The sequence below is a fragment of the Sceloporus occidentalis genome, unplaced genomic scaffold (genome assembly GCF_023333645.1).
Source record: "Sceloporus occidentalis isolate IW3139 unplaced genomic scaffold, rSceOcc1.0.p SCAF_223, whole genome shotgun sequence".
NCBI lineage: Eukaryota > Metazoa > Chordata > Lepidosauria > Squamata > Phrynosomatidae > Sceloporus > Sceloporus occidentalis.
Genome location: NW_028317203.1, coordinates 1,219,563 through 1,291,651, shown reverse-complemented (window position 1 = coordinate 1,291,651; position 72,089 = coordinate 1,219,563). Strand labels below are relative to the sequence as shown.

Genomic DNA, 72,089 nt, shown 5'->3' with positions numbered 1-72,089 from the left:
ACATAGTGAATGGGGTTCAGACGGGGTAAGATGGTGCATTGTGAGTGTGTGGGCAACCAACAAGCAAGGGACAGCCATTATTACAACCATATCCTACAATGTTTGCAGTCTACTTGGGTCACTGACTTCAAGAAATATCTAAATACTCAAAGCAGTCATGGTTTTGTAGAGTCAGTCCACCTTCATGTTTCAAACACTTTTCCTACATCTAGAGGGTATCAATGAGTTAAAATGTGGTGCAGTCCCATTGATTCAGCTCATTGGTAAGCAATATAGCCATGAAAACTTAGACAGGACCTGTCGAACTTGGGATACTTTGACGTATCGGAGAGCTAAGCAGTATATGGCCATTTAGTGTGACGGAATCCCCAATGTTTATGCCTTTTGTGCAAATCTTGGATAGCTAGAAAAAATATTATACATATTAAATAGGGATTTTAAGAAAGGATACTGGGTAAATGCTGAATTTTGTGTTCTGGGATAAAATAGAACATTGAAGAGTTAATGTTGTGGAATGTTAAATAATCCAGAATAACAGAGGTGACGACAGCTTTACTATATAATATAATGATTTTAAGGGACGTGAGAGGCTAAGGATTCGGATTCTTATTTTAAGGTTAGAAAATATCTGGGGCAATCTTGGATGAGATTGGGAAAGAAATAAACGGAGTGATTTGTGTGATTGTGGTGGTTTGGAACAGTTTGCAGCAAAATAATAAGACTGAGTGGAAAATGTTAAATTCAAATTTTAAGGCTGACCGAGGATCGATCTGCGGAAATCATTAGCTGGTTCAAGCCAGTGGCCTCAGCAGTGATTTCTTCTTTAGTTTAATGATCAATGGGTTCCCTTGATCCGAACAAACGTATCTTAATCTCCTTGCCTTCTCACATACATATATCATTTTGATTAACTCGTACACCCTGTTTATTCTATAAATATACCTGAACGCCTCAAGTAATACAGCCATGTAAACAAATACAGAGTCAAGCAGGGATATGTTATAGGTAGGTAATCGCCTGTTACCCATCTATCACCCTAATGTGCCCCAAGCTGGTCCTCTGAAACCTAATGTTGCAGAGAACTTCAGAGGTCCATAGGGTAGAACACATGTTAGCTCAGAACTAGATTGCATCTCTGCTAAACTTCAAGCTGGAGAATCCTCTAATGTCCCAGTGACATGGACTGGTCTGTCCACTAGACCCTCCAGAAGATGACCAGAAACCTGGTGACACAATCCACCTCTGCCAAGCATAGATCAAAGATCAGGGAGCCATAATAAGTGGTTGCTTGGGTTGAGGATATCATAGTATCTCCATAGTTTGCCTTTGTTAGAGTACAAATTTCTTCATCCATAGACAGTCTCAAGCTGCCTGACTGTGGTCAGAGTTTGAAGGCCATGACTAGGACCAGACTTGGACTTTAAGCTCCAATGCCCATAAATCACAGGTGTGAGGCCACCTTTATTGGATATAGAAGTACCTAGCCAGACATTTGTGGCCACATGCTACAGTAATACATCAATCGTTGGAACAGTCTCAACAGCGGGTGGACAGGGTAATAGGGTATCAGGCTGCTTAAACATTGCATGCGTGATCACCGATATAAGACAACTTGTTTTTTTAGACTCAACTTACTTCATGTCAGTTTATTTCATTATTTCGAGAAATTTAACCTGATGTAAATGTGAGACCACCTGCAAGCAGCATATTAGTGGGGTTTATGTATAAAAAGCTGTTTTGGTATAAATGGAGCAAGAAATAGGAACATTCAGTGGGTTGCTATGACAATTACACCACAATTGTGCCACATTGCACCAGAATTAACCTTTATGCGCAACCATCTATAGCAAGGAAGGGGTTATCACGTAGAGCTAAACCCACGCATTGATTCCGCTAATCTGCTTTCTTCAAACATGTTTCACAGCTGATGAAGTTACAATCTGACAAAAGTCATCTCCAAATACAAACAGTGAGGGCAGCTGGCAGCTCGAGACGATTATTTCACAAACATGTTTTGACTAAGAGATACCAAAATAGCCAGCAGACGAATACATTTTCATTTTCTATCCTGAGCAGCTTGTATAAGTTTTTATTAGGTTATTAAACATACTATTAATGGATTCCACCCAATTTGTAGATTTCCACCCAATTCATAGATTTACTAACATTTTTAAACCCATTATATATATATATATATATATATATATACTGTGTATATTATTTATACCAAATATATATATATATGTATAATTTTACAAGAAATAAAATTTTCAAGAAATAAAAAAAATAAAATTATTCCAATGATTAAAAATGTCAAATGTCATTAGACAGTTTGACATATTTAATCATTGGAATAAAATCATTATTTTTATAAAAGTCCCGTGAGTTCTCTTTCTTTCTTGAAAATCATCTACTTGGTCATTGGGACACCAGGGGATTTTCTGGATTGTATTGAATATATATATATATATATACACTGGATGTTTGAAAGGTCAGTATATATAATGTCAAAAAGGTATATCAGGAAGGGATGGTCATATCATCCTTTAAAGAATATTTTGAATAAAATCAGACCTGCCATGTGTGTCCTTCTAGCAGAGTACCGAAGCTGTTCACTTGGATATGATGTGATATTCCAGTGTTCTGCTTCAATCTAACCCAAGGTGCTGTAACTATTATTGTTTTATATAGCGCCATCATATTCTGTAGCGCCGTCTAATAAGTAAACAGGACATAACAAGTAATATGTAACATAGCAAATTGACTTACAGAAACAACAGGTGAGGAATCCATGGTTCCTTCTCTGCTCTACGTCTAACCCTTCCAACACAAACCTCTAACATCACCTTCGCCTTCCGTCAAACACTCTCTTAACAACGGCGTCCAGATCTGAGCGCTTGAAATTCTGTATCTGTGCTGTGGAGCTCCTGCCTGCTGAGGGACAGTCCTTAATTCTTCCCCCCCCCAATGTCCCGCTAATTTAGGAGCTTGAAAAGGTTGGTGGGACACCCCCCATTCAGAGCTCTGGGCACCTGGTTTCCTGCCTGCTCAGAGGCAGGAATTGTCGGATCACGGAGGAGGAGGGCAGCAGCAGCTGCAGGGCTGTAGCTTCTACCTCCATTCAGTGTTTTATTATATATATTATTTTTTTTTCAATGAAATGCATATGAAATTACTCTACTAATTCACAACTTTCATTTGCATTCTTCTTTAGTGGGGGTGTAAGGGACATTAAACTATCCGTTTAAAGAAGCTATTAAAAGATCTCCTGTTCGCTCTGCATATTATTGATTTCTTAAATCAGCTAATCAACATTCAAATAAACAGCTGTCCATTATTGATTCAAGCGACGTTAAAAATGTATTTATCATGTCATTTATTGCAATCATAAATATCAAGTGAGATTCTGTTAAAAAAATTAAAGCATTTATTGAAGTAACATTTTTGAATCCTGCTTTTTGAGTGTGCTTTTTCTGAGTTTTCAGTTAGTATGTTAACAATTTCTATTCAGTCCTAACAAAAAAAAATATTACAACTAAATTTCTCTCTTTTGGGATTAATGTCTTTTGGAGTCCAATAAAAGGAAAAAGAAAAGGGAACTTTAAAGGAACGTAGTAGTAGATCATTGTGAGTTTGTTTTGGCCTGGGGAGTAAGGATGACTAGTTCTTGACCCCTACAGTGGATAGACCTTTAATCTACAAGGCAGCTCCCCCGCTCCGCAGACCCTGCTGCAAACTCTGGAAGTGTGACTCATATTGCAAGGATAACCTGTGCACTCTCACAGAGTAACACAGAGCCCAGGCAACAGCTGAATGGAGGGCTTCACATCTGGCAATTACACATGGGATATAAGTAATGATATGCAGATAACAGGGTTGCCATGGCCGGACTGGGAATTTAAATTGGGCCTGGCACTTTAAGGCCAGCGGCCGATAAATGAGTTGCGCGTGCCCATAATGCTCTTACACTTGCAATGCATCTCCACGAGCATCCGGCCGGCAGCAAACTGAAACCCCAAATCTGCTGCATGAGCTCCAAGGTCAGTGACCAGGTCCATCTGGCACGGGTCAACCCAACATTTGCCAGATGACCAGTTTTGGGCTGGTTGTGGGGTAAATATGTAGATTTATAGTCCCTGGACCCATATCCATTTGATACCCTTTTCGACACCTGTGTCTCGTGGGGGAGTAGAGAGATCTCTGTTCTCCAGCCCCCAGGTCCCTCTTTCCTGTTTTTTTTTATGAGACCAGCAAGATTCATACTAAACAGAAAAAGTTTATGAAATGACCTCATTCCAAGGTAAAATTTATTGGTATTTTTTTCGAATAATGTCATTCTTTGGAAATATGACTTACTATTTCCTTTTCAGCGTATGGTGCAGCCTGTACCAGCCTCCAGACAGCTCTTATCAGACAGATATAGGATTGTATCCAAGTTCACATAGAGTTGGAAAATTATTCCCCTCTTTTCAGCTGAAAATATTATGAAAGGGAATACGAGACTACGTTCTCATCTTAGCGCTAAATCTACTCTTTTCCTGGCTGTTGCTAAATACTGGAATTTCATAAAAGCACCTTCTGTATAATTGCGGCTTAATTTGTGTTACACAAAAACAATCTATATTTGTGCGAAAGGCTGTACACAATCAAGTAGAGTAATTAAGCCATGTAATAAAAGTTAATCTTATACTGTTATATCTATTAAAGAAGACATTTTTTTAAAGGTTGCCCCAACTTTACGAGCAGCTACCACCAGCCTTCTGTTTTGAGAGCCAAACTGAGATGTCGAGTGGCAGCCCACTAGGCATTTGCCAACTGTGCCAACTGTTTCCTAGCGGTGTAGTCTTGATCCCTGCCAGAATCCATCCATGCCAACAGTGTGCTAACCTGTTGAACAAGCTAATGCGTTGTCCATCAAGTAGGGCCAAGTTGCTCTGCAGAGAGTTTCACACAGTTGAAGAGCTTGGTGGGGCCCCAATATTTAGTATACAGAAACAGCCATATAAACAAAATTATTTAACTGCTTCTTAAACATGTTTAATAGCCCGAAGTCTTCAGATATTACGACTTTTCTTTTAGTGAAAGACAAACAGACTTACAAATACATTTTAGTTGAATAACAGCAATTCAAGCCAGGGGTAGCTACATCTAACCATCTAAATTGATGAAAACGGATAATTATAGATATTCAAAGGAACATACTGATGGTTACAAGTTTAATGAACATGTTGTAGTATATTGATATGAATTAAAAAGAAAGTAAGCAGCCATCTTAACTACTTGTCACAGGAGCCACGTGATTATTCCTCCTCATCTAAAGTACTCAGTCCTTTTGAAGGAAGCACTGACAATCTTGTGAAGTTATCAGAAAGATAGAAGGCTTGGGGAGGGGGGCATAGGAATCCACACAAGTTTCTAATGGGGGGCAAAATATTAACCCTGTCCACTGACTAGTCCAAATAGGTTGGCGTTGACTAAAATTTCCAGGGGGTGGTCCCTTCCTGCAGATGCCCTTTGGAGGGTCATTCATTATTTCATGTTTTAACAGACAAGTTGAACACATGACTGTTGAGATAAAAGGCAAAAATGTATAAAATATAGTGATTATTAGCCATTTTTATGATCAAAAACGATCATTGCCCAAACAGTCTACGGCAGCCTTTCAAATATTCCTTACCTGTTGTACGGACTCCTTAGCAGAAGGGCCTGGCTCCCTGTGCAGCTGTCTGTCGGGGTATGACAGCCATACACTGGTGGAGGTACTGAATACTGCTGATCTCCTGCAGAGAAATCGCATCCCGTTACCCAACCATATAACCACCATTACATTCATCACGCTACTCACTAGCGGTTGTCTAAACCCAGAATAAAATTGTATGTATCGTGTTACAAGGTAATTGTAAAGAACTGTACACAGTCAATTGATTATTTAAATTCAGTTTGTTCCAATAAAACACTATTAACAAATAGATTTTTAAATGTAGTAAAGAACAGTCCTTGAACTATGAACTGATGTACAATCTACAAGATGGTTTGTGGAATGGCCATTAAATATATAGAGCCAATTATATAGTCCGCTTTTATAAAACTTGGTATCAGGGCTCAGTAGGATAGAGTTTAGGGAGCAGGTTAGATAGGCTGGGCTGGTGAGCTTAGCACAGAGCAGTAATTAGCACTAAAAAATGGCTGCTAATAATTTCTGGGTCCATCTTATGTTTCAGGGTAGTTCGAGATTACTGGGTATTGTGTTCCATCATTTACAGGTTTGCTTGGAATTCATTAAGATACAAAGTCATTGGCTCAGGTTGGGGGAGTTTAGATCTTAGGCCATGGTTCAGCATTAATGAAGGGGCTTTTTGACTTTGAATTGAGTACCATTAACATACACAGTGTCCAGGCTTCAGGTCAGGGTGGTTTTTGGCAGAAAAAAGTGCAGGACTCACCTTGGACTGGGTCCCAGGTTCGTGGCAAGCAATGTACCCACTGCCTATGTCAGTATTCTCAGGGACCCCAGACAGTCTTCAAGATTGCATCAGTTAGAAAGTTTATGCTAACAAGTTTGATAAATAGCTTTATATATTTTATTGCATATTGTATGTTTAGCTTATTTCACATGACATGTCCACCCTTGGTGGTACCACAGTCCTACATGCCATCATATATGTTTTATGTTATAAAACAGGCTTTATGTTCGAAACATTTTATAAAGAGTTACCTAGAGATGTCTGCTGGCTGATAGAGTCCTCGTGCTTGAAGGAGTGGTTTGTAAACTGGGCTGTATGGTGAGAAGGAGTGTGACCATAACTTGGGGTCCCATCAAAAGCTACAGCACTGTAACCTTAAAAGTGAAGAAATATACAATATATCAAATGCTTCAATGTTTTTCAACAACAATTTCGAAACAACCTATTATTTATTAACCCCTGAATGATGACATCAATTAGTGATGTTCATTAATTGCATTAATTAACCATGTGAATTTTCATTCCTTACATTATAAAATGATCAATCACCATGACGATGATTATTATTACTTATAAGTTTCAAACTTGATGACATGTTCCACAATGCAGAGCAATGCTAGTGACATTCTCAAATGCTATTTTTTTTCACAATGTCATTTTTTTTCCAGATAAAGCTGATGTTCCACCTATTCTACAGAATTTAACTAAATGCACCATTAAAAATCACGTAAAAGTTTGCATCATTCATAATTTGTACCGGGAACACTTGTCATGTGACACAAAAGTAGGCACTGATAGGTTGTTGCCATAGAGACTGGGAAAAGCATCTGACAATTTACTGTGTTGTTTTTTATTAGATTGAACAGTGGGAGACAAGAAAGAGACGGCTACTATTTCCAAAGTTCTCACATTTGTTTTTTACTGTTATATTTAAAAGATCTTATGAATGACAAATTATTTACAGGAAGAGTGAATGTATAAAAATTAACTGATTTATATTAATAAAAATCCTATTTTATTAAAGCCAATCAGTTTATTAAAAAAAAAGAAACCTACTTGGATAAATTAAATGTGTCGTCTACTGTTATTGTATATAAAAAATATATGTGCATATATATATATGGGTTAAATAATAAATACTGACTGATGTGCATCTCCATGTTTTTTTAATGTCTTTACTGGCCACTGATCCAGGTCCTTATCAAAAAATCTACTTCCATGTATTACCATTACATCCTCTTATTCAGTTGTCCATTTTCTTTGAAAATATTTTTTTCTCTCATGCTCTATAAAGGTTATTACTATATCAGTAATTTTAACATACATGTCCCTATCTGTCATAAGTCATTTTGCCATCCTGGCGGGCAAAGCAATATATGGCCATATAGTGTGATAGAATACCCAATATTTCTGACATAGATTGTTTTGCATAGTACGAGCTGATTTCTAGCTATATATATATATGTATATATATATATATATATATATATATATATATATATATCAGGCAGTATGTATAAAATCCTGCATTATAGACAATCCCTGAAAATTACATGTAAATCAAGGAATGTATAAACATTTTAAAATAAAAACATTTCTTTTTTTAATTCCAAATATTTAAATACCACAGTAGTTCCCTTTTGCTAATAAAATATATTTAAAAACATTTAAGAGGTAATAAAAAATAAGGTAAAAAAAAATCATTTTTACACTAATTTTACACATTTTTACACTCATTTTTTACTTAGACTAATGCATTTTTCTATTTAATTAACACGTCCATATCTGATTCTCTTTTGATTCTATATTGTGTCTAAGATTCCTTGGACATTATACATAATGTCTAATTTACACACCTGCATGTCTATCACACACATACACACTCATGTCACGTTCATATAAAATGGTTTAGATAGTAACACCCAGTGAATGGAAAGTCACTTCTAAAAAATAAATAAACTCCCAATATTTTTGCCAAACAAATTGAGTCAGCCAGTTGTTCTGACCCAGGATTGACACCATCTCATCAATCAAACAATGGGACACCCACTTTCTCTAATTAATGGGAACCAGTTCAACAAACCCAGCTAAAAGTAAAAGTAATTATAAGGTGGTATTTTCTTTACCCTTATGCTCATGGCCTCAGCATTTCTCAGTTATGTGAATTTCTGAGTAAGACAAATGATACATCTGCAGGAGCAGAACTGCCCTGTGTGTTATCAGCTTGTACAAATGTACCCTTTGTCATGCTATTGTTATTTGATGTATAATACAATGTACTATTAGTGAATAATTAAAGGTTAATATTGAATGTAATAATAATAGGATTTTATTGTTTTTACAGAAATTAGTCTCCAAGTGCCTGAACTGTATGAGACATGTAAAAATAGCAGTATATAATTTTATCACAAATATTTCAAATATTAATATTTTTCTTAAGTAAATAATTGACAGTCCCTAAAATATTCCCATCAGCTAGCCTAGGGGTTAATTCTTTACACTACACTATGAAGCCAAAATTGCATTTAGTTTTAGTAAAATCTGTTTAAAAGGGAAAGTTCTAAAACATTTTTTATTTAACCTATTAGGGAACATGATACTTAAAATTTAGATCATCTGTTTAAAAACATTTAAAACAATATTAAAACATGTTTAAACATATGTTTGTTTTACAGACATTGTAGTAATATAACATGATAAATCACATTTTCATTGGTCTCCCATCTGCATTTACTGATGGGCCCCATAGATAAGTAGGGGTACTGAATAGGTATTTGGTATATATATAGGAGTGTGGGCAAGATTTTTGCCCCATTGGTCTAAAGGACCCCTCACACTATGCTGATTCTTCCTAAAGTTATGTAAAGAATACCTAAAATTATCATAAGTATTGTGTATATTACTGTATGAATAACAATGTCTTCCATCACTTGTATGGAGCTCCCTATATTTTGCATAGGGGCCATAAAAAAACTATCATTGACCCCAGGGTGTCTTATAATATCTTCACTGCAAAGTACTTAGACTAGGTAACAAACAGAATATGTTCAACAGCTCCAATAAGTGTTTGAATATTGCAGTAAAAGATCCTGTGTAAATATATATATTGCATGGATTTCTATGATCAACCACTTACTCTTGTTACATACAATGGTGTAATTGTAATATTGTACAATGTTGTAATTATTTTATATTGTTTACAGTATCCATCTACCCCAAATTATTATTATTATCTGATAAAAACTATTATGGAAATTATTGGCTTTTGCAAAATAAACTTCAAAAACACATTTTAAACATGTAATATTGGTCCTGGGCAAATAACTAAATATTTAAATGATATGCAATGCAAATTAAATAAAAATGTGTATTATTTTATATTTGAAATGAAAAAAAATGTTTATATTTTAAATATAATATTATAATCTTTTTAAATAATTCCCCTTATTTTCTTTATTTTAAGGATCTGCGGTTGGCATAACAGGGTACAATCTCTTTTTTTATTTTCCTTTTTGTATAATTTTTTATTATTGTATTTTTTGTAAGGTTTGTCTGGGTCTTTTGGGACCTTCACAAATTCTGCTCAATAGCTCAGTGAAGTTTTAGCCACATTTCCTGGTCTTGCCTGACCCAAAACGTCAGGAATTTGATAAGAGCCTTTTGCTGTGAACCAATCTTTTGATACCAAGTTCTCTTTAATTAGGACCTTATCACAAACAGGGCAGATTAAAATGTGCTGAAAATGTGAATGTTCTACATCTGTTGGGCACTAAAAGAATTCCCTGGATTGTCTAGATGACAGAACATAGGGTAGAGAGACCTGGAAAAAGTATAAACATTTTTAAAATAATGAATTCCAGCACTTGGCATAATAAAGAGAAATTGCTTGATCAAGGTGACATGTTTCCCACGATAAAAAAAATAATAAAAAGTAAAATTTAACCTTGACTTCCAGCAAAAAACAATGTATTATTATTAAAATGTAATTATGTTCTCAACCTAGCAAATGCCTTGTTTACTGGAGTGCAAAATATCTGGGAAAATTAAAGAAGATGGGGATTCCAGATATTTTCTTCGTCATAACAATATATAACAATAACAATTAATATTTATATAATACATTATTTTTAGTCATCTCACAGGAAAGGTCTTCGTTTTTGTTTGTAATTATTTTTTTTTATCATGTTTTATTTCTCCTAATTAAGGGAAAAAATAATGATTTAATTATGGTTTTTGACTCATTACATCTAATTTTTTAAATTATTAAAGCATATGTAATTTGAATTGTGGATTATTTAGGTATTTAGTTATTATATATTTATTTAAAAAACAACAGATATTATTTAATATTTGAAATGAGAGCATATATATAGCAGGTCCACCCGAAAACTGTTACAAATTTGACTTTTTTACACCCTCCACGAAGTAATCCTTTTTTTTCTTAAATAGAATCAATCCTCCCCACACATGAATACAGAGAGGATGAATATATCTACATTAATTCAACTAGAGCTTTAATTGCACGAAATTGTTTAGTAAACCCTGAAAATATTTTATTATAATATTTCATTATAATTAATTATAATAACCCTTTAATTTACTATCAAATATTTTTCGAGTTTATTCATCTATAACTCTATATCTATCTATCTAATTATTTATTTGTGTTGTACATACACAAGAAAATACATGAAGATATATAATATACATGTTCTTTTTAACGAAAAATATTAATGTTAATATATATATATAGTATAAAAAAAAATATATATATATATAGTACATACATACGGAAAAATACATTAACATGTATTAGCATAGACAGAGATATACTGTATTATTCTGTTTTACAACATATATAATAAATAAATAAGTTAACACTGTAAGTCTTGCTCAGGTATTAAATAAAATTCTGGGACCATAATCCTTTTGATTCCAAATATAAAAAATCGCTTTACTGACCATCACATTAATAAACTGGGCTCCCAGAATGTGGGAGTTTGTGTGTGTAATGGATATTTTAACATAAGGGGACAGATGTTACGCAGTGAGTTTTCAGAGGAGAGGTAATGTCTTTGAATATACCATAAGAATATACAGTTTATATCCCATGAATATCTGCCATTGTGTCCTGTGGCCTGTTCAGTGAGCTCTGCACAAATCTGTTAATTAGGGATCTGGCATTGATACTGAACTTGAACTGTGAATGCACTCAGTATCCCTAACATCTCCAGAAAAAGACTACCAGTAAGACAGGGAACATCTGATGGGTGCAAATGGGAACTGGCACAAGGTAGGACAAAATGTAAGTGACAAAGCTAAGATTACATATTGCACATTACATACAGATATTTTCTCTAGCAATGCCATAAGAACTAAACTGCGTCTGTTTTATTTAAAAAGTGCATTATTTGAGCAATGTGTGTTTTATATAATATTAAACAGAGTGATCTGGAATCAGTTGGAACTAGTCTAGATCTCTAGTCTAAGTGACAGTAATACATGTTAATGGCTGGTCACTCTGGTGGTCTCCTTAAACCATCCATGGTTGCAATCTTTAACATATTTATTATGAAGATGCAGATCACTAACTTGTCTTTGCAAACTTCATGAGATCAGGTACACTTCTGTAGCATGAATGTGGGTACAAAATGAGTGTTATTGAGAGTTTGCGTTCTAATTAGAAACTTTAGCACATTATTATTTACCATGTAAGGCTCAAATGTCTTACTCTATGCCCCAAAAGTAGTTGGAGCTAGTCAGGGTGTATTTGATACTGTGATATTTTGTAGCTATTGAAGGTAAGTGTTCCCTTGATGTGTATTTGGGGCAGAGTTTAGGTAGGTGGCCTAAACTAAGGTGCTCAGGGTGAGACAGTATCTGTGGCTTTTCGATAATAAGGTGGAGGTTCTGTTAAAAGTAAATGTTATCAGGTGGGTGGATGTGTATCTTGATGGGTTCTGCGGAGGGTTTGTGGCAAGTGGTGGGAAAGGCTGCTGGTTGATGACCTACCTTGGTTTCTGATACCTTGCTGGTTCTCCAGGCAGTTGGACAGGTAAGGTGCATTGGTGAACATCCTTGCCTGGCTGGTGGGTGCCTGGGTTGGCGGAGGTGCCCCAAAGGCGCCATACCTACAAGCCCCGGCGGTTCCTGTGAACTGACCAGAGAAGTGGACCGTAAAGGCGCTCAGACACTGCTCCTCGTGTGGATCCGGATTCCAACTGGGCTCCTGCTTGATAAAGGAGTGAGGGGCCAGTGAGCTATAGGTTGCCCCAGGAGGGAAGTCCAGTACCGGAGCCCACTGACCTGTACTGCTCACCGGCATGTTACAGCTACTGTTCCCGGACAAGGAGGAGACAGGAGGAAGCAAAGCATTCATATCCCGAACATCAGACCCCATCGGATCAAAGTACAGGCTGCTGGTGGGATCCAACCTACAGGATTCCTATAATGGGAGGAGATGAAGCTGCTCTGATCAGGTAGGATCCAAAAGGACCAAACTCTATCCAAACTCCTACAGGAACCTTAGCAGGAGTATCTGCTCTGATCCCTAAATCAGACTTCTCGATAAGGAATGTCAGCTCAGTAGGTCCAAGTTTGTCCTGGGGCAGAGCTCTGGAGTGTGGGAGCTGCCAATCCTTGTGTCCTCTGCATCCCAGGTTACTAATGCTCTAATAGAGCTGTGTGTGTGGGGAGGAGTCCCAGATGCTCCATTCATACACAGTCCCTATCCCCAAACACACAGCTCACTGCTCTATGGACTGAGTCAGACCCCAATCCAGCAGTGACGCAAAAATAATATCCACTCATCTGCATACTGGGCTCAAGGACACTCCAGAAATTATATGGACTCCTTAATTATGAGTAAGTATTGTCAGAAAAATCATTCTATATGTTACTGAATGTATCTACTGTTCTAATTCATATATATATATATATATATATATATATATATATATATATATATATATTCAAATATTCATATATACATATATACATATATATATATATGTATATATATTAAAAAAATATTAGAATTATGATTAGATTTGCTCAGAATACTATGTTCGTAAAACAATTATATACAAATATATATTATATATACATAAAAATTTTCATGTTCAGGTATAAATGGCTAAGATACAGTGCACCCTCTTATGCAAATTAAAATCAACCTATACAAACATTGATTGTCAGATCCCCTTAGCAGATAACGATCTGTCACATGTTACCAGAAAGCCATTTATTACCCAGAGTGGCAACCCCTTAAATCCACATTAATCGCTAATGAACTTTCACCTCTTACCTATCACTTAATATGACTTGTTTTTCCTTTAAAAGATTTTCACACGGTGTTGTAAATTTATTAAAATCGTAATGTAAGTACAATTTGAAGACAAATTAGTGATTTTTTTTCGGTTTTATTTGCATTCCCAGCAAAAACCCAACTGATTTAACACTTTCACTCCCACCACACCGCACCCACTTTCTTTTACCCTCTTCCTTGAATAACAAATACATTTATTATGTAAACACAGAAATCAGATATATAATCACTTTCCATATTACAACACAGATAATAAATACTGTGCGGACCCCATCATCATTAGGCGGAGTATTGGGAATTGGGTAAATAAATCAAATTTTTTCAGGATCTTTTACCATACCTGTTCTCATCAGCTCTTATTTTTTCATGTTCTGTATGGAGCCCTGAATTAAATTATGGATAAAAAGTGAAAATGTAGAAAAATGACATACACCCATTTTTTGAAAATAAATATGTAAATAAAATTAAAGGTCTTGTAGGTTTATTCGATTTTGCAGAGTAGATTTTTTTCAAAAATAGACATTTATGAAAAGGAACTGGATGCTTACATTTTATTTATTTTATTATTCTGAATGGCTTTGGATAGTTAATAGAAAAATCTACATAATTTAAATCGAACAATAATCCAGATATAAGATATTACGCTCATACATTTTATACAAATTGTAAATCACACTGTTCTCCCAAATTAAATAAAACATTGAAATATTAAAAAAGAAAAAAAAAACACAAATCATTACAGAAACTGATCTCTTCCTGTTTAAAATGCAAAGAAAATATAACGAATAAAACCAATCGTACAAACAGTGTAACCAAACGTATTTTAATAATAAGGAAAACTGGAGCCAACATTTGTTTCAAAGCTTCCAAGAACAGAATTTTCTTGCTAAATATAGTTTCGATTAGAACGAAAGCGAATCTGCGTCGTACAAGGATATTTATTTATTATACTTTTTCTTTATTATACTTTTCGTTCACTGACCAATAAATGTTAGATGGAGATAGATCAGTTAAATATACACTTGAAATTAAAGTATTTTTTCCTAACAAGAAAATATATTACACGCCACGGCAGGTGCCGTTAATAAAACCTTATAGCGAATAAGCGGCTTGTTGGGTATTTTTACGGTTCTAAAACGGATTAAATCGTGGGCTAAAAAATACGCTTTTTTATATCTAGAAGGATACGCTCGTTTAAAACACGTTCATGCGGATTTTAAAAATCATTAAAATTATTTTTGCCCTCTGAATTATTAACAAATTATGTTTCATTGAGACTATTTTGCGCAGATATTAATATTAACGATTACATTTTTTTGTAGAGCAGAAAATCCATGATTAAAACACCCTGATTACCCAAAGAGTTAATTATTCGTGAATGCCCTGAATGGTTTATACGAATATTTTAAATTTAGGCAGATGGTTATAAAAGTATACATTTATATATATATATATATATATATATATATATATATATATATATATATATATATATACAGAGAGAGATACAACAATATATACAACGAAATATATAATATATAATTATATATCTATATATTACCATATTTAGTACTTTTTTCGGTGTAAATCCATATTTTAAATAGATGCAATAATCAAATAAAATATATTTAAAGGAGAAAGAGAAATGGAGATGTGTGTGATGTGTGGTTGTGTACCTTTTGCGATTATACATTCTTATTGGCATTTTGTCACAATGTTGCGGTGTATCCCAGAAGGGAAGACCCCCCAGTAATATATAAATGGCTTGTGGTTAGTAATCAATGAATTCCAGCGTGAAATTCTTCCAGTTGGAGTCTATTTACCGGTCAATTAACCATGTCTTGCCACTATCAAGAACATCCACTGATTTAATATCCATCAGGGGGATCTAGCAAGGCTTTGTTAATTGGCAAACACCTTCAAACCTATTTCCTAGCATTCAACATCACTACAAGGTTACATGCACCCAAAATAGATGACTTTTATTGTGTGTATTATTTTTCGTAAAAAAAAAATCACACAATTCAAGGTCAGAGTCCAACAGGCCTTCTTAAAAAGGAAGAGATCATTTAAAATAGATCTGTAGGTTTAGGGGGGCTCCTTATGTGAATGCACAATGTTGAAAATGTCATTAGCTAATGCTCCAGAAGAAAATTAGTCAATTATATATATTTTTTTCTATAAATAGGTGAGAATGTCTTTACTTCATTTTGTCAGATTTTTAACCAGGATCATTCTTGAAATAAATTGCAAATCTTGCTGATACACTAAGAAAATATACTGTACAGAATTTCAGGCATTCCATTAACTACTTGTCAGCCACATGTGTATTCTTTAAATAAGTAATTTTCAATTAAGAAAATTGGTAAATATATTTACTAGGTGACCAGTTAAGAAGCTCATTAGATACTCTGTGTTTCCTCTCAAAATTGGTGGCACACTTTTAAGATAAATTCCACAAATAAATCTTAAGCACACATATAACCTCTGCTCAAGAAATATCTGTTCACACTGGCAAGTCAAAACACAGGGGCTGTTTCCTTTCAAGTCAATAGATTGGAGGTGATTGTGGGATCTGAGTGATATATCTGACCCTATAAAGTACAGGAAGGGTTATAGAATACATCTACTGGACATTGGTAATTTAATATTATAAATGCTCTGCATTCACACAATGTCTCACTTAATTTGACACATTGTGCATTAACATTTATATACACAAAGTAGTTGGGAAAATATCCTTAAAAGTAAAGGTATATAAATATTTTATGTATCTGTTAAATTTGATCAAACTAAATGTAATTTAATATTTCTCACCTGGATGGTCTTTATGTGTATCTGGAAATTATCCATAACTGCTGGCACACAATTTAGCTGGTAAATTCCTCTTTTGTGAAACACATATATCATTCTTTGAACTCTATTGATCAGATGTAAATTAGGTTAAATGCAGCAATATTTGTGTGTTCATATGAGAATTCCCTGCCAAGCACAGCCCCATAATCCTTAATACCCCATATTGGGTAATTTATTTAAATAATAAAATCATTCTCTGCTTTATCTGCATAATAGGGTTCCTGTCCTAGGTGTCCGGATGTCCCACAGCCTAGCTCTGGATATTATGTCCACTCCAAGTACAGACAGTTTCTCAGTAAGAATATTGGTAACTTTCTGAACAGGTGTATGATCAGAATCTTAAGCATTAATTCGGTGTATTAATGCCCTATTCTATAATGTCCTTTTACATTTTCTGTTTAAATTACCCTGTTTTAATAGGAAGAACATGATCAGGCTGTCTCTAGAAATTACTTTCTGCCACATTTTGTTATAAACAATAGAATATTTCAGCTAATAGCCCCACTCTCACTAGTATGTATTAGAATAGCTCTTTATATATAATGCTACTGTGTTATCACAAAAAGTGGGATGAAGAATACAATCTCCTAAATGTAACCTTAGATTTGGCAGGTATGTTAACCTTTCTAACAGGATGAGCTTTCAGGGCTTGGTCCTGCTCAGGGCTTACTTTATTTGTGGGATGGAGGTTTTAATTACGCTACAACTATCTACAATATATTTTGTGTGAAAACCCCCATTCAATGAGTATAAATATTCTTTGGTAGTGCCAAAGTTTAAAAAAAACAAAACAGTGCTTTTTTTAATTGAATACCTTGTTGGGGTATATTTTATAAAATAATTCTGTTTTGATAAAAGCAATGAAGCACGACATTACATTTTTGAGGTGCCTTTGGAAAGCAAAGAGACTCTCAAGAGTTTATTCACTTTAATGAGTGCTAAAATCCGGTTTAAATCACAGAACACACAATCAAGCTCATTGATGATTGGGTTTGATTAACAATATGGTTTGAAGTCTACACTGTGTAGTTTCATTATTGGCCTTCTGGAAGGAACATTCATAGCAAATCATTTTAGGTCCACTGCAAATCCTAGAACTGATCATGAGAGGCCAATGTTGGCCATCATGTCACTCATCACTAGGTTCTAAGAGGTTCTACTCAAGATCTGAGGGGGCATCTCTAAATCATCAAAATAATCAATATATCTAATTATTTTTTTGCCTTTTTTATAGATATAACATGAATATAAACATGACAAACAGTGGTATTTTAGGATGTCTACTGACTGTCTTTTCCAATAGATGTAAAAGGAAGTTGGACAGCAAAAAAGTCACTACTACAAAGTTGCACAACATTTTATTCTACTTCATCTTGTGGATGTCTGAAAATCCATTGGAAGGAGGTAGTTTCTTAAACAACTAAGGTGAAAGTCTGCCTATTAGAAATTCCTATTCCACAGGCCAAATGGCAACCAAGACTACACTAGGGTTGGGCAATGTGTCATACAGCTCCTAGTTATTTACTAATTCCATGAAGCCCAATAAGCAGAATTGTTAATAAATCATCATAGATCTTTTAGGTGATCCAGATCAAAAAAATGGGCATTAAGACATATTGGTCTGAATCCCACACTGAGGAGGCCTACTTACCTCCTCAGTTTCTATCTAAACAACCTGGATATCATGCTTATCAATTAGGTGAATAAAAGTAAGGCATCATTCAATGTATTACTCAGAACCAATTTTATAAATATTGATGAATTTGGACTTCTTAGCTTGGTACTGTAGATTGTTGCAAGGACAAGAAACATCAGTTTGCAGAATGGTAAAGAAAAATGAGATTCATATTTTATTTTGCGTAATCAGGATTCTGCGTCCAGGGAGTAAGTCTCCCACTGCCCCATACTTTAAACTCTGGCATATTGTCATCAACATCTAAGGAGGGCCGATCACTGATTCTGTTAGGTCTTCTTCACCATGGGATTAGAATCACTCTTGAGTCTGTCTGTATTATGCTTCCTCTGTAACCTTACAAGCAATGTACAACTGTACAAACAAGCAGGAGAGCAGCTATCTGTCAGGGCTGTGAAGGGAACTTAGCGGAGTAATAAATAGCGGCAGTGACCTCTACGTGGCCCCTAGTAGACCCAAACTATGCATGTAGTCCATCCTACAGTGCATGAGATTGGTCTGTGAAACAATGAAATTCCTACGTGTAAGTGGATGAAAAATGAAATCTTTTTAATAAGAGCGCGGAGACTTCATTATCAAACCCAATAGGATGTAGATTTAATAGCTGGGGAGCTTTCAAGGCCTTAGAAGATCAGCACAGTCTGTCCTACATCCTGAATACAATATATTGTGTCCAATAAAAGTAAATATGTATCAGTTTTTTGGTCATGTGTATGGAGGTGATTATTCGTCACGTGTGTTAAAAGGCACAGCTGGAAGATTGGGGGGGTGGGGGCTGAACAGGTTTAATTGTTCTTTGTGAGTGATATATATGATGTGGGTGCGACATTATCAGCAAAAATTCTTATCAACATAAGTTCCCTTTGATGTCTGGAGGAATGGATGATGAAGAGAAAAGAGATAAATTCGGAAAGGTGCAGAAAATAAACAGCACTTTGCTTTGTAGAGGTTAGAACTGACCCATGCACCACAAACCCCTTGGATAATTTATATTAATTACACGTCACTTAATTGGTGCAAATGTATTGAAAAAAAAGAAGGAAAATTCTGAGGAATGTGCTTGTGGAATTCCAAACTGATATATAGATTTTAGAATGTACCTCCCCACTTTTGTGCCAGGACCATGCGACACAATGAACAAATAAGCTGATACATTACAGAACAATTAATTTGCCTATAGTACTCGTAGTTATTCTATTGTGCATAGATCATTTTCTTGCACACAATTGTTATTTAAATAGTTACAACAGTTTCCAAAGGGCAAAGAGTTAAACGGATAATGTCAAATCAGTGGCAGGAGAGTGTTCCATTGGAACTCAATGGGAGAAACTTTCCACACATGGGCATTGGGGTCTCGTTAGACCATCAGAGACATTCGTCGAGCCAGTGCTGGAACTGGTGTTATATAAACCCCTTGTCAGGAGCTGTGTTGCCCGAACACATACCTTGCATGTCAAAGAGCGAGCGGGGGGCCAATGCATATGGAGGCATAATGTAGAATCCCTCCATGTATTTCCCTGGAGGGCATCTCAGTTATCATTCATTAAAGTGCATATAATGGCTGAAGTGTGCCTTTAACTTATTTTCTGAAGCATCTATAAATGATGACATCATCAGTTCTGTGAGTTTCATAGTTGGGTAGCTCCATAGTTCTGAGGGGTGGACAGGAGCCCCAGTTGCATTTATGTCTAGAGATGTCTTGGAGAAAACACCATTTCACAAAGTGCCTGCTGAAAAAAAAATCTCCCCATAACCCTTCAGCAACCTTAATACAAAGTAAAACATTAAAAAGAATACACTAAATGACCAACCATTCGGGAAGATGAATCCATGTTTAGGGACGGTAGGTTTTATGGGTTTAGGAAGCAGGAAATGATTAAATGCCCCTACATGTCAGAGACCCGAACAGGTCAAATGCCTGGTGTGATTCTGGAGAACAAAAACCATGCATGACCCCGCTCATTGGTGTGGTGTTAGTTTCCGGGATAGATTTCATACCCAGTCTAGCCATTGTGAGGCTGCACAAAAGTGCAGAATAACGGTCAAGCTGCTCTGAATACCTGTCCCCATGGCTTCTAAAACGAAATAGTTATTGCCAAATAACAACGGTGATGATATCGCTTTAAGTAAACTCATACCTAGGTATTTCTACGTATGGAAATTCAGCCCCGCATTAGCACAATAGATGTGGTGTTTTCTTGTGGGCAACTTGCACAATTGGACAAGCCAGTTATTTCTAAAATAATAATAATAATAATAATAAGAAGAAGAAGAAGAAGAAGAAGAAAGATTATGCTAAATGGGGAAGAAGGAAAACACTGGATTTAGCTTTTTTAAATATAAAATGTATTTTAGTCTTTAATATTCCACGATTGTTGCAATTGAAGAACAGTTCTTGAGTCCCAGAGAGTATATTTCCTTTTTAACTTCTTTTAATCACACAATTTCCTAGATGAGGGAAAGATTCTAAAAACTAAAATATTATTATCATTATTATTATTATTATTATTATTATATTCATTTGTATAAATGGCTTGGTGTTTTTTTTTATCCCAGAAAGTATATATCCAGCAGCGTTAGATTAAATATTCTCACCTTAAACTTAAGACAAAAACGTTAACCATTATTTGTAGCCCTCTCTATTATTTAACTGTAAATCTTTTAAATTCTGGAACTAATTACATAGAGGATATGTCTCAATTTGTTCTGCATTAATGCCATAGTTGAGCCATAACCAGACTAGATTCTCAGATTCATGAAATTGATGACCTGAAGCTAGTTAAGTCCTAAATAACCATCTGGAATTCTGTTCGGAGGTTACAGGGGAGCCCCTGACCTCACATTGAACTTTTGTAAGAGTGAAACCAGCTCAGAGCGCAAACACTGCACCTGTAGACAGAAAGACGAAACGAAAGCACTTTACATTGTGCGTGAAATATAAACTCTTTAACAAGACTACTGTATACAGTGTAGCGCATACATTCTGTACCACCGAGTGCCCCACACACTGCGAGACATCAATTCCCTTCTACTCTGAATCCTTGTGCACCATTTGGATTATTTGGGACACAGTTCAGTTGATATAAAACATTACAGCTGACCTGGCCCTGTTTGTCGAAAGGGAAGAGTGCGAGACAGAGCCGAGCCGGCTAAAACGTCTTCTCCCCTAGCTTTAGAGGGCGATCGCACACCTATCGCCTTAAAGGGACCTTAAAGAACCAAGGCCTATTTTAAAACTCAAGTCCGGTACCAGCCATTGCCATCCCTGTGGACGTTGTGAGGTCTTGTAGAACCGCCTCATTTGGGTGCAGATTTACAGAACCAAGGCAGGGTTTTGGCTCGGCCTTTTCTCAGTTGTACCAAGCCCAGCTAGCCTATATTTATGAATGTTTAGCATAAGTAATCCTAGAACCAATTCTAAAAGTGGGTATGGCATGCTCCCCAAATTTTCTTGAATCATGGCAACAATATTTAGCTGATGCATGATTGTTATCCAACTTTAATATTTTTATTGGAATTGACCTAATATTCATAGCTGCTTCAAATAAGGTTTTGAAGAGGGAAGCGAGGGGAACCCAGGACTGGGGAGAAAAAATTCATGCATAGTTTGAATGAAACCCACAAAATGAAACCCACATACTTTGCAACGGTAAACTCATTTCTGACAATTTAAATGTAGTATTTCGGGGAATAATCCACTGTTTTCAAACAACGTATGGGAATCTGTACAGGTAGACAGGAGTACCTGTGAAATCTTCACGGTTACCTCGGAGTCTCTGGCTGAAGTTCTGCTTCCTCCAGTCTCCGGGTCACTTTCCTCTTTCTCCAAGGCAGACGAGCCACATTCCTGCTCATTTTTACTCCAACCCTCAACCAATTTAATGCTATCTGGGACTAGCCCATCCCTGGGGAGACTGGTTGCGTTCAATACTAATTTGTATTCATTCAGCCCAAATCATGTTACAAAGTACCCAATGGATATCTCAATTGTCATCTACATGAAATCTCATTATTAGATATCTATAAACTATTTACTAGTCTGGCACATTTTCTAAAATGCGTTACAATGTGTCTTATATAACCGCTGTGTAATAATAAGCAAAATGCACAGTGGTGGTTGGTTACCCTTCTCGCATCTTGCCAAGGGAACATCTTGTACTAAAAAGCCAGCTGAGAAAATTAGAACACTCAATGATCCAGCACAAACAGCTGCTGCTTTCTGTACCACGTACTTGTCCTTCACTATTTATAATTAAAAAAGACAAAATAATGTTTATGAGATGGAAAATTAATGGGACTGCCACCCCTCTTTAATTAAAAATAATATAACTCAGCACTAGAGAATGGATACATCCAGGAGATATAACGTTCCTCATTGCCTAACACAAACGTATTTTCTTTAATGTTTTGCAATCAACTGCTTTAACCATTTAATCCCCCTTTGCAATCTGATGCAAGGGCATTAAATATGGACTAGCCGCAGTATACACCATAATGCATTAAATTTGATATTGTCTATGTCAAAATTCCATATTAAATTAGTGAATAAATAAGTAAATAAGTAAATAAATTAGAGTAATCAACTAAATTAGCTTTAAGTTTTCAAGTTCAAGAAAAATTACAATATCACTAAAATCCCAGTGCGATCTCCTTCAAATACTTTTTTTAAAAAAATTATAGAATCAGTGATGTCATACTGTGAGGTCATTAATTAGAAGGAGAGAGGGGGCGAAGGCACGTGCCCCGTTTCATAGACCACAATGCAATTCTCCAAGTATTATTACGCATTCCTTAAGTAAAATGCTTCATATTCTCAATGCTGAGCCGTAGTTTTATAACATGTTTTGAATAACATTTTGCAGGATAGTTACTTGGGAAATGAGGCACAAGGAATTAGAAACTAGTCAGCAGTTTATTTAAGATCTAACACTGTGATGAGGTCTCAATAAATTCTGCTCAAGGGAAATGATTTCTGTGATCAGTGTTCCACATCTTAATGATATATATTCTGCCGTAGAAATAAGATAGCATTTAGATCCAGGGTACGTCTCTCGAGAAGCAGTTGAAGGGTTATTTGTTCTCTGGGCAATCTAACGGAAATCTCTCCTGTGTGACAGAGAAAAGGGTGAAGCACTTTGCCGGATTTCATGAAAATCTTGACGTTAAATGGGAAGTCCAATAGAAAAAGAAATATTTTTTGCTTTGAGCATAACTTTCAGGGCTGTATATATATATATATATATATATATATATATAGATATACAGTAATGCAGGTTAGCATAACACTGAGCCATTCTATTATTTCCCACAAGGAGTATGATAAGGAGTCAGGGTGTTTGCCTAGGAGGTTGGGCTCAGATAATAGAATGAGAACTGATACACAGCTGCCTGAAAATATCATATTATGCAAAAACTAGAATTGTGTTAAAATAAGAAAACAATATTTTTGAAAATGTATTTTTCATTTGATTCTAGTAATAACAAAATTGCTATAATGATACTTACTTGGGCATCATTTTCAGAAGGGCAGCTGCAAATCCACCTAAATCATTTAACAATCAGAAAGTAAAGAGATACTTTGTTGATAAGTTAAAAGTGATCCTATTCATGGAATGGTCCTGCTGTTTGGACCATACCACTGTTTGCTGTTGGCCAAAGAGAATAGTGCTTTATATTCAACCCCCCACTGTGTTCTGATCAGGATTCCCATCTGACTCAGGTCTTTTTTCCATCTACCTATGCACTAGCCACACACATAGAGAGTGATACATATTATCACGGAGGAGCATAACCACATGGTTGGGTATGCTCTAAATATTTTGGACTCCATACAATCGCTCATCTCTCGCTTCTGATGTCAATACTAGAAGGAATAAGTTCCAGGAGCCGCTATCTCTGGTCATCTAGAGGCAGAAGGCTTGTCATTTCCTTAAAGAGACCTCATCTTTACCTCTCACTGTTCTGGGGAGGCATAGAGCGCTCTAATGTCATACGCAGACTTTCATTTGTAAACTTAGCCAACATGAAGACAACAAATTGACCGGAGGGTGTTGGATCATTTATATGAGCTAAACATGACATCTGCCTCTTCAGCTGTGTGGCTTCACATACTCTATTAGTTTTAAACGTCTCAGCAGAGTAATTTCGGTGAGTGTCCACAGACTCTATAATAGCACAGCCCGTTGACAAATGGCATATTAGGAAAGGTAAAACAGGCAAAGATATTTTCCATCTCCTCCCGGGATTGAACACCAGGTCATGTGTGTCAAAAAGAGACATTAGAGGCAGGATGTATCGATCCCCTGGCTATTTAAAAGTATTTTGTCTACAAATATAAAACAAGATCTTTAACCCTTTGCGTGAAAGTGTGTCCCACCACTGTCTGGCGAGCTGGACGAGCTCTAAAGACACAAAGATCTCCGAGATCTGGCCTATTTTACGTATTATACAGGGCTGTGGAATATGACTGCACTATATAAAACAACAACACTAATAATAATAATTTGGGGTACTTGGCAGAGCTGGGTACGCCAAACACTTTTATTATTTTAATAGAAATAATACCAGAGAATGAAGAGCTCCGAATTCCTAGTACTGGTGAGCAATAGAGGACTTATACTCCAAATAAACACCAGGTCTATCATGTATGTTTTTACCTACTTGTTACTAGACTTGGGTGCCGGCCAATTCTTTGTGTTCATCTTCGTGTTCTTCTTCGTGGGGGGGGGGGAATCTTCGTATTCACCCAATATTCGTCCGGTCCTGTGTTCGGTTCGGGCGAATATTCGTGTACATTTTTTTTTCTTCTTCGTTTTTTGCCGTTTTTTGTAAAAGGGGTTAATACGGGATTAACGCGGTACGCACTACGCGGCAGCTTTGGTGCCAGGATTGGTGGCCGGCAGGGGCCTCCTCTGCCATCAACCAATGGAGTGCACCTGTACTTCATTGGTTAATGGCAGATGAGCCCCCTGCTGGCGACCGTACGGACCTTTTACTCTTGGAGCGGGGAGACCATGGTTTCTTTTAAAAGGTCTTCTACAAACATGTTAGTAGTTAAGTTAGCAAATAGATATATCAGACCTAAACTTGTTATGTGATTTCAATAACAACCGGTGCAACACACAATATTTTATTAAATTTATTTAGAATTCTTATCTCTCTGCTTTTGTCCAATTTCTTAACATGTTACCATTTAGCTAGCACAAAACTGTCTGGCCGTTATTGACATGTTACTCGACTGTCTCAGCATGAAATCAGAAGTTGCATGACAGTGACAGTGAAGCCTGGTGATTAATCACTGTTAGTAATACACGGGCAGACTAGAAGATATTAGATGAAGGTGAAAGTCCAACTGAGTGGTCCAACGATAAAAAGTAGTGTTCTCAAAACACATTTGCCCCACAGACAGTCCCAGTATTTATGAAGATCCCAGATGCAGGCCACAAAAAATACTCATCATGGTAAAAAAATTCTGCCTAAAGGCTTGGACCATGTGTAGATTGGAAGTAGACAAACCCAAGCAAACACCCAACTGGCGTAATATCGTCGAATCAGAGATCCGATATCCATAACTGCTAGAATGTGGTGGGTAGTAAAAGATTATCAATTATCACTTAATTCATAAGGAAATATCAACATATTTAATTGTTTAAGACGAAAAACACTGGTGTGAAACGGTAACAATTAAGCATTTTGCTCACCAATTTCCAAAATAATTACCAAATTTATCATTACAGAGAGATTCACTGGGGTTTAAGATGATTTTAAGATCTCACATCTGTACAGATATCAGAGATTTTAGCCAGATAATTTACAATGCACTAGTAGTTTACATTATGGTAAGTCATTGACAGCCCTAACCATAGAAGATTATTGGAGCCAACATTGTGTGAAACACGGTAGCAACATAAACATATAGTATGCTCTTTTTAGGTTGCTTTTTTGTTTCCAAAAACTGGAGTAGGTTGATATATTTCCTATTTTTCAGGTTATCCTTCATAATGGATAGGGAAGAACTTTAAAGATTTCTTTTGCATGTTCCTGTACAGTGTACACTGGATATTGGTTGTAGGGTTCCTTTGTATCCTGAGATGTCCCCATCGACATGCTGTCAGTTTGGCATATAGACACCCCAAAGTTTGGCATATAGACACCCCAAATGCCTAATTAAATAATCCACCCTTACTTTATACATTACTTAAATACACATCCAAGTTAATTTGATGACAATTGCCATTGGCTTCTTAGTATAGACGATGGAAATCTTAATCAAACGCAAGTGTTCTACCAAAGAAAACATGATTATCTTCTTATCAGGGGCAGCATCATAATACTGGCAGGCTAGTTGGCCGCCTTGGGCGATGAGCTGGTAAGGGGTGCCATCATAGCCGCTTTTTCTACGTCCTCAGGTAGGGGGCGCTAAAGGGCCAGCCTTGGTTCTTATCTTAATGAACAATGCTGTGTATGCCCAATGAAAAGGCCCAATTGTACAAACTGCACAACACTTGTGCATTTAACTGGTTCCGACACTGAAATAAAAACAGCTAATTAGGAAGCACATCTTTTTGCCGAACATACAGACATTAGCGCAAAGAAAATCGCGTCCCAAAATATAACAGGAAATCCTGATGTGTGAGACAATGGAACAAATTTTAATCTTTTCTTGGCTTATATATTAAAAGTAAAAGAGATATTTTGTCTGAGATACAAAAGAGTCACATAAAGCTTTATATTTCAGAAGTTATAAATTCACAGAGATTGGTTTAGAATAAAAGTGACAAGTTCAATACGTATTTGGCAATTAAAATCTAATGTAGTGGTCCTTGCTGAGATTCCTGGGGAGATGCTTTGAAAACGATATTTTATTTTTGAATTTAAGGTCGCAAATCTGCAAACAATTTTGAAACATTGAAAAAGTTTCAAATTCATCGGAGAAATTAAATAATTGCTAGAAATCGGCTCAGCCAAATTCTAACGAGCTTTTTGGGTAAAGATTAAGGAAAAGATGCATTTAAAGAACATGAAAAAAACTTTCCCTTAGACATGAATTATGGTCTGGAATTCTACGAGTACGGTAATGATAATGATATATGGTCTTATGTGAGATCCTGCTGATTTCATTTGTCATGTTCAACATTAGTTCCATACATTATTTATTTATTTAAGTGCATTTTCTATGTTGGAGAATACTGCCATCTGTCTAGAATTATAGCATTTTCTATTCTAAAAACATTGCTATTAATCAAGAGAAGTTCTCCAGTTTTGGACCACATAATGAGCAGTAGGTGATTTCTGATGTAAGTTCGGAGCTTTGAAATATCTTTTGTCCGCAGGTCCCAATGATTTATACAAGCGCATTATTTGCCTGTGGCCCGTGGCCTCTTGAATTTGGCCGCTGGTCCGGTATGAAAAATACTCTCAAATCCGTGTAGAAACCGAAATGTAAATACAATTTCCGCATGAGCAATTAAAAACTGTCATTTATTACTCAGTTATTAGAACTTCTCTTTAACTTGTAATAGTTTTTGAGACATTTACTTTAAAAAGCCAACATTTGTGTCTTAATGTGGCACAATAATAAATAGTAAATGGATTTCCCGTTAAATCCCTTCTCCTCCTCCCACGAAGGCTGCCCGAACCAATTAACAATAAACAGCAACCTAATATTAAGGGAGAAATAACAGGGAGGAATAATCATGCAGATGAGTAACGGGGGTTAAGATGGCTGCACCTACAATATATAAATCGGGGAGTTATAAAACATATACATTACTTAATAAAATCACCATCAAAGAATAATAACATCTACAAAAAAGTGACAAGTCTGCAGTAAGTACATACAGTAAGAATGTATTGACTCCAAAGTAAATCTTTACATTGGCGTAATGGAGGCGCATGCAACCCCGCATTGTGGGGGCCAACTTCCAGTGGGGGCCCCTCAACATCTGCTTTTAGTATGTGTGTGTGTGTTACTGATTGTGCTGATTGTGTGTTAGTGTGTGTGTGTTAATATGTATATGAAATATGTTAGTATGTTAGTTGTGTGTAAATATGTTAGTATGTGTGTGTAGGTGCATATGTGTGTATATGTTACCGTGTGTAAGTATGATCATATGTGAGTGTAAATTACTGTGTGTGTAAATATGTTAGTATAGATGTAGGTATGTTAGTATGTGTGTAAGTATGTTATTGTGTGTGGGGGAAGTATGTTTAAGTTAGTATGTTACCATGTATGTGTAAGTGTATTACTGTATGTGTGTGTAAGTGTATTACTGTATGTGTGTGTAAGTGTATTACTGTATGTGTGTGTGTAAGTGTATTACTGTATGTGTGTGTAAGTGTATTACTGTGTGTGTAAGTGTATTACTGTATGTGTGTGTAAGTATATTACTGTATGTGTGTGTAAGTGTATTACTGTATGTGTGTGTAAGTGTATTACTGTATGTGTGTGTAAGTATATTTGTTAGTATGTATGTGTGTGCAAGTTTTTTTTTCTGAGGCTGTAAGGTCCCTAACTATATGTCTCGGAAGGGAGTGTGACACCACCGAATATATAAGCTGAATATGTAAGTTTAGCTTCATTTTTTTATCATATCATTTACGTGGGCATTTCCACAGCTTTGTTCAACGTAATGCAAGTATTTTAGCATCCATTTAACTCTTTACATTTTCCTTTTCTATCCATTCCCAAAAATACCTAGCTAGGAGGTAGAGCACAAGGAAAGAATTATGTCCTGGTTGACATTATATTATTTCTGTATTACGCAGGAACCGGAAGCTAAATAATGTGTCTCCCCTTAAAGCCTTATCCCCATAAAAGAAGATTTTGCCTTCTTTGTTTTCTTCTGTAACCTTAAAACATAACCTTTTTGGAAACAGTAAGAAAAAAATGAATTTGTACATTTTAGACACGTGTACACTACAAGACATTTACTAAAACTATTAGATCTAAATAACAAAAAAACTGATTAAAATAAAAAATAAAGTCAGTTTTTGATGCCAGTATGATGCACAAAACATTGCAGACTTTAAAGGGACAGTCTACAGTCCCTAAGAGAAAAATATGCTGTAATATTGCAGATATATGACCCTTTAAATTAAAAACTCCAGTGCACTCACATTTAAGTTGGAGTGCAAGACACTCATATCCAATACGAAGAGGTAGATCCCAGATCTCTCCGGCAAGTTGAGGATTAAAGAAATACTCGGGTCAGGAGGAGGTAACTCAAAACGAATAAATGTAATGCATGTACGTCTTGTACCATCCGCTATTCCAATTAAGGTATTGTCAAGATATGACTTCATATCCATGGAAATTACCGATGACTGTGTCAACTCGGCACATGGCCTTCACAGCGATAACGGGCCAGTTGGGAAGATCGGTGATTGCCCAAGTAGAATGATTAGGCTTCCTGCAGCCCCCTGGTCCTGCCACCCTAGGCCTGAGCCAAGTCAACATAGGCCAGAATAAATCACTAGATAATCAAAGAAGGGTTTCTTTTTAACTTTATTGGGATGCGTGTATAACATATGAAGGTTTTCAAGGTCAGCAGTTTATTTTTACTTTCTGTAAAGAAAACATTTGTCTGAGGAACTTTTATTGTGTCTCTCCAAATGTTAAAGACAGAGCCCAGTGCCCCACACCAACGAAGAATGCATATTAAAAAACTTTGTAAGTACTTTCATATGCATTATTTAGCCGAAAGGGAAATAAATTACTTACCTTTAAGGGAAGCTGCAGCTCACTGGGTCTTCTGAAGGAAAGTGTTCCCTTTGAAATTACTGGAGGAGATTTCTGCCCCTTAGAACTCTTGCCAACTTTAAAATGCTTCATACCGGGAATTAGAAAATGTGTGATGTGACACGTGTCTGCCTACAATGAGTGGGATGAATGTTGGATTGTCCCGTTACATTCAAGGCTTTTGGCAGTATGCCTTAGCTCTACGATGTGCCCTGGGCAAAAAGGCCACTTGCCCCCAAAACATTTCATGGATTTAGAAGGGCTTTGTAGAAGCGTCATAGTTGTGTGGACCGTAAGGAAGCGGACCGGTCAAAATTCTACCATGAAGCCTCTCTTTTTTGCCTCTTGCTGCACCCGCAGAACAAGGTGCTATCAGCTTTCCAACAGAAAATCTAGATCTGTCTATAATTTGGGGTATATGTACCCACGTGTTGGGGTTCCATAACATACTATCACTGACAATTAGACATCTGAATTGAAGGGGCTCCGGTCAGAAGCTCCTTCAAACTCCAAAATGATCCAGATATCTACTCAAGACCAGAAACTACAACTGAAAATTACAGCAACGGTGCTTTATTCCACGGGTCCCTCTCTTGAAGCTTGATCAAGCCTATTGTCACCTATTGTCACCCGGTTTACTACAGAGAGATCTTGTAACTCCCATGACACAACCACTCACCATGTAGCTAGTCCAACAAGGCTATAGCACAACATTAAATACATGATCGACAAAATTACAGGTAAACTGAAACACATCCGTTCATTTCCTTATACACGTTTAATTATAAACTGTACCTAGTAATACTAATCTTCCGATACAACGGCTCATACCACTAAACATGGTTATTCCAACAATATGCTATCATGAACAGCCATTTGCTATAAAGCCTATTGTTTCACCAGAACTTTGATCTATACACTTGCTACCAGCTTTAATTAAAATTCATGTAAAATATACATTAAACACACCTATCTGAGTTTATTGTATGAAAAGATATTTATATTTTTACAAATCGGATAAAATGTTTGACACAGGAAGTTTAATCCTGGCAAGAACACCAGTGCTTGATACACAACTGGACTGTGACATGTGTTGTGTGTTTTGCGAAAAGGTTCACTTGATTTGCGTTTCACGACTGGGGAAATAAAACTTCATTAGTTTTGATGGCATTCGTATTCTAAAAAAAAAATGTTCCATTCTATCAGCTGTAACTAATTATGGTGAGCAAACGCTACCTAATGGACAGAGAGAGAACGCCATGGATTTAAAGTGTTTAACCCTTTCAGTAACTGAATGGTGAGTGTGTGACAATGTAATGATGTCATAGTAAATGTGAGTGGTAAAAGAGTATCTACTGGGTGTAAGTTGGGTTCTTCACTCATACGATCCTACTTAAGAATGCTATGGTGGGGTATTAAAACGTTTAGCGTGAGAGATATAGTATAGAATACAATAATTTGTAGCCGTGTCATTTTACATTGACGGAAAGTACCGGTACATCATACTTGCTGTTCTTATTCTTATTTCTATAATGTATACCTGGGAGGAAATTCCCCTTAGGCTGTGTTGACTTAATTAATTTGGGCCAGTACCCAAAACCTTTGTGTTTCTTTTATTGCAATTTCATATAAAGCCACCTGGGTGTCAAGAGTATTATGGGTGTTTGGTAGCATTGATACCATGATGGGATCTTTTCTGTGCTTCTTCTATGGGCTATCTGTGCTGTGAATATGGTGCATGTTGCTGAATGTATGTTGGACAGCAATGGACAGGACACTAAGTATTTGGGCCAAGTGTGCTTATGGCCCCTTTACCGTTGGAAAACTAGACCTAAACTAAATTGGACCCCAGAGTAGAATGTTGCTAACTCTCATTTTGAGTGCATGCAACTCCATCTCTTCAAACCCATAGAACTAGATTTAAATGCAAAAAAGAATTAATTGATGCCTGACTAGAGACTTAGGGGCCAGATGTGGTCCTTGGGATATTTTTCCAGAAGATTCCAAAGGTTCTACTGGATCACATCAATGTATTCTGTGTTAGAATATGTTAGTGTGGGGTACCAGTGTCAGTCGTGAAACATAGATTCTAATATGTAATCATTTATAGAGATATATATATCTTTTGAGACTTCCACTCCCATTACCAAGTCTAGAAGGATATTCAGCTTAACTTGATACCTGGGTTTGATCCTTGATCTTGAGGAATTTTCACCAATTTTGGGGTCTCTAAACAAATGGGGAGCGTCTCCAGTTATCATGGTCTGGAGCCAATTCCGTTACGCTCTACTGAGATTTAATCATATCTAAGCAACTCACCCGTTTATTTCTCACTGGCATATCACAGTTAAATCCCTTATTGAACACAAATGACTTCGGAATAAATGTACCTTCCACCAAGTCATGGTTTATATAGCAACTGGTTTTAAAACCATTGGTTGTCACCTTTAGCAAGTCACTATTGAATTTCTAGTGATGAGCTTTTAAAGGGTTAATATTTGAAGACTCTGGTGGTTAGCTGATTGATAAAGCTCTCAATTTCTCAAGTCTTTTCTAACATTAGCTAAATCACCAGGTGTGATTGTATAATATAATAGATGCAATGTAGATTTAATTCAGTTGAATAAAATTGGCACATATTATATTTTTATAATACACAAAAAAGATGCAAAAAATCGTGTTACTACTCTTATAATAAATTAACCAAACAGCTATTATTATTTCTAGATTAATAATAAATTGCAGTTTTCCTAATTCATTTTAGGTAGTAACATGATCCTCAACATTATTTTGGGAATTCTTTCCTGCATGATAGATATATAATATATGTAAATTTTATCTGACTAAATTTAATCTATTCACAATTATTTTTTTTTCATATCTGCGATCTTCCCCTTTTTTTTTTACTTACGTTCTTAAACACCTCGGTGCTGTCCCTTTATAATATATTTGCCAAGAAATAAAAAAAAAAAACCAATTGTAAGGATAGTAAAGTGACTGCGATCTCTAAAAGAATCAGTTAAAAGCAGATTGAAATACTATATAGAGCTTTATAAAATATATATAAAGAAATGACAGTTCTCTTATCCTATCCTATAAATGTCTGGCGATTTTCCAGTTATAATTTAAGTACTTAAAATGGGATTGTATCCAACAGCAGTTATACAGGTTATAGAAATATGGAATTATATGCGGAGTAACAAAAGCCAAAGTGGTACCACCAGCTGCAAAAGCATTAATTAAGTTTTGCGGAATGCTGCGCAAACGACCTTGGATTTTTTCAATTTCAATTTCCAATAAGAAACTATGGTTTTGTTTTTTTAAGAAAAATGTGTATCTAGATCCATGCTTTTGCAGAGGGCAGTAAATTTATTCTAATTACACTGATATCCACCAAGAGTCACTCTGTTATAAAGATTTATGCAAAAAAACATTTTGGGTTCAGTGACTTTTGAAAAGGGGTTATAAACCAAAATGTAGCTAATATGAATTAACAAATCCTGAAACGTTAATGCTGTTTAACTCCAAAAGGAGTTGGATCGCTGCACATAAACGTATAAAAGCCAAAAAGTTAGGTGGGAGATTATTACTATTTATAGTTAATGTATTTTTAGTTAATATAACTACAAAGTTATAAAAAAGCCATATCACTGAAATGTGGTAAGTGTAGACTTTTTACACCAAACAATCCATTATGGTATTGCGGCAGGGCAGAAATGAGCAGTAAATTCTCCCAAACCCATTTCATTTCCCCATGGCAAGGAATATTGAGGTTTACGTATGAAAAAAATTAACAAATGTTCGTAGCCATATGACCAAAACAACCTAAACCGACCTAATTTTAACTTTGGAGTCTACTCCACTTACTGTTCACTACCAGAGAGTCGTAAGAGTTAAATACATGGGGAAGTTAAACTTTTTTTGTGGCCGAGGAAAGACCTTGCACCCACAGATTACATTCCACACCTATCCTTTCATGGTTCCAGCCAAGAATTTGTTGTTTCATATTCACTTGGCATAAGAAATGGTTTGCGTTATGCTGTAAACAATTCTCTGCATCTTATCAGTTCTGAGTGAGTCAGTTTAACTCGAGAGTACATGGGAAACCAAGCACTGGCTCCCATGCCATTAATGAACTATCCCTATTGAAGGGTTCTGGGTGTTAATGTTCATAAAGGACTAAAGACCTGCGGGTCGCATGCCCATTGCATTAGTTATGGCTAACAAGAGATCAATCCCCTCAGTAGCTACATTAGGGGTCTTGTACGTAGATCTTTTCCTATACGACCTTGAGAAGACCTTGTAAGTTGTGACAAGTCTATAGCTGGATTCTTCCCTGTGCTCCTCACATTGGCCTTTGTTAATAATACGTGAAAGTAGCCAAAGTGCAGCGCGTTAATCCAACTTTGGTTTAGTATGCATCTGAATCGTGTTCATCAATATTCTTGAGGTTCAACCTTTTTAATAAGATCCAGGCTACACTGCTCTAACGTCATTCATATACAAGAAAAATGCATGTCAGGCCTGGCCATGTAGCACAGTGGTCAAAAGCCTGGTGGGACAGTGGTCAATAGGTCCTTAGGGCTCCAGAAGCTGATAGGGTCCGGCAGTGTGTGGCCACCGGTCGGATACGCACAACCAACCACTTTGAGAACGTACAAACGTGCGCCTGCACATATCCCGCCGGTGGCTGCTGGCCTTAAAGTGGCAGGGCCTCTTAGTCTTCTCCAGACCAGCCCTGATATATACCCTTTTAATATCAAAGTTGCAGTATTTTCTGTGTCTTGGGTTCCTCTAAACTTAATCTTAGCAGTTCATTTATATATATATATATATATATATATATATATTCCACCAACATGAAAACCAAGAAAACATGCTTAAAAAATGAAAACGTCCCTGTTTGTGTAACACATGGACTCTTTGCTTACCTTCGCATCTGAAATTAACAATTGTAATCCTAACAACAATCAACAAAATGTTTACAGAACGTCAAAACACCACAAAAAACGGCATGGTTCTTGCAAAGTGACCCCCTTTGTTTTCTGAAAATTTGAAATGTTTCTTTAGGAATTCCTCAAAAAAACACAGAAATAGAACATATCTTTTGCAGTTCCTGAAGCTTTCATTCAGGAGGAGGTGAAGGACACATGAGTGGGGGAGAAAACTATTTTTCTCCTGGATTCAGTACTGAGAGCGGTACTATCAAGGCCAACTATAAAGAAAGAAAATAAATAGTCGTGTTCATTCACTAGAGATTTTTCATTCTTCACCAACACCTGCTGAACTCGCTAGCGCATATATTTAAAAAACGAACGTTGCAAACGTAAAACAAGATTTTAATTGTGAATTGCTACATTTGGCTACATTGCAATTCTGAATAAATAATGTCTTGTTTTGTTTTTTGCTTTAAAGTGCATTTGGATCTTTTTTGTCTTGTTTTTCCCAGTTTCCTTTTTTTTTTTTTTGGCCTTTTTTCAACAGAGAAGTTCCTGCCAACAGAAAGTTGGAGAATAGGATACTGCATTTATTTTCAAGTTCCTGTACTACTTATATCTAGAAATTCTAATTAGGGAAGGAATTATATTTTCAAGCAGTGTCCGTGCAATGCCCCTCTTATGCTGGTATCGAATAAAAAGAAATGGGTTTTTCATATACAGCAAGTGACATTAGGTTAGTGAAAAATGATGATGATGATGATGAGATAGACCCATCAATCTCATCATCATCACCCATCTTTGCAAAAGGCAAAATGTTTTTGATAGAGAGTGTAGGAAACATGTCTCTGAAATTAGATTTCTAAAACCCGCCACATAGACTCTTCATTTTAACCTGTTCAGATCTTGTATACTGGGTGTTTAGTTGTGGAGTACATGTTCTTGTTAAGGAAGAACAAGAGGTCATCGTCTAGAGGATCAGAGGCTTAGATATAATGTAAGGAAGGTTTACTTTACTGATAGCTAAGTGGTAGCACAGAAGGGGTAATACAGTGAGGCAATTTATATATGCATTGGGTAGGCATAAAGCTATCCTAAATCTAAGACAAGACCGAGCACTGGTTAAGGTTCGAGACTTTTAACAAAACTGTGCAGACTAGATGGGTCGAATGGTTCTCATCTGCCGTCAAGTTCTATGTTTCTATGTTTATTCACTAAAGATTAAGCATTGAGTAAACCCTTGGGTGTTTCTTTTGCAAGGGGGCAAAGCTGGGGCAAAGCTGCGTCAGCATAATGTATAGTGTAAACTATGGAAGGGCTCTTCTGGGATTCTAGTATCATTAGTTTACCAGAATTGCCCTTTTGTAATGTATAGCTAAGCTGGAGAAATGAAATGGGTCATCTCTCTGCAACTTGGTCTTTGGTAAGCAATATTGAGTAACATGAATGATAGAAATATTCAGTATCATTAGTGCTCATGTTAACATAGGCAGACCAAGCTTTTCCACCAGCCATGTGCTTGTGACCCACCGTGTTCTCGTAAAAGTGTTTTGAATAACATAGTTGCCATTTCAATAATCTAGAAAGTATCTAGATGATATGAGATACTTGCTTAAAAAAATTGTTACACATATATATCATACTCACAAAGAGCCACTTACACACAGTAATGTACGCATGCCAACATACTTACAAACACAGTAACATTGATACACACACAGTAACATACTCACACACACCAATACACCTTGACAGAGGGCACCCCTGTGATTCCAGTGGCAGATTTCACCATATGTAATAAGGGCTACAGAAAGGCTCCATGCAAAGTAAGTATGTGTGTGTGTGTGTGTGTGTGTGTTAGTTATGGGGAAAGACTGTGTGTTTAACAATATAACACAGATGATTGCCGGGAGGGTTAACTAGTAACAAGGTTCTTACGAAGTAGTGTGATATTCCACTCCGGGTCTTACCCTATGATATCCTCTTCTGGATTATATCTGCTGATAGGAATTGAGCCTCTCAGCATAATATATTTTGTACTCTCCAGTGCATTATAAACTAAAAATAATGTGTTCAGCTCAGGGTCTGGTCCTGTCAATGCGCTCTAACTCTAAGTTGTTCTGAATGCTGATGTTCTCCGTATGGTAACATATCGTACGTCTAAAATTCTCTCCCTTTTTTTAATACTTGTCATGGCTAATAAGCTGCAGATGTTTTCACTTAATAGAACAAGGAATGAAGAGGGGAAAAAAATCAACTCAATGAATTAAGGGCTTTTTATACAAAACTAGGTAAAGAAAACAGAAGCTTTGAAATAGTTTTGGAGAAAATGTCATCCAGGCAGCCACGTCTCTGTTGAAATATTGCCAAGAGATGATTTTAATTTGTAGTAGTTGCTCTCTGCCCTTAAGGACACGTTGATTTACAGAGAAGGATGATGGTATCCCGAGGACTGTTTTATGATCAGACATTCTAGCAAGATATGCCATCATATGATATATAGTAAGTGCAAAATATTCCTGTGGAGGTTCACGTTAACCCATAGCCTCAGCTTATCTTTGACTAGGAAAAATCATTAATTGAAATTACTGCTGAAATAGAAACATTGGGGGGTTACACATAAAGAAAGCGATTCTGGTGCAAAGGTGGCTAATGTCAATAGCAACCAATGAAATGCTCCATTCTGGATGTTACCTGTGATTTATGACATCACGCACCCTTGTATGTACACTATATAGACAAAAGTATCGGGACACCTGATCATTACACCAACAGGGACTTTTATGACATCATATATAGACATTAATATGCAGTTGGTCCCCCCTTTGTAGCTATAACAGCTTCCACTCTTCTGGGAAGGCTTCCCACAGGATTTTGGGGGTGTTTCTGTGTTCATTTTTGCCCATTCATCCAGTGGAGCATTTGTGAGGTCAGCACTGATGTTAGAAGAGAAGGTCCGGCTCGCAAATCTCCGTTCCAGTTTATCCCAAAGGTGTTCGATGGAGTTGAGGTCAGGGCTCTGTGCAGCCGGTGAAGTCCAAACATGTCTTTATAGACCTTGCTTTGTGCACTGTGGCACCGTTATGCTGGAATAGAAAAGGGCCTTCCTCAAACCGTGCCCACAAAGTTAGAAGCATAGCATTGTCCAAAATGTCTTGGTATGCTGAAGCATTAGAATTTCCCTTCTCTGGTAAGTAAGGCCCCAGACCAGACCAAAAAAGCCCCAGACCAGACCAATGAAAGTGTGCAACTCTTAACCTATGCAATCAGCAGAGCGTTGGCAACTTTTACGCACCATGCGCCTCAGCACTTGGTGACCCCGCTCGGTGACTTTATGTAGTCTTCTGCTTCGTGGCTGAGTTGCTGCTGTTCCTAAACGTTTCCTGTTCAGAACGACCCATTTTTTTGCAAATGTTTGTAAATGCAGACTGCATGGCTAGGTGCTTGATTTTATACACCTGTGGCAATGGGTCTGATTGGAACACCTGAATTCAATAACTTAGAGGTGTGTCCCAATACCTTTGTCCATATAGTGTGTATTTCTATATGACTTTCCTTTCTCCAGATCTTATGGTTCTCTATACCTCATTCCCTCTAGATTGTAAGCTTACAAGCAGGGCCCTCTTTACCTATTGTATCGGTTTGTCTTAGTCTGTAAGTTCTAGTTTTTGTCATGAATATAATGATTATATAGTATAATAATATACATAATATATATATAATATATATTTAGATTACATTTTGCACCAAATGTATTCAATCACTTGACCTGTACCCATTTGTAGTATAGCCAATGATTTTCACTGCCATTATTATTCTTTTTGACAGGTTACTTCTATATGAGTTGAGAACCCTTGGAATCCCAGCATCAGGAGGTTTATTATAAGTTTCACTGCATGTACTGAATCTGGACATCAACTTCGGGCAACTTCCCTCTTGAGTGACCTCAAAAAAAGGATTGTGATGTCATCATGTGGCCTTTTTATTTCCGTAACATTGTAAAAATGCATAAACTTTTTTCTAAAAAAAAATATTTCTCCTCTGTTTCATTTCATATGAGTGCAGCTTGAAAATGTTGTAGAATAATTAACTCACATTTTCAACACTGACCTTTATAATTTGTAGTGACTTTTAAACTCTGGCATCGCAGCCTGAATTTATCAAGAATGTCCATTCCTAATCCTGTGTATTCTACAGAGAGGATTTGTCAGGCAGAACCAGCATAACAATTTCCTGCACTGATCTCACCTTCTCCTCTCTCAATCCTTACCCAGAAATCCACTAGAAAGAGACAACATCTTAAAAGGGGGAGGAAAAACAATGCCCCCATGGTATTCCCATAGGATATAGGATTTGGACAAAACACAGATCTGACGGTAACTATACTTACCAATGATCTTAAAGGTAACATATTAGAACAGATTAACTTCCCCTGGAAATCCAAGACATATATATTTTTAATTACACACCAAATAAGCCAAATATAGATCCATAAAGTAATCCGTGAGCCGTCATGGCCATAAATCAGTGCTGGTCAGGCGACAAAATATTGTATCTTGCTCAGCAGAAAAGAAAGCCTTTTCGGCAGTGGCGGATCTACCGGGGTCGCAGGGGTCGCGACTGCGACCGGGCCCCGGCGGCAGGGGGGCCGAAGCCAAGGGGCCGCCCGAAATCTTTTTTACGTTTTTTTTTTGTTTTTAAATAAGGCAGGGGCGTCCAACATGCGGCCCGCGGGCCAAATGCGGCCCGCGAGACCTCGAGGTGCGGCCCGCGTAAGATCGGCAGCCAGGGCAACCGATCTTACACGAGCCGCACCTCAAGCCCTGCTACTTACTTGTGGGAGGGTCTTCTGGACAGCACAGAGGAAGCGGAGTTCACGTGACATCCTACTTCCTCTGTGCTTTAGCAGAGAAGGCAGAGGGAGGCCGCGCCCCCTGCTGAAGTCTGTGAGCGGCATCGAGGGAGCTGCAGTACAGGTAAGGGGGTGGGGAAGGTGTTTGAATGAGTGTGTGTGATTGAGGGAATGAATCTGTGAATTAATGATTATATGAATAAATGAGTGTGTGTGTGTGTGTGTGTGTTAGCATGGATGTGTAAGTGCTGGAACCTAGGCATGATGGGACTGTGATTGCTGTTAGCAATCACACTCCTATCATGCCAAGTCAGCCAGTACATGCTGAAACCTGGCCAGCTGCCCCCTTGTGTAGTGATAATGCCAGCAGTATGGGGTTTGCACTTACAGCCACCCTGTACCAGCATGTACTGGCTGACTTGGCATGATAGGAGTGTGATTGCTAACAGCAATCACAGTCCCATAATGCCTAGGTTCCAGCATTTACTGGATGGATGTGTAAGTGCTGGAACCTAGGCATGATGGGACTGTGATTGCTGTTAGCAATCACACTCCTATCATGCCAAGTCAGCCAGTACATGCTGAAACCTGGCTAGCTGTCCCCCTTGTGTATTGATGCTGCCAGCTGTATGGGGTCTGCACATCACTTACAGCCATCCTGTACCAGCGTGTATTGACTGACTTGGCATGATAGGAGTGTGATTGCTAACAGCAATCAGAGTCCCATCATGGCTAGGTTCCAGCATTTACTGGTTGCCTAGGCTAACAGCAATCACACTCCTATCATGCCAAGTCATATTGCTAATTTTGTCCAATTGTGTTACCTACTTTTATTAAACATGTGAGTTTTTATTATTATTTTTAAAGGTGGGGGTCATTTTCAGTTTTGGCTAAGTGAACCCTGAATGTTTTGGTCCAGAATTTTCATTTTAGTTCATCCCTAGAATAAATCTAGGGAATCCTGAATTTGTAGTCGCAAAACTTTCAAGGCCCAGAAATCAGTGAGAGGAAGAGTAAAGGTTTTGTGTCATTTTACTTTATTTTAATCTGCATATTTTATTAAAGGCCATATTTTTTGTCACAGTGAAAAATGAGTGCGGCCCGCGCACGTATACAATTCTGATGAAGTGGCCCACTGCAGAAAAAACTTGGACACCCCTGGATTATGCCCTTTGTACATGCGCCCCTTTTTCTTTGATTTTTTTACAGATATGATTCAATATGTAAATTGAATTTGTTGAATTAGTTGAAAAAAAATTGTTGGGTAAAAATCATGTTTTTTTTGGGGGGGGTGAGGGGGTGGGGGGGGCCTTAACAGATTCTCGCACCCGGGCCCTGAGGCGTCTAGTTACGCCCCTGCTTTTCGGTGCCTTCCTCTGCTAATATAGTGGGAGAGCATCCTGGCCGTAACACAGCACATCCTTCCACAAATTGAAAACTCATGTTAGGTCCATGGTGGTCTTCAACGTTTCATTCCATAAAGGGATTTTTTTTTTTGTAGTGTCATCATTCAACCGCATTCATTTTAGGAATCATAACCTTAGCAGACTTACAGAAACAGAGCGCTTTTCATAAAAGGCTTCCTTATGAAAAGGGTGAAAAGTAGCATTTTTTACTGAGTAAATGCACAGCGCTGTAAACGATGAACCTGCGGTGGCCTTTGTTTCTTGTGACCTTGTTATGAAGTGATTTATTTCTTTTTAACAATTCCAGCCTGCGGGAGGTGAAACGTACTGTATGTGTCTGATTCTGCTGTTGAGGTCTGACACTTGTTGATGTCTGTTATGACCTTGCACCATAGATCCAGAGAGTTCTGTGATGCTAAGAGAAGTTTACCGGAACTTGGGTTTCTGACCCAAATAGCTAACAACTGAATAATATCACAAAGAGTCAAAGAGATAATAAAAAATTCTGAATGCATATGAACCAATGTCTAGTAAAAGATGAGATTAAAGAAACCTCACAGTGGAGCAAACCCAAGGCTGCTGATATGGTGGCCTGGAGCAAGGTTAATGTCGGGGTACAAATGCTGGCTACATTTGATCTGGACACCCCAGTGGCGACACTTACAAAAGAACAACAATGATGAATATGCTCATTTCAGGAGCCCCACCACCAACCTTTTGATTCTGTAAGTCCAAACAAGTTGAGCTTGTTGAGTCCTATTTGCACACTGCAGTGTCCCCTGTTAAGCCCTGTCTGGGTTTCAAGACCAAGGGAGAAGCGCTGCTCCTCTGGTTCTCCGGGTCGATACCTGAATCCTATGGGTCATCGTCCACTCCTTGCCCATTTCCCCTTTAAATGGGGGTGTTTCCGGTGACGTCAGCAAGCAGTCCTGCCCACGTCCCACAAATGTAGGCTTTATAACTGGGCCCCTCTTCTCCCCACCCAACTAAAACCACCACTCTCCCAGAAGTGCTTAAAATGTTCTTCTTGAAATGAAAAGCATCTCCAACACCAAGTCCATAAAATTACTCAACAGGATTTTGCAATTAAAATTCAAGATTTACAGATTATCACACTTTAGTGCGTCCTACCCACAGCATGATCCCCAACATTTCGAATGGCTTATTGAGTTATTTTGTTTTAGGGTCTGTGAGAAGAGGCATGGCTAGGGGACAGGTCTCTATCAACACTCTATTTCATTTGGAATAGCAGGGGTTAATACGGGGTTAACGCAGAAACAGTACGCAGAAGCTTTGGCGCAAGGATTTTAAAGGTCCGTAAGAGCCACTCTATTGACTCTATTGAAGCTGCCCTTCATTGGTTGATGCCAGAGGAGCTCCCTATCGTCGACAAATAGAGTCGCTTGTATGGACCTTTAACTCCTGACGCCGAAGGCCAGGAGGTTCCAGGAGTTAAAGGTCCATAAGAGTGACTCTATGGAACGCCGGCAGGAGCCTCCTCTAGCATCAACCAATGAAGGGCAGCTGCTCTTCATTGGTTGATGCCAGAGGAGGCCCGTGTCAGCAACCAATAGAGTCCCTCTTACAGACCTTTAACTCCTGGCGCGATCCTACAGATTCCCGTTCCCATTAACTTCTGCAATGCTATGCAGAAAAGGGGTGAAGGGAGATTTGCTAGGAGATATTAACGAAGATGAAATTTTTTTGTTTTGTGCTTCTTCGTCTTCGTGTACGTTTACCCGCCACATTATTTTATTCTGTATTCGGTTTGAACAACAAAAAAACACAACATCCGTGTTCGTTTTCTTGTTCTCCCGAATACGAATGCACAAGCCTAGTATGAACACATTTTCTGTTGTCTCTCTATCCGCTAATATGACTTTTTGGATTGTAGAACACTGGGATACACTCATACCCAACAAATACCCAACACTCATACCTTTGAGTTTCTAGAGAAGGGACATTAGGGAATCAAAGAGGGGCAGGGGGATTTGGGTCCTAAAATGAGACCGTCCTTTCTATAAAGGGACACTTGGGTGGGATACCACCGAAACTAAATCCCCATGGAAGAAACAGAAATAAAAAATAAAATAATGACTTAAATGTTATATAATGTTGAATAACGTAACTTTTGAACACTGATTTTTTTCACGTAGCATTTCACTATCCAGTTACAATCTCTCAGTTATGTTTTATTTAAAGCGGAAAGGAAGTCTGATTTTCTAGCGCTATCTAGATCCCATTCACATTTTCTTTTAATAGATTCTCAAAGCGGCTATCAGAGTGATCTCCATTCACTCAAACATAAGTGAAAGTTTTATCTTGCTCTGGAATATCAGGACAATTATTTATTACTGAACCAACAGAACCTTTTGTCTGCCGCAATATTTCTTGATGACAGCTGTGGCCGTTTCACAGAAAGCAAAAAAAATCGTTTCAGGGACTTAACTACAACCCGCCACTCTTAATAGGAACTCTTTACAGACGTTTAAGAAGATCCTCCTCTAATAAATTATGGACAGAACTTTTTTTGAAGTAAAGTGGGAAAATGTTTGGCAAAGGGTCTTTTGTTAAAAATTAGCTAATTTAAATAAAAAGGTTCCTGTTTTTCACAAGAATTTAATGTATTTGCATTTCAAATATTGCATAGTTATTTATATTACATTAGTAATAGTGTATAGACACAACATTTGAATGAATATTATACATTTATATTATATATACATATATATATCATATATATATATAATATATATAGGGTCACAAAAGCATTGGCGTCTGGCGGCACACTACACCTTGTGGCATCTGGTGTATCTCCCTTTCTTGCCCGGCGGAGGTTACTTTCCTGTTGCAGAAGATTTAAGAGGAGTTGTGATGATTCTGCAAGACGTAATACACTGTAACAGTTGTTTGGAACCAGAGGTGGAGTGCCAGGATTTAATGTCATGTCCATCCACTCACTACAGATTACATTACATGTACTTATGGCGCCAGCAGGTTCAGTAGCGCTGTTACAATCAGTGGGATCATTTAAAGTCACACACAATAAAAAAAAACTGGCACAAAAGGAGAAGACCCTGGTCTTGCGAGCTTACTGTTCGAGTAAGGTCAGAATTAGGACAATGCTTCACGTAAAGAAACCATTGATCCTCATGGGTACCCCGAATGTCACTTCACAAACCCTTTCCAGAACTGGTCTCTACTGCTTTGTATGGGAGGTCGGAGGGATGAGGATACGTTAGGAGTTGGAAAAGCCACCCATGGGGCAAGGCTAGCCCAAAGGACACGGGGATGGGTAGATCTGTGGTATGAGTAAGCAGAGGCCAACGCCAAGTCCCTGCCCAGAGATCACAGGCTACCCTCGAGGCCAGAAATCAGCTGTGATTTCCAGTGCTTTGGGGCTTTATCCAGTTTCCTAGTATTCAAATGTCTATGATAACAATTCTATTTTAAAACAATTGTGTTGGCCTCATTCAGGTGCATTCTATTAGAAATCCACAGTTTGGCTTATTTCTAAAAGTTGGGAGTTAAAGATTGTATTGGCTGTGGCTATAAGCGGTACGGTCCCATTCATATGTATTCCACACCGTAAGTAGGTCCAGAGAGGATGAACAACGCACCTGCAGTGAAGACAGAGAACGCTAGGCTTCTCTGAAATCTGGCAGCATTGGCCTATATACATTAGTGTATAGCATGACCAGGGGCTCAGTTGAAGATTACATTATAGGCTTCAATATAGTACAAAAAGAGGGGATATCTACTTCATGAAATGCTGTGTTACCTGAGCGGAACCTGACGGGGTTAACTGAATGAGTTTTGTGGTGGTAGCCTGGTTGGGTGACCCCTTATGATATTGTGGCTATGGGCTTCCCGGATATAAATTCATGGACTTTTTCCTGGTCTACTCATTGTGGAAGTTCACCAGAAGCCAAAAGATTGACCGTTACGAAAGTCATTAATATTTACTAGACTTATGGACTGTGTGAAACCACCATACGTCGGAATATATATAACAATATAAACGACAACTTTGGTCATTTCCTAGAAATCTGTACATCGCAGATCAATCATTCTTTATTTACTGAAAAAATAATTTCCTGGATACAAATGAAATTGCCGTTATCTTGGGTCATCGGGAACTGCAATGTCTCACTGCTTGAGAATAACTAACTAAAGAGCTTAAAATAAAAAGTACCAAGCGGAAGTTAACCAAATATCCGCCTACTATTGAATAAGGTGCTCTTGATTTGTCATTACATGAGTATTTTGTTATTTCCCGGCTATAAATTGTTGTGAAAATCATATTATTATACAAATAATATAATAACTTGGATTGTTGACTTCTATTTTTTACATGCTTCAATAGGATCAGTGTCAACTAAAGGACTTTGGTATATTTGTTATATACTATGGGTTGAGCAGGTAATTCATTTCAAATGTTATTTTAAAGAAACAGCCCGTCAATTACTAATGCATTTAAAGTGCTTTATGCTTCAAATATGCATTGGTTATCTTGAAGAGAAGCTGCAGCTCCCGAGTTGCAGCATACAGCTCCCCCTGTGGTCTGGTTTTCATCTGACTTTTGGCTCCTCAAAGCTGAATTTCCTTTAGCACGATTGAAGGAGTGTTTTTTGCATTTATGTGTAAAAGCAGGGCTCTACAATGGAGCAGAGTGGGGCAATTTCTCCAGGCGGCACTTTTGAAGGGGCGGCACTTTGCCGCCCCAAGCCCTTTTTTTTTAAAAGCGGAGGATAGAGAAAGGGCGCCGAGTGGTTTTTGCTTACCAAGTTGTCAGTATTTGCTCGGCGCCCCTCTCCTCTGCGAGCCCTCTAGCTCGGTGCCAGCTTGTAATGCTGAGCGGCGGAAGATGACGTCATTTCCGGCGCCCAGCATTACAAGCCGGCACCGAGACCGAGCAGGGAGACTCGCCGCAGGACTGCTGAAAAGTAAGTACAAAGTGGGGGGCAGGGTAGATAATAGGGAGGGAGGGAGAGTAAGGGTAGATAATAGGGAGGCAGAGGAAGGGTAGATAATAGGGAGGGAGGGAGCGGACGGGTAGATAATGGGGGGGGCGGCAGAGGAAGGGTAGATAATGGGGGGGGGCGGCATTATAAACTCCGCCCCAGGCGGCATTATGCAATGGGCCGACCCTGTGTAAAAGTGTATCCTTTTATGTGGTCCTAATACTCTGTGTGCCCCATTGACCTTTTTAGACGTTTTAGGCTCTGAAATATACTTCTTCTGCACTTTAACTCCTTTATATATCTGAATGTGTCCACAAATCCTTCCTCTTTTTCATTGCCCTTTACTTCTTTACCAAGTTAAGATCCTTTACTCATTCAAACGAAATCGTCAGCATAAACATTTGATATAGTCAGGTCGGAAAAATGACTATTAGTGAAAACAAAATTCTTGGAATTCTTCTGCAGCTCGTAGAAACACCAAACTCAGATGAAACAAAATGCTTCCAAGATAACACTCCAATCTCTTAGGGTGAGAATTTGATTCATCTTCTAAGCGACAGAATCTTTTTTTCATTTTCCAAATAGGACGGAGGATCCTAAACAGTGGAATATAAAAGATTATAATGTGTTTCTCCATGAAATATGGTCTTATTGTTCTGATTTGTGACCCATTTTTTCTTTGTCGTCCTGAAAATTGAAAGGAAGTTCAATGACAAACATGTACTTACCTGGCAGGTGATACGTTGCAGCTCATCAGCTAGCAGCACCAGGCACAAGACCCTCATGGGTGGGTTTTGTGATGACGATACTGTATCAACAGTGGTGTACTCTAGGTTAGGAAGACTAAGCCATGGTTGGCAGCCTGTGTCCTGCCATTTCAGGGGCAGATCACCCTTCTGGGTCTAAGTTCAATGAGCTGGCTGGGGAATCTCTTGTAACTGGCCTATTAGCAGCGCAGAGGTCGGTCCTTCAGACGGCACACACCTTCGTGGTATGTAGGGATGAGGCAGGAGCACTGGACAAAGAGAACCCAGAAGGCTCAGAAAGGGGAAGACCTCCAGCAAGGTAAATTGGCGATTACTGGGCAGCCGTGGCACTTTAAGTGCTGGCCATCTGGCACACCCGACACATGCCCAGTGAGCCCCTGGCTGACAGAGCCAAACACTCACCTGATGTGCCTCTCCAGCACCAGATCGGGGAAGTGTGTGGCTCCATCAGCCAGCTACCCACCGGGCATTTGCTCGATGTGCCAGGAGAAGTCTGGGCCTGGCAAGGAGCCCGTCCCTGGATCAGGCCTAGAGCAATTCACACATCACTACTTATCAGTACGCTATCGGTGACCTTGGCAAAGAAGCCTGCTTGATAGGATGTGTTGGTGCCATATGAAAGGGTGGCTTAGTGGGTCTGGTTCCCACTCAGTGGGTCTGTTCCTTTAAAACACACTTAAACATCTCGGCAATTCCGTTGTTGCGCATATTGCTCTGCTCCATTTAATTGAGTCTCTTCAGAGAGGTTAAAACTCTTTTAGAACACTGTATATTTACAGATATCAAGCATCATTTGGATTCTTTGAAGCATAATGTTAAGTGTATCCAGTAAGTTATAAAGACAAGGAAGTTTATAATGAACAAATGCGACATTTAATGGGAACTGATAGAATCTTTCATGAAAGGGAATTTCCAGAAACAGACTCGCATCCGGTTCCATTTACGAAGTAACCTTGCTTTGGCCCCTTTGCATCTCTCCATCTATACAGCTTAATATAAATATCTAGTCTTCTTGTCATGGATATTCCTCTTTGATTAGTGTTGATAAATCTGTCTTCCTCAACCAGCACAGACATCTCTGATTTGTGGCTACAGCCTCGGTAATATATCTGTAAGTGAATGATATGGAGCTGGCACAAATATTAGGTATATATGATTTTTATAGGTATTAAGGATATAGAAAAATCAAGCATTTCAAAGCGTTACATGTTATTATTTTCACCATGCCTTTGTCTTAATGTGTTTTGTCAGGTCGGACCGTTACCAAATGTGTGATATAATAGAAATAATGTTTTTGTATATTAAATTATTTGATAGTTGTCTGTTTTGCCGTATTACACTACGTAGCTTGTATTTAAACAAAAATAATGCCCTTAGTTGCATATTAAAGGTCCTTTTCGATGAACGTACAAAACGAGTGAGTGTCGTTAACAGATAACACAAAGAGGCATAAGCAGATCCATTACCTTATTCTTTCCTGGAAATCTGTTACCGCACAAAGAGACTTTTAGGACGCCTTTATGTGGGTACAGCAATAAAGAATTTTAACATATCACATGACTGCAAGAAGCAATTAAGCAGTCCCTAAAAAAACGTGAGCAGGGGGAAAACTAACATGACTATTTCAGACTTATTTCAAAGCAGGATCTACAGGGATAGGGCAAGTGTTTCAGTCACTGTTACATTCAGCAGGATAGGTGAAAACGTTATATTATGTATGTGATCTGCTACTGGGTGGTGAAAGCAAACACCGCTTGAAAGGTTTTTCTGCCTAGTTCGCCTTGTTTACCAATCTCAAACCTTTACACAATGAAGGCTATGAGGATCACAATCCTTTACATGTTCACGTGTCCCTGGCGGTACGTTATATGGAGTCTTTAGTCAAAGGTGGTTCCTTGCATTGGGGCAGCACAGAAAAAGACATGAGATAACATTTGATGTGTCTTCTTCAGAGGTCCTGAAAGCTTCTGCAACTCTACTGCTTTTTCTCTGTTCACCGTCGACTAAAGACACCATCTTCTTCAGGACCTATACAGCTTTGTGTATCATTACCTCGTGCCCTCAATCATTATGACTTCAATAAAGTCAAGGATACTGTATCTATTCCAGACCACCAGCAGGATAATGCATTTGTTATCTGTATGGAGTCCTTGCAGAAGAATAAGTATGTCAGGTTGCATTCCTTTTGACTTTGGATTCCACCCTGGTTCCTCGCTGGTGCACAGCTAATTCAGGAACACGTGCAAACACCACCTTGTGGGGAAAATATTTATCATGTTGAATAAAATAAATGTATTTAACCAGACCAAACAGACTCATCAAATGCTAGAAGATTTCTACATAGTCTTTAAAGTACTTTTGCGTAAAATGCATGTTTGAAATATGATGTTTTTAAAAAAAAAAAGGTGTCTGGAAATCATTACAGACTCACACCACACATTAATTAAAATGACACATTAAAATTAATTTAAAACAACACATTAGGCAACCAAACTAGTATCTTAAGCAATTTTTTTGGTTTATTCATAGAAATCAACACAAGATTTTAAAAAGCTTTTTCCATTTCTAGGGTCTTCTTAAGCGTAACATGAAAAAATATGAAAAAAACTAAATTTCACATGATTAAAGCAATTTAATGGGAAAGGTTTAGGGCATCCAACAGGAACAATGTTTCTAATGCTGTATTGCTATAAAAGCAGAGCAGGTGGCACAAAGCAATAAGGCTAGGTTTCCACTTGGGTTTTTGTCCTGCGTTTTTTTCTTGATGAAAAACGCCAGGAAAAAACACCAGGAAAAAACACCAAGAAAACTGCCACTGCATTTTCCTGCGTTTTGGCGTTTTTTCTGGCGTTTTACCCTTTTTTGTGGAAATTGCTTTTTTGACCTTAGGCAGTTTTTCCAGCCTTTACACGTTAGAATTGTCACCCAGCTAAAAGGGATTAGGATAAATGGCGAGTATCTGCCCCCTGATGTCATTTCCTTGGTAGAGTTCTACTTAAACGCCCCGGCGGACCCTTTTGTCTCTTTTCTGTGGTTTGTAAGGCCTGCTTTATTCCGAATGTCTGCTCCTCTAGGAAGATTGGCCCCAAATGATGGTGCAAATGGTTTGCTGTTGCTTTTGGCACGCAGGATCCCGTTGATGCGTCGCGTATGTTTGTTTGTAATGGCATGTTTGTTCCAAATGGTGTAAAATTCAATATGAACTTTGTTTTGTGTGAAACAGTTTGTTTCCAGCCTATTTCTCGTAGGACACACAGATACTGGGTCCATCCTCTGCATTGGAACTGTGGAAAAAAACCGCCATAAAAACGCCAAGGCAATAAACCCACATGGCTTTTTCATGGCATTTTTTTCTCTCCCATAGACTTCTATTGGAGAAAAACGCCAAGATTTCCTTGCAAAAAACGCCAGAGTGTCAACATGCTGCGATTTTGAAAAACTGCCAAAGAGCCCAAAAAAGCAGAAAAACGCCAAAGAGGACTGAAAAAACGCCAAGTGGATATGGCATTGTGCGATTTCCTATTGAAGAACAGCTAACATCTGGCCGCAGCGTTTTTTCACAAAAAAAACGCTGTGTGGCTGAATTGGCGTTTTTATGGGCGTTTTTAGTAAAAAAAAAAACAAAGTGGAAACCTAGCCTAAAGGAGATAAGCTAGAACTCATGGATTCTTACGTGTTGTACTAATAGACAAATAGATAAAATTAACATTTAAAAGAAACCCAGAATTCTTTTCAAATATTTTTATCAAAGTTTTTTCAAAAAACATTTTTTTAACATAACAAATAATAAAAAAAAGTATGCATAGTGAATACAAAAGAATACCTGAATCTAACAGCGTAGTCTGAATAAAACAAAAGAAAACGGGAGGGAAAACAGGGAAGGGGGGGTTTTGGCAACATACATATAATACATGTTGAAACCCAGGATTCTGATATATTATATTATATATTCTTCTAGAAACACAACCATTTTAGTATTTTGAGGACCACTTTTGGATAATTACAATGAAATAAACAATACTTGTTTTCGCGATTATTATGAAAAATATCTCTATGTTTTTCTAATTTATTAAAAATAGATATACCAGTACAATTTAAGGGTTGCGAGCACTAACTTAACATCGCCAGAAAACTGGTAAAAAAATAGTATCCATAATCTCACTCCGCAATCTCTGAATATTTCAAAACATATTCAGGATCTAACAGTATGATACCATTAAAATTTAGCAGCCAGATTACTTGCAAACAGCTCTGACATTTAGCAGAGCCCATAAATCTTTAGCCCGCTGACTTAGAGAGGATTTCATTTTAAATACGAATTTAAACAAAACAAAAAAAGTACATTTGTTTTTGGTTTAAACGTGTATTTCAAATAAGCCCTACAAAGAGTATTTTCTAACAGTATCAAAAATGGTTTGCACCTTGAGTAAATAAATCACTAAGCAGGGTAGCAGTACCAGCCTCAAAAAACCCTGCTTAAATAAGTAATCACTGCAGCTGCTGCCTCTCTCGTCCTGGACAAATTCACATTCCATGCAGTAAACTTCTGAAACCTGAAATGCGTCATGTAGCCTGTATTGAAAAAGAGGACACACATCTGTATAAAAGTGCATACTGCAAGAGTGCTCTAAAAATATTTTCTTCATTCTTTTCTAGGATATTGTATTAGTTGCTGCCATCACATAGGGGAGTTTTTGTTAATTTACTAATTCACTTAATTACTCATTCTGGCACTCTTACTCTGCACGGTGGACTGAATGAACTAAGAATTAAGATCTGAAATTGAGAATGATGCTTTGTAGAAGTGGCATAGGAAGTGGAGAAATTCCTCTCATTGCAAAGATTTCTTCAGTCTTCAAGGTTGGACAAGTGAAAATCCTTCCACGTGTGTGGTTGGATCATAGTAAATGAATGAAGTAATCTTTGAGGACCATATCCCACCGGTGGGTTTCCACTTTCCCATGCGGTGCCCGTAGTGTTCTAGAGCCTTTGCTTCCTAATGATATGTGGACAATATTGGTTTAGAGGAATGAAGAGACACTGAATTGTCTGAGACATAAAGCAGAATTTCATTACACACCAGACATTGTTCTTCAAAGAGAAAATTTTATTAAAGTCTTTAACCTTAATAATGTTGTCTGAATAAGAAAGACTCTCTTGTGACACCAAGCTTCAGCCAACGTTGGCAGTCTGCCCTGGCTGCTTTCCAGTGAGGCAACCAACCTTTAGATCTCAAAGTATAATTACACCCAAAGGGACTCTGGGTGAACTAGAAGAGATAGCTAAACAGTATGAGGACATAGCGTGAGCAGAAAGGACTAGCATTATTATTATTTTATTATATTTTACTTAGTAAGCGCCAATTAATTTGTTGAGGACCCTGCCTGTAAGCTTTTCATCTAGCCTTATGGTATTGTTAAACAAAGTACCAGGCTTTTGAGGGCCTTTTACCATAGAATGACATACAAATATTTGTAAATGACTAACATTTATTCTAATTGCCTAAACTAAAGCTAGAACGAAGATGGGGGGGGGCAACATGAAAAAATATGGAGGAATCACCATGGAGACCTACTGTATAAATATGCACCTATGGTCCAATCCATTGCTTGCTACTGAGACTGTATCATTTAAACCCGAATTGTTCCTCATAAATTATCCCATTGCATTGATTGGCTTAAGAGACAAAAAGTCCCGGGTATTTAATTCAAGCTGATACCTTTTATTATTATTCGTTATTGATTTCTCTAGTGGATACTCTTCAGCACTGTGCGATGGGATTTGGGCAATTAAGAAAAACATGTTGAGTTATATAAGCTTCCAGGATTTCAAACAAAAATACTAACAATGTAAGAAAAGTAAAGATGTGGAATCCACTACCTACAAATGAATTGATTCCTTTAAATCAAACTGTTAGGTGAAGGGGATACATTTTGGATCACAATAAATACATTTACATGGATTAATACAGGGTTCGACAAATTTGGTTTGTATTTAGGAGCCATACAAAATACACACTAACACTATGCACATATATACACTGAATCTGGCATTACAATACAGTAGAAATAATGACTACGGCACTATACATTTACACAGACACTGACTCTCGCACTATACAGTGTGCAAGCAACATCTGTTGTACCGCCGAGGGGTAGCAGGAACCCAGCGGAGTCACATCAATTTGCGTCACATCACATGACCCTGCTCCGTTTCTGCTTCCCCTGGGCGGTACAAGAGAAGCAGCGGCACCTGCGGAATTCTGCGAGTGGCACCGAGAGGGAATGAATGAGTATCTGTGAATGAGTGAATGGATGAGTATCTGTGAGTGTGTGTGATAGCATGAATGTGTAAGTGGGGCAGGGGGCATGGCACAGGCAGGCTGTTTGGGAGCAAAAATGGCAAGTCCTATGTGGATGTCATCTGGGTGCTAGGGCTGACATAATACTAACGGGGGGGAATTTACAAGGGTATGGGGACATTAATTCACAAAGGGTTGCTGGCTGGGGGCATCACATAAATCAGGGGTGTCCAAGTTTTTTTCTGCACTGGGCCACTTCATCAGAATTGTATACGTGTGAGGGCCGCGCTCATTTTTCACTGTGAGAAAATATGGCCTTTAATAGGATATGCAGATTAAAATAAAGTAAATGACACAAAACCTTTACTTTTCCTCTCACTGATTTCTGGGCCTAGAAAGTTTTGTGACTACAAATTCTGGATTCTGTAGAAGTAAAAATGAAATAGTTCTATTTATTCTAGGGATGCACCAAAACCAACAATTCAGGGTTCACTTAGCCGGAAATGACCCCCCACCTTTAAAAATAAAAAAATCCCAAACTTTTAATAAAATTGTACAAAAAATGTAATAATGTTAACAGCAATTTTGGTGTGTTAACCACACTTTTAGTAAAAGTAAGTAGCACACCACAATTGGACAAATAAATTCAACAATATGACTTGGCATGATAGGAGTGTGATTTCTAGCAGCAATCACACTCCTATCATACCCAGGTAACCAGTAAATGCTGGAACCTAGGCATGATGGAACTGTGATTGCTGTTAGCAATCACACTCCTATCATGCCAAGTCAGCCAGTACATGCTGAAACCTGGCTAGCTGCCCCCCTTGTATATTGATGCTGCATACAGTATGGGGTCTGCACATCAACTACAGCCACCCTGTACCATGCACCCCCCACTTACACATCCATGCTATCACACACTCATTCATTCATATACTCATTCATTCACAGATTCATTCCCTCAATCACGCATACTCATTCAAATCCACCCCCCACACCCCCTTACCTGCACTGCAGTTCTCTCGATGCCGCTCACAGACTTCAGCAGGGGGCGCAGCCTCCCTCTGCGTTCTCTTGTACTGCACAGAGGAAGCAGGACTGGAGCAGAGTCATGTGATATCACGTACAGCCACGTGACTGCTGGGTTCCGCTTCCTCTGTGCAGTACAAAAGACCCTCCCACAGGTAAGCAGCAGGGCTCTTGTGATCCCGGTTGCCCTGGCTGCCGATCTCAAGCGGGCCGCACCTTGAGGTCCCGCGGGCCGCATGTTGGACGCCCCTGACATAAATTAATACTAAAGCTGGGGGGCAATACACAAGGATGTGGGGGCATTAGGGTAATCACATTGGTCACATTTTCCAGGACACATATACATTTTACATATTGCTGACCAGCCCAGATAAAATGCTGCCCTGCAATATGGGGGATGTATAGACTCATGTATACAACCAATTAGTCAGATAAGCATCCCCCATGCCGTGGGGCAGCATTTCGTCTGGGCTGGTGGCATCAATACACAAGGAAGGCAGCTTGGGCCATTACATAAATGAATGAATGGGAGGGGCAGGCTGGGGGCATAAATACACATGGTGCGTGCTGGGGGCGATAAGAAAGGGGGCAAAAACAGAAAAGGGAGGTCAATGACAAAGCAGCGAGTAAAATACTTTAAAAAAAAAATATTATTGTTGTAGCTTAGCCCGTCTGAACATAGGTGTCCGTGTGGCAGAGCCTGTCCTGGTGTGTGTGTGTTTTGGGTTTGGTGTGGCAGAGCATGTCCTGGTGTATGTGCTTGGGTGTCAGTGTGGCAGAGCCTGTCCTGGTGTGTGTGTTTTGGTGTCGAAGTGGCAGAGCCTGTACTGGTGTGTGTGTTTTGGTGTCAACGTGGCAGAGCCTGTCCTGGTGTGTGTATTTAGGTGTCCGCCTCGCAGAGCTTGTCCTGTGGTGTGTTGGGTGTCGGTATAGGACAGCCTATTCTGGTGTGTGTGTTTGGGTGTCGGTGTGGCAGAGCCTGTCTGTAACCGACTACAACCCCCTGTCCTGATCACCAGACCTCTTCACACCACTGCCAGCCCAGGAGAGCTTCCTCCACCTTTCATACAAAGTAACATGCTTTATACCTTCTGTATTGTAAGCATGTTGGAGCCTCCATAGCTTTTGTCTTTGCACTACTTATCATGCACTCTTTGCCTATTGTACATTGCTGCACAGGGCCGGCCGAAGACTTAACGCCGCCTGGGGCGAAGTTTCAAATGCCGCCCCCCTTAAACAGTCCTGCGGCGAGTCTCCCTGTGCTGCCACGGTGCCGGCTTGTAATGCTGAGCGCCGGAAATTCGCGTCACTTCCGGCGCTCTGCATTACAAGCCGGCACCGAGACCGAACAGGTAAACTCGCCGCAGAGGAGAGAGAGAGGGGCGCCGAGCGGGTAAGCGAAAATCACTCGGTGCCCCTCTCTCTCTCCTCCGCTTCAAAAAAAACGCTGAAAAGTGCCGCCTGGGGCAATTGCCCCAGTCGGCCCCATTGTAGGGCCGGCCCTGTTGCTGCAGAATATGATGGTGCTATATAGATCAATAATAAAGCCACCAGACTGGCAAGTTACATCTGGGCAGTTATGAATGGCATTTGCTTAATATTTGTTAATCTTTATAAGGAAATTAATAAAATATAAAAAATAACATCTTTAGCCAAAGGTGATGCCTTTGATTGGGTGGACACAGAAAGAGATGTAGTCGTGCAAGCTTTCCAGAGCTCAGAAGTCTCATTTTGAAATAAAATGCATTTCATTCTGTAGCAGAGTCCCTTAAAGTCCCCAAATGTCACGTGACTGTACATTTGCTGACCCAATAAACTCTATCACGTCCGACTAAAGACTCCACGTCCTGCAGATCGCGGCTCAGGCAGCAGAATTCGTTTTATTGTAAAAGGTCTCCGGTGTGGGGTCGGGAGGCAGATACCGATGCACTCTGTGTCCGTTAATATCGCTATTTTCGGGTCCACGCAGCGCCGGATACCGCTACGCTACACCAGCAGCTATAGCTTTCATTGCCCGGCCCCATCTACTGAAAATGACATCATCAATGCTGCGCCTGACCCGGAAGTGTATGCCGGTTTCGCTCCTTTTCCGGTGCAGCTGCGGCGTGTGTTAGAGGGATCTCTGCCGCCATGAGTGTCCCGGCTTTTATCGATGTTACCGAGGAGGACCAGGTTAGGAAGGCAGGAGGGATGTAAGGGTTGTTTTTGGGAATTTGTAATCCCGAGTCCCCGGATACCCCGCTCCAGGCATGCGGGAGGACCATTTGCTTTTTGTAGGGAGAGGGGGGGGGGGGGGGCTAGCGTTAGAGAGCTCGGCACGTGGGCTTAATAGGAAAATATGTGAATAATATGCTCTTTTTGAAACTAATGTGACCTTTAAATGAGGGATCGGATCGCTACGCTTATCTTATTTCGTTCCCAATGAATGGTTTGTTATATTTTATAGCCAACAGCTGGAGAATAATTGTTACTCATTACACGTTTAGTAACAATGTATCAGTGCGAACCGTGTAACATATCTCAATAATGGAAAGTCTGGGAAATCCATTGCAACGAGTTAAACCTCTGTGAATAAAAACAAATGAAGTCTCTGCATTGTCAGTTCCTATTAGATTAATACCTTTTCCTACTTTGGAGTCCATCGTGGGATTTAGGGCAATAAATGTATCTTCTGGTCTTACTGTGACCATCACGTGACTATTTTTGGTTCCATGGTAGGAGGGAATCAAATCTGTCGCTTAGTTTGTAGGACTGGAAATCCAGTCCTGATATACCATAAAGGTACGGAGGGGCAGCTCCTGCTAAACGCATTGAAAGGGAAACACATACCAAATTGCCATAAAGCATCGGTTCAGCTGGGAGAGTCTCCCAGAATATCACATGATCAACAACAATGGCTGCCTCCAGGTCTGCAGATAAAGGGGATTTTTGTAGGACCATACGATGCTGACCTACATTACTGTATTTTATAGGAGAAACCATATTTTCCTTCCATGGTACTTGCCCTTTACGCCCGTTTTGCACGTCGGCTGTAATGAATATTATCGTGGTCCGAGGGCCCAGGTTTGCCGTTCCAGATGTGCCTTTAAAAAAAAAAAAAGTCTGGCAAATTATTTTATCTGTACAATAACTAGAAACGCTTTTGAACGCGTACAAAGGGCCAACGGAGATCAGCCTCCTAGAAAAGGAAGAGTCAATGTTCTAAATTGGACGTTATTTGCAGTTTTGTAGAAGTTAAGGGGATGTGTTACTATGCCAACCTGAAATTCAGCTATAACACTTTAAAAACTGTCTTTCTTTGTACAAAATATGCCATTCGTGTGTTGGTGCAAGAGGAGCAGCCAGTAACCCTTTAAATTGGCCAGTGGACAAAAATAATAATCCCCCGGTGCTGGAGAGGGCTAGTTGTTCATCTGCTCGTTAAAGATAAGGGGTGGAATTGTGTGCTCCCCCTCTCAGTAATGCTTAACCCTCACATTTGGGTTTGAATAATTCTATTTAATATTTTAATCGCTGTGTAAATAACTACCTCTCTTTGTAAAAGGCTGCAGAGCTCCGAGCTTACCTGAAATCTAAAGGAGCAGAAATATCAGAAGAGAACTCTGAAGGTGGCCTTCACATCGACCTGGCACAGATCATCGAAGCATGTGACATCTGCTTAAAGGATGATGATAAAGGTTTGCGTCTTATGCATCTTATAAAGTTCTGTTGTGTCCGCGGTGCAGTTAATATGTAATATCGCCTGTCGGGTAAGCGCTGGTTTGCGAAACGAATAACAAATGACTAAGTGATATGACAGGTGGATAATAATGATGGGTTTTTGGACCCCTGCTGAGTTGTACATGAGGGTGTCCGGTGATTAAAAATATCAGCTGCAGTATGATGTCAGACATGACTGACTGTCTAAATTGTTTACATTCTAAGTAAACAAAGTTTAATAAGTTTAGGGTATTCACTTGGTAAAAACAAACAAACAAACAAACAAGCAAGCAAAATAAAGGTTTGCACCGCTGCTATGACCTTTGCCGGTCACCGGTGGTCAACTATCTACTGAAGTTCTTTTTACTACATTTATTACCCGAGAAAAGCATCCATTGTTTGGGGAAGTTGGAATTCTGACTTTATATTGAATCTCCACAGATGTAGAGAGCATTATGAATAGCGTGGTTTCTCTTCTCCTTATCTTGGAGCCGGACAAGCAAGAAGCATTAATCGAAAGCCTGTGCGAGAAGCTAGTTAAGTTTCGGGAAGGAGAACGTCCATCTTTGAGACTGCAGCTGTAAGTTTCTTGGTTTCTTTATAGTCCTGGGCTGATCAGATAATTCTTGGGATCCTAAAAATTGTCTCCCTGACTATGAAAATATACTTTTGACCATGCTGGGGTCAAGGAATGACCAGCTCGACAGACATCCAAACGGTACTGGTCCACTAGGGGGCAGCGCACTTGTTTAACTTGGTTATGAAGGGGCACTCAAGCATTTTAGTGTGGATATTTTTATTCTATCTATTTTATTCTATCTGTCAAATATCTCAGGATGCAAAAAAAAAAAAGAAATAAAAAAAACAGAAACAAAAAAAACCCAAGCCAAGTAAATTCGTAATCCTCTTCATGTGTGTTTATTCCATCTTCTACGTAGATCATCCTAGTTGCCCAAAGAACACTTAGCATTTGTTTTTGTTTATTTAGAAGTAAAAATAGAACTTAAGAACCAAACAAAAATGTAAATGTAGAATGTTGCGTGTGGAAAGACTACATTGTCGTAAATTGAGAAGCAGAAAATGTGTAAGCGGATCAGTCTGCTTGGGATATACGATTTAGATTGTTGCCTGTGTTTCAGGCTGAGTAACCTGTTCCACGGAATGGATAAGAGTACCCCTGTCAGGTACACCGTGTACTGCGCTCTCGTGAAAGTCGCTGCTTCCTGCGGAGGGATAATCTACATTCCGACAGATCTCGATCAGGTCAGTACGTCCCGAGAAAACATTGCCGTCGGATTAGTTTAGTTTGACGCGATGGGAGAGAGAGTGTTTCATGCCTCTCTGGTAAACCGCCGGTTAATGAAGACTTAGAAACTGTTTATTCGGTGACCTAAATTACCACAGTGTGATGTCAGGTTAAACAAAATACATTCATCATTCATTCTAGGTCAGAAAGTGGATCACTAATTGGAACCTCAGCACAGAAAAGAAACACGTCCTTCTCAGACTCCTCTATGAGGCTCTTGTTGACTGCAAAAAAAGGTGCTTTATCTTCTAACGCATAGACGTGTCTGTGTCCTGGTACGATCTGTGCATTTCAGAAGCCTTGGGGTTAATATAGTGCACTGTGTTTAAATAACCTGTCACTTTTGTTGCAAGGCTTCCCTGCCCAGTCAGAGATCTGGTAAGGAAAGAGCTTGCTTTACGGTTTGGGATGTGCTGGATAACCCTTAACCCTTTGCGCGCTAATGCAGAGCAATGTTTTCCTCGCCATTAAGGTGCTCTAGGGTTATCAAGGACATTATGCTTTGGTAGCTCAGTTTGATGGTGTTGTCGGTGCTGTCCTGAACGCTGCTGAGCAAGCCAGATGTTTGCGATTTTTCTTACATATGGACTTCACACTTAAGAAAAACCTGTTTTTTATGACACACAGTGCAGACTCGAGGCAGCTGAGACCATTCCTAAAATACATGCGATAAGTGACTTGACTGCCTTTTAACTAAACGCAAGCATAAAGGGAGTTTGATGTATACCAAAAACGATGTCCTTTAATGCATTATGGCGTCTCTAATTATATTGCTTAATCTTTTTATGTGTTGGTAAAAAAGGGTATACATTAAAAATACTTTGCTCTTAGGGTTAACGTAATGCCTTTTAAGGAATGGGAACTGATTAGTCAGCATTGGTAGCGTAGGGTAGAATGACGGCAGGACTTTTGAGATGTGTTTGAGGACACATGACATGGCTTTAGCTACCTGTGTATGTGTGATGGATTATATACACACTTCCTTTCAGAAGTTTGGGGTCACTTAGAAATGTTCTAGGTTTTGAAAGAAAAGCAAACATTAAAATGAAGTGGATCGGAAATCCAGCGCAGACGGTGTAAAAGACTACCGTAACTGGAAAGGGGCTCATTTTTAATACAATATCTCTATGGATGCACGGAGGCTCTTTATCTCTCCCATCACTCCTGTGTTCCGATGCCACGTTGTGTTCACTGATCCCAGTTTGGGTTTTGAAGGCTAATTGATCGTTAGAAAACACTTCTGCAATTATGTTACAGCTAGAGGCTAGTGACCCCAAACTTTTGAACAGTGGAGTGTGTGTGTAATATATTTAAAATTTTGCTTATGCTTTGCTACTAACCCTTGTCGGTAAAGGAACATTGTTTCAGGAACATAATGCTTATTAAGGAACTCTCTCCTTTATTGTTAAAAATACTAACACTCTTTTACAGATATGCTTTATGGTATCTGTCACTCAACTTATTATTCTGTGCTTTGCAAATGAATGTGGCTACAAGCTGAACATGGAAAATTATTTTTCATCTAAAAAAAGAAAAGTGCAAACTCAAATTCTGTATATAATGTACGATGTATCTAAATATATCCCTCTAATTAGTGTGTTTTTTTAATTAGCAATGATGATGCTGATCCATTCAGGTACACCTCATTTTTCATTTCCCATTTATGTTGAATCTAAACCTGTATACTTGCTCTGGGACCTAATTAAACAATGTTTTATCGCAGTGACGAGGCAGCCAAGGTAATGGTGGAGCTGTTGGGGAGTTACACAGACGACAATGCATCTCACGCCCGTCTGGACGCTCACAAGTAAATGTCTATGTTTTTTCTTCATCGTTTAGTAGCGGAGTTCCCATTTTAGTAAATGTCTAGGACGATTAAGTGACTTTTTGTGGTCATTGTGATTATCCTTATTCTAAAAGTGCAACATAGTATGGCAGGCAGTATGTGTAATATAGTATGGCAGGCAGTATGTGTAATATGCACTATATATGTGATATAGTATGGCCGTATGTGTAATATGCACTATATATGTGATATAGTATGGCCGTATGTGTAATATGCACTATATATGTGATATAGTATGGCCGTATGTGTAATATGCACTATATATGTGATATAGTATGGCCGTATGTGTAATATGCACTATATATGTGATATAGTATGGCCGTATGTGTAATATGCACTATATATGTGATATAGTATGGCCGTATGTGTAATATGCACTATATATGTGATATAGTATGGCCGTATGTGTAATATGCACTATATATGTAATATAGTATGGCAATAATTTGAGCCTCACAATCTCATTGCTTCCTTCTAGGTGTATCGTGCGAGCACTAAAGGATCCCAAAACCTTCCTTCTTGATCACCTTCTTGCTTTAAAACCAGTTAAATTCCTGGAGGGAGAACTTATCCACGACGTAAGTTTCATATAATTGCATTTTCAACAGGTTTTCACTATCTATCTTTTTCTAATTGTGCCGGTATTTAACTTTTTAAATATTAATCATTGTGTGAGTTCAGCAGATGGGGGAATGCATTTGTAAAACCAACTTAAGTTCTATACCTGGAGCAATTACCATGGCGATGCCTCGAATGTTCATGCTAATTGCTACAGTTAGATCTAGAAATGATCTATTTAAACATAGCCAGAAAGTTTGTATTTTTTCAAATTTATTTAAAATGGAGCATTACTGGCATAATCTAGAATCACAAGTAGATGCGTTAAAATGTCTAAAGAGTAGATTTGTGCAGAGACCGCATCCCATCGTTAATAGACTAATTAAGAATACATATTTAGTATTACTGAAAGTATATAAAAAAAGGAGCTTTGCTTCTGGGTGATATCTTGAAATTTAAGTTCACTTTTATTTTATTTTTATTCTTTTAGCTTTTGACAATATTTGTCAGCGCGAAACTATCTTCGTATGTCAAGTTTTACCAGAACAACAAAGATTTCATTGATTCTTTGGGTAAGTAACTTAACTGGCTTTTTTATGGTTCTTTTTTAAATATTCAGATTTGAAATGTTGTGAATATTTTACTTTGTAAAACTAGTATTTAAAATGTATATAAAACAATGATTTCAATGGTTGTACACAATTTCAACGTGTTGGTAGGAGTGTGTGATTTATTGGGCGCGTGCCGTGAAGCGAGACCGTGTGTATTAATTTGTTTTTAATTTTGGGCATATAAATCTAACTCATAGAATGCGTTTTCATAAACTATAAATTTGCATTCAATTTTAGATTCTCTTGATGGAAAATTGTCCCATGTTAGTAGTTATGCTGAATAAATCTGGTTTAATTGGTTGTTTTTTTCCCCAAGAAAGAGATTACAAAAATAGGGTTTTAGTTTGACATTGCAGATCCGGGTCTTTAATAAAAGAATCCTGTTTTTAAGAGCCATGGATTCCTGATAAGGGGGTAAGGAGTAGAGATACATTTGGCCTGAATCTTATAATCTTGTATTTATTCACCAAAGTGAGTTGTGACTTAATCTCCCTGAATTCACTATGCATTGTAAAGGGTCATACATGGCCAATTTCCATACCAGGGAACTTTCCAGGGATTGACCCAGGGATTGCCGGGTGAAGCTCCGGTTCTCCGGGTCAAAACCCGAATCCTCCGGGTCGCGGGAGCGGGGTATTGACACGCCCATTATCCCTCTAAAAGGGCGTGTGTCCCGCCGATGTCAGCGGGATGTCCTGCCGACGTCACGGGACCACCCGCTGATGTCAGTGGGCAGTCCTGGCTGCGTCCGGCAAGGGAAGTCTCCGGGTAGCCGGAGACCAGAAGTTCCCAGATATGCCGATTTCTCTGCAGGATCCTGTAATGGGGCCAATCTAGCTATTGTTAAAAAAAAAAAAAAAAAAAAAAAGGGCTCACGGTTGGCCCTTTAATTTAAAATTAAGTCAGTGAGTTGACTGCAGCTCTCCTGCTAATGCAGAGTTCAGGGGATAAACCCCCATAGTGCGGGGGTTTATCTCATGACCAAGATGAAGTAAATTCTCTAGTATGTCCACTGCAGGGAATGCAGAAATATTAGAAATAAAAAGTCCCTTTTTGATGACATTTATTAAACAACCTTTACAGTAACATTTAGCGCAGAGCCACTGCACGACTCCATGGAGGGATCCTTCAAGGCTTAAAATAGCCAGTCGATAAATGTGGACACATTTCTTTTTTTAATTATAATATATTGGAATGTTTTCCTGCTTTGGCGTTTGAGGCTGTAAGCACTAATCAGCGAAAGGGTCAAAGACTATGCTTCAAGTCTACTTATTGTCTCTTTGAATGGATCCAGCTGGGACTCTGTGTTGTGATTCATTACATAGTATTGTTGTTTCGGTCCCATTTTTGAGTGAAATCAGCAGAAGGGAAGCGAGAAGAAAGTGCTGCAGAGTGTGCTGGTTTATACCGGAGACCCCAGTCGGACCCCGTTAATTTGTTTCGTAGCATGGATCCGTGTGATGGAATGTTAATGTCAGCAGCTCTTTATTTACACGCTATGGGAAGAGGGAGTAGTCATTAACACTTTGACGCTCCCCCGTTCATGTGTAATTGAGTGTTTCCAAAGAGCACGGGACCGTAAGCTATTGCATGCATTAAAATTACATTTTCCATATTGCCTTTTCTTTTCCTTTGGCCGGGGGTCAGAGCCGATGCCAGCCATGTTTAATGATGCGTTTCTGCAGCGCTGCTAAGGTGTTGACCACAACAGTGAGGCTTTTGGGAGTGTAAATACTAATGGCTGGAGATAATTAACTACTCCAGTTTTGCACAAACCAAATTAAGGGTCTGTCTCTTCCACCCAGACACCGGTATTATACTCTCTGGTTGGGTCCCACTATAACGGTGCATTAACCCTTCGTTCTGGTTCAGTGAATAGAAGATAGAAGAATGCTGGAAAGGATGGAAAAATGTATTTTACATTTTGGTTAAAGATCTCCTTATCATATAGAGTTACTGAGCCATTTGTTTTAATCTATGGGCACTGGCTGTATTACTGCTGTGATGTTTATACAGGTTCCTGAGACAAAGCTTTGGATCTCAGAGAATTACAGCCAAGACCCCAATACACTTTAATGGAAGGCAGGCGATGGACTGATAAGAGAAGCATTGAGTTATTGAAATAATATGAAAAATGTCTCCTCCGGTTAACGCTTCTCTACTCCTTATTGAAGCCCAGCGCAGGCTTTGATGGGTTATGATAATTTTGTAGTTTTCTGTGTTAACATCTATTATCAATATTAAACATATATAAACATTTTGAACAGAGGCTACTTTCAGTATAGGATTTTACCCCCTATAGCACTTAGGGTCTTTTAAGTGTCCTCTTTGCCCCAACAAAATATATATACCATATTTGCTCGATTATAAGACGAGGTTTTTTCCAGAGCAAATGCTCTGAAAAATACCCCTCGTCTTATAATCGGGGTCGTCTTATAATCGGACCTCAAATAGGTCTTAGGTCTGACTATGAGACTAAGATCCAGATCCCCCGCAGCGATGCAGGGGACCTGGATCCTCCTGTGTTATGCCCCCCCCACTTACCGGTGCTTCTGAGTCCCAGGTGCTTAGTCCGGGTAGCGTGTAGAGCTCTATGCGATTTGCGTGGAGCTCTACACGCTGCCCGGACTAAGCACCTGGGACTCAGAAGCACCGGTAAGTTGGAGGAGGGACTTTTAAATGGGCGGCATAAGGCATTTCTGGAGGCAGAGTGCTCTGTGAAATGCCTTTTAACCCCCTTAATGCCACTCTGCCCCCAGAAATGCCTTTTAACCCTCTATACGCCACTCTGCCTCCTGAAATGCCTTATACCTCCCTATATGCCACTCTGCCTCCTGAAATGCCTTATACCTCCCTATATGCCACTCTGCCCCATAATATGCCTTTTAACCCCCTAAATGCCAGTGGCATATAGGGGTATAAGGACATTCTGGAGGCAGAGTGGCACATAGGGGTCAAAAGGCATATCATGGGGCACAGTGGCATATAGAGGGTTAAAAGGCATATCATGGGGCACAGTGGCATATATGGGGTATAAGGCATTTCTGGGGCAGTGTGGCAAGCCTGGGGGCAGATGTGCATAACTGGTTGAAAAAAAAGGAAATAAAAACCAAAATATTTTTCTCAATCATAGCTTTTATAAAAAAAAAAAATTGTTACATGATAGTTTACATTGTTTACATGAATTAACATTTACTGGTAAAACTTTTTTCCTATAGGGTCATCTTATATTCAGGCTTTTTCTTTTTTTCCTAAATTTATAATCAGATTTTGGGGGGTCGTCTTATAATCAGGGTCATCTTATAATCGAGCAAATACGGTACTGTGTGTAAACTAAAGCTAACATTGTTTAATACAGAATTTTTACAGTTATCGCTCTCACACTTTGAGTGCTGGGGCTCAGGACATAATTGTGGGGGTCAGGACAATTTTCCTAGATTTGCTAGAGTTAGATTTAGATGACCGTATAAACAGTTTACATTCAAAGCAAAATGTACATTCAGTAACGTGATATAATGGTAAAAAAATATATATATATATATATACCACATACCTGCTCATGGAGCCCATATGTGTAGTAAGAATGCATAAGAAATGTATGTAAAAAAAAAAAATAAAAATACGCGTCCAGGTTCATTATTCTTATTTTTTTTTTTATTGTTTTTGAGAGAAGGGGTTTAGACAGTATGTGTTCGTGCAGGAATTTTTCCAGCCGGTCTCATTATTGATCAGCGGAAAACATGATGTTTGATCTCAAAAAACTATTTCCTGAAGCAAAAGCGTTCTTCCCAGATCAGGGTCTGGCTTTTACACAGCTTAGTGCAGTATTCATTGTGCTTCGCTCCACATGTTTACACGGACCACTTAAATCCCCACCGGTGACCATGAAATACACTCGTGGACTCTTCCACCGCAGACCAGATACTTGTAGAGAAGTTCTTACCGTCTGTCGGAGCGCTGGAGGCAGTCGTGCCCTCCAGTTATGGTTTCTTTTGATTACTAATTACAAGAGCGATAGAATTTATTGCCATTCTAATTGCTTTCGTGTATACACCATTATTCCGTGTACACAGCAATGTTTTATTTGCTGAAACGTAATTAGCTTGTTTGCTGCTGTTAATTAGTGTAGTGCGTGCTAATTGATTTTCTCTCTTAATTAATTGTACTTTTTGTTACGACAATCGGCTGGACCTTGTTTAGTGGCTGCGAGAACTTTAAGAGTGGCTTTAAAACTTAAGTGTCTTCCACGTTGCTTCAGTATTTGGTTTATGCGACTTACTGTCTTAATATCTTTCAAAACCACATTAACGCAATTAGTGTTCTACAGCAAAATCATTATTTTATTTAACTTTTTGGGACAAAGTGTTTTTATGGTATTGTTTTATAGTAGCCCTCTTTCAGTGTGTGTGTGTGTGTATATATGTATATATATGTGTGTATATATATATATATATATATATATATATATATATAATATTTTTCTTTAGTATTATGACCAAATGTCCTCTTTTAACGGTGATAATATATAAAATACCCGATTTGCTCAATTATAAGACAACCATGATTGAGACGACCCCCCAAAATTTGAATATTTAGGAAAAAAAGCCTGAATATAAGACGATCCTATAGGAACGAGTCGGCTGCGGGATACGCACAGACAACCTCAGCTGATGCCGGCACATCAGCCGGGGCTTATATGGTGAAGCACCGGAGGTCATGTGATGCTGGCGCTCTGTCATAGAAGCCCCCAGAGGACGTGCCGGTAGCAGCAGAGGCTGCCATAGTGGAGGATCCCGGTCCCCTGCAGCGCTGCGGGGCATCTGGATCTTACTCTTGTAATCAGACCTCTATTTGAAGTCTGATTAGAAGACGACCTCGAATATAAGACGAGGGATATTTTTCATAGCATTTGCTTTGAAAAAAAACCTTGTCTTATGATTGCCGCTCTTTTTTCACTTAATAAGCATGACTGGTTGAAGGGGCTCTTTGTTGATCTGATAATAGATGTATTTCTCTGATGGTTTGGTGTTCTGGTGGAAACCTAACATACCCAATCATGTGGATTTTTAGGCTTGTCACACGAGCAGAACATGGAGAAGATGCGGCTTCTTACCTTCATGGGAATGGCTGTGGAAAACAAGGAAATTTCTTTTGATACGATTCAGCAGGAGCTGCAGATCGGGGCTGATGATGTGGAAGCGTTTGTAATTGATGGTAAGTGATTCTCTTTGTATCGTAACATTAATTTGTATGCAGCTCATTTTGCGGTCTGAGCAATCGATAGACCATGTAATATAATAATCTGTATTATTACCTGGAGGTGACTTTTTGAATTCAAATTGTGTGAATTTGCAATGCTTATATATCAACGGATGGGGGGGGGGGGGGCAGGAGGGGATTTTATCATTTTAATTAAAAATGTGTTTAATGCTATGGAGTTTTAAAACTGTGGTGGCTTTTAGTGTGTTTGTATAAATATTGCAGATAAACTACCATTAATAAGCCGATAAAGATTTTTTAATGCCAACATGGGAAACGGTCCAAGAGAGAAACACCACCTCGCCTTAAAAAAGGACAACCCATGTATTTCACATCCAGGACGTATGAATTCCTGGTTTAAGATCCGCTATGAATCACAACATATAACCATGCTTTATACTGGAAATATTTCCTCAGTGATGTTTAAAATCTTATGTTTTCCTTTTTTTAATTCAAGCTGTGAAAACAAAGATGGTGTACTGCAAAATTGACCAGACGCAGAAGAAAGTTATTGTGAGGTGAGATGCCGAACTCTACTGCTGCTGTATTTTGCAAAAATATATATTTATTTCTCATAATATATGTTTCATCTTAGAAGCCAGGGTTGTTCACGTCATGTGCCTGTGGTTAAATGCTAGCTATTTATCATAATTTTATTAAAGTCCAAGCCTGATTGTGATTAGCTTATTTAATGAAAGTGTCCTATTTTCCAGCACATTTCACTTAATGACTCTAGTGGTGACCTGAATGTTAATTAGGCGCATGGCTGCAGCTACGACGAATTCTGCCACTTATACAAGCTAGGCCTTTTCAGCTGAGTCCCTGGTGTCTATTTACTACCAAAGGCTGCAGCATTTTAAAATATGGACAGTAATATAGATATATGGATGGAGATATATATATATATATATATATATATATATATATATATATATATATATATATATATATATATATATATATATATATATATATATAGAAATGAATAACTTTTGTATGATTAAACGGACTCTCCCCTAATGGTTCCGGTGCTTTTATTTGTCTGTTTGCTGCAGTTCAGGAGCTCTTGTTGTCCCGGAGAACAGGCTTCCTAACATTGCCCTTATTGTGCTCCTAATAGCAGCTGTTTCATACACCATTCTGAACCACACTGATGTTTTGAGCTCCCAGAGAATTATTCATGCTGTGATATGAACCTTTAAGAATTTAAATCTGGTGAATCTTTTAAATTGTTATTTATTGACTTTGCTTTTTCTTTTCAGTCACAGCACACACAGAACATTTGGAAAACAACAGTGGCAGCAACTATACGATATTCTCAACACCTGGAAACTTAACTTAAGCAAAGTGAAAACCAGTCTTCAAAGTATCTCTGACGCTTAACATTTTACCATGTTCTCTGAATCGCATTGGAACCGTAGTAACAATAGATTTCATTTTGTTACAAATTCCTCAATTTTACCTGCATTTGGTGTTTGTTATAAGACTTATTTTAAGTTGTCAGATACAATTCTTAGCAGTTAAAGGGCCAACTATAAAAAAATAAAATTAAAAAATATTTGCTTAAGATGGGAAAAATGTATACCATCTAATATAAAAATGGTAAAAAAAAAAAAAAGTTTTTTGTTTTTCTTTCAGTGTGTGTGTGTGTGTGTAAAATATATATATATATATATATATATATATATATATATATATATATATATTTATTATTCAGGGAGACTGTCAAGAAAATTCCCTACGTTAACTATGCATTATGCAGGGCCAGTGCTGTGAAAAGCTATATACACTTAGCTGAAAATAGCGTCTTCTGGTTGCTCCTCTCCAACCTGGGAAATGTCTCCCATCTTCCTTTTCTTGGAGCCTCTCCGTCGTTGGTTGATTAAAAACTTCTCAATTTCATTTATCTGCTCCTGTATGCTGATAGCAGAAGAATCCTTTTCTTTATCCGCTGGGGAGACTGGGAAGATTTTAGTTTTAAATAGGTCCTTGTAGCTAGTTGTACCGATTAGACTTTTGTCTTGCTTCGATGCTGAAGGTGTTTCAGGTTTCATAACCATTTTATACTGTAAGACACAACCATCAGGGTCAATGTTGCCTGTGCTTTGGCCTCTAAAACATGACTTAGGATATTCAAAGTGCTAATGTACAGACATACCAATATAAATCATTTGCCTTCTACATTAAATTTAGTTTTGAAATGGTTGCATTTCATTTAAAAAGGATAAAATTGTATACACAGATTAGCAGTTCTTGTTGGAATGAGAAAGATCATCTGCTTCACACTCCCCGCATGCTTCGTGACATTTAGCAGTACACAGTCCAGTCAATTCACTCGACCTAACGTAAACCAGCTTTTGCTACTAAAACCCGATTTCAAACCATTAACATGAATTATCTTTACTAATGTCAGATAAAGGTGTTCACTTCATACTCTCAGGCGCTCCTCCACCTCCCTAGAATTTGAAGTGGGCGCTGCAACATTTTAGCCAAACACGTTAGTTTATCCTTTGCCATACAAGATTACAGGCTCAAATTAATAAAATTAGCAATCAAATCGCACCTTGATTTGAAGTGAGTCATTTCATGAAGAATAAGCTTGTTGGCAGGCTGGTTAGCAACTTTTGTGTCTCATATAATATAAAATATATATATATATATATATATATCTCACCGCACACTCTGCAATAATGTGCATGAAAATCCCAGTAGATCAGCAGTTTCTGAAATATTCAGACCACCCCGTCTGGTACCAACAACCAACATGCCATGTTCAAAGTCACTAAAATCCCCTTTCTTCCCCATTTTGATGCTTGGTTTGAACTTCAGTAAGTTGTCTTGACCACATCTACATGCCTGAATGCATTGAGTTGCTGCCACGTGATTGGCTGATTAGCTATTTGTGTTAACTAGCAATTCAACAGGTGTACCTAATAAAGTGGCCAGTGTATGTATATATATATATATATATATATATATATATTTATTTATAGATATAAATGGGCCAAATATGAATCACATTTTTCGGTTAGTTTTTGGGCAACCAAAATTCAGTGGTGTTTTTAATTCGGGAACACGTTCACTCACACTCTAACCCTTCTATCTCCAATCTTCTATCTTTGTCGGCATCCCCATGGATATAACCTGGCAGGAACCTCTGCCAAAATGGTGGCGCATGCGGTCGCGTCCTCCAATGGAGAATGAGGACATCACCACAAGCGCCATCAGTTTGCCCTCTTTTGAACTTAGGCCAAGATGGTGGCGCTTGCGGTGATATCCTCTCCCACTATTGGAAGATCGGGTGGAGGATGCCACTGCAAGCGCTGCCATTTTGACAGAAGTTCACGTCGGGTTATATCCGTGGAGATGCGGACAAAGAGAGAAGATGAAGGTTAAGAGAAATTTAGACATTAAGAGACAGTGTACGAGTGTGAGTGAATATAGACCCACAAATTTCGTGGGAGACTGGCCATGTTTTCTGAATGCACAAGTCTATTATATATATATATATATATATATATGTAGTTTCAATGCAATATATATTATATATTGCAATAAAACAAGAGCAGTGGTGGTCTTAACACATACTATGGGGAAGATACAGCACATTGTTATTTATTCTTAAGCAGTTAAACTGAAATCTGCTACTGGCCAAAAAAGAGTTAAGCCTTCCATAGGTTATAAATGTAAGAAAACTGCAATAGTTTGATAATTATTGACCTACATTTTCAGCAGGGATGATGGACTCTTGAAATGTCTCTGCTATTGCATTCCATTTGGCGGTGTCGTCATTCATGGGCATTGTGTTGGTATTCATGGAAGAGCTGTCACCTACTTGACTCTTCGCCGTGTAACCTGATTGATATAAAAATCTGCTACCTCATAAGGACTTTGAGAAAGAAGCCCTACTGCAAATGAAGGAACAATAAACCTTTAATTATGTATACCTTGTAGTTATAGAGCAGCAGAGGGTCGGAGCCACCTCCTGTGTGGCTGGATTATTTTACCTTGACCTTTGCTATCCAGAAGAATCTCCCATGCCTTCCTCGTGAGTAAATTGTACATAAAATAATCTCAGAAAATCCCAGCAACATGACAAAGACATGCAGCGTTTTCCTTACTAATGTACTGGAGTATATCCTCATACCACCCTCATTATAAATCCGGTTTCCACAACTTTAAACTGGGGTGCAAACTACACTTACGGTAAAAGGGAAGATAACATTCAGCTCTCTGGTATCTATGGATTACATAGGGAAGAATTTTGATGCTTTTTTTTTGCCATGCATTAAAGGGAAACTCCAGCCATCAGGTACACTTTTAATGCATTATAGCTGAGGTCCCTTTCAATTTTCATTGTGCCCCCATTTTTTTTCTCTAAGCTAATAGAACCAAGGTTAGATTAACATGCTTAGTTCCTGTGACAGGGCCAGGCTAGCTGGCTCATGTGTCATATGAAGTTTAGCCGGGT

The 72,089-nt window shown here is 38.4% G+C and overlaps 2 protein-coding genes across 2 annotated transcripts in view; one reads left to right on the top strand and one right to left on the bottom strand.

Moving 5' to 3' along the window:
- The window catches only part of LOC149276966 (Wilms tumor protein homolog), a 24,763-nt gene extending 11,899 nt beyond the window's left edge, over nt 1-12,864 (bottom strand). The window contains exons 1-3 of the mRNA XM_089503247.1: nt 12,477-12,864; nt 6,716-6,838; nt 5,678-5,780 (exon numbers count right to left, since the gene is read on the bottom strand). Of these exons, the coding sequence (XP_089359373.1) occupies nt 5,678-5,780; nt 6,716-6,838; nt 12,477-12,864 (614 nt within the window). The remainder of the gene's footprint in view (nt 1-5,677; nt 5,781-6,715; nt 6,839-12,476) is intronic.
- A 43,605-nt stretch (nt 12,865-56,469) lies between these two features.
- On the top strand, nt 56,470-69,001 carry LOC149276965 (eukaryotic translation initiation factor 3 subunit M). The gene is made up of 11 exons (XM_089503221.1): nt 56,470-56,511; nt 57,884-58,016; nt 58,480-58,618; nt 59,178-59,301; nt 59,486-59,580; nt 61,068-61,151; nt 61,669-61,768; nt 62,239-62,320; nt 67,430-67,573; nt 68,076-68,136; nt 68,881-69,001. Exons 1-11 carry the CDS (start codon nt 56,470-56,472, stop codon nt 68,999-69,001), a joined length of 1,125 nt encoding a protein of 374 aa, XP_089359347.1.
- Nucleotides 69,002-72,089: the final 3,088 nt, after the last annotated feature.

Coding starts and splice junctions, on each gene's coding strand:
- LOC149276965 (XM_089503221.1), top strand. CDS start 56,470: ATGAGTGTCCCGGCTTTTATCGATGTTACCGAGGAGGACCAG. Junction 56,512..57,883: donor ATGTTACCGAGGAGGACCAG/GTTAGGAAGGCA, acceptor TCTTTGTAAAAG/GCTGCAGAGCTCCGAGCTTA. Junction 59,302..59,485: donor TTCCGACAGATCTCGATCAG/GTCAGTACGTCC, acceptor CATTCATTCTAG/GTCAGAAAGTGGATCACTAA.